Below are 72,089 nucleotides of genomic sequence, written 5' to 3'. Positions count from 1 at the left end.
GCAGTTTCAAGGCAGTACTTGCCCGTGTTGCATCATGTGACTTCCAAGTAGCCTTGGTTCTGAACAAACAACATGCACCTTTTGCACTGAGCAGGCCATCACACCACACAACACCAACAAATGCTGCCAGAAACACCTCAGCTCACGTTTGAGACTATCGTGTGTTATGAATTGCAGTGCTATATGTACAAAGCTTTCTGCTCTTACAGAAACAATAGTTTAATTACAAAAACTAAAGACTTTTAATGTTTTCCTACCATCATTCCTTAGCATGTAAGTAACAACTTAGTATATCTTTGGGTTGTATTGTGTTAGAATGTCTAATTTTAAAAATTACTGTTATCTCCTTCTTTTGCAGAAGCATAAGTGTTTAATTGCAACAAGTAAAGACAAAAGCCCTTTAATAATATTTCTCCACCGTCACTGCTGTATATGTATATAAATGTGAAAGTAATTTTTTTTAATTAAGGGCAAACAAATGTAATTTCATAAACTAAAGCTAATATTTGTTTCAGAAATTATTAGCAATATTTATTTATATTTTAGGACAAAAATATTTTTCAGTTATGGATAAGTGGCTAAATTTAGGCAGAAGAGGTAAAAAATACTGATGATGATGTGGCAGAATCTTTGCTACAGGTTGTAGTGCACCTAAATTGACAAGAAAAAAAGAAAATATTTCAAATCATTTTTCCAGTATGGATTTACTTCTAATAAGGATGTCGGTAGTAGAAAACCTCTTTGCTTAATGTGTAATGAAGTTTTGTCTGCGGAGAGCATGAAACCAACCAAACTAAAATAACATCTTAATACCAAGCATGTATCATACTACAATAAACCAAAGGAATATTCTGAATAATGTTTAAAATCTTCAAATAAAGAAAAACAATGTTTTGAGGAATTTGTTACTGTCAATGAAAAGTATTTACTTGCATCTTACAAACTGATCGCGACAACTGAAAAGCCCTTCTGTTGCTATTAAAATGTCAGAAATAGTTCATAGGAAAAAGTATGGGGATGAAATTCATAAAATTCCTTTATCAAATAGTACTGTTTCCAAAAGAATTTCTGAAATTACTAATGACCAATTCCAGCAGCTTATTACCTGACATAAGGGCAGGCCAAAGTTTGCAATTCAGTTAGATGAAACAACTGATATTTCTAATATGGCACAGTTGTTGCTTTATGTCAGATATGTTTATGAAGGACACACACATGAGGAATTATTGTTCTGTCACCTTTTGGAAGGGCACACAAGAGGGGAAGATACATATTATATATATCTTAAAGTCAATAAATTTTTCACAAATGAAGGTTTACAATGGAAAAATTGTGTTGGAATCTGTACAGATGGTGCTGGAGCAATGATGGATCAGAATGTTGGATTTGTAGCAAATTAAAGCTGGTGGCAATGAACATATTCACTTTTACTCAATGCATGATCCAATGGGAAGCACTCAAAGCTAAAAGAAAATCACTAGAAATAGATGTGCTTCATGATACTATCAAAATCATTAACTTCATTAAAAGCCTTGCCCTTAATAGTTGTTTGTTTCCAAATCTTTAAAAAGATATTGATTCTGATTACAAAAGCTTATTACTACATACAGAGGTAAGATGGCTCTCAAGAGGTCAAATTTTAAATAGATCACCAAATTGAAAAATGAAGTTTTATTTTTGACTGAGCAGAAATTTGATTTTGTTATGTTTTTTCATAATGACTATGGCTTTCAAAACTGTTATTTGTCAGATTTTTTTTAAAAAACTCGATGATTTAAACATGTGACTTCAAGAAAAAATTGTAACATGTTTATGTTAAAAGGTAAAATTGAAAGTTACACTAAAAAAGTTAGCATATGAAAGAAAATGGTGGAAAATGTTTCTTTAGAAATGTTTATAGCTAAAGATAATTTTATAATTGAAAATAATCTTCTCAAAGATTTATAATTGATTATCTGAAGTGCCTGGAGACACAGTTTTAGAACTATTTATTTCCCTTCAAATTTTAATTCTAAAACACTGAGTTTGGTTCATAAACCATACTCAATCAAAATAAAAAATATCAGTCATCCACCATTAAAAGTTCAGGAAGAATTTTTTTGAGTTATCAAGTGACAGAAGTTTAAAACTCGAGTTTCCTAAACGATCATTAAATGAATTTTGGCTTGGGATCAGGACAGAATTTCCAACAATTTCTGAAATGTCCCTAAACATAGTTCTGACAGTTTGTACTATGTATTTATGTGAAGCACTGTTCTCAGCAATGACAATTATAAAATCAAAATATCAATCAACTGTGAAAAACATTGAAGATGCTCTATGTCCTGCAGTATCAAATATTCTGCCGAGATTTAATTCTTTGTGTAAACATAAACAAGCATATCCCTCTCATTAGTATGCAAATTTACTTTCATCTTCAATAAATGGTAAAATTTATATGTATACCAAAAAACTGGTTTAAAATAAATTTCTTCATGATTTATCATCAGTTAATGTTTGATTTGCATACCTATTTTCTATACCTATGTACTGGGGTCATGTAAAAATTTCTTGGGTGAACAGGGGTCACAAGTGGAAAAAGTTTAAGAAGCCCTGCACTAGTCAGTGCATAGAGCACTGGGCTTGGAATCAGGAAGACTTATCTTCATGAGTTCAAACCTGGCCTCAGACACTTACTAGCTGTGTGACCCTGGGCACGTCACTTATGCCTGTTTGCCTCGGTTCTTCATCTTTAAAAATGAGATGGAGAAGGAAATGGCGAAGAACTCCAGCACCTTTGCCAAAAAAAGGGCAAGAGGCCACAAAGAGTTGCACAGGACTGAAATGACTGAACAACAGAAAAGCCAGAAAGGCTTCATGTGTGGGAGCAGTAACCAGCTATGTTTCTGCCATCCAGCCTAGCTAAGCATGCAGAGTCTCATTTGCAGGAGGCCAATGAGCACAATGCTGGTTTTGCCACAGCAGCTTCTTTTTTTGTTTTGTTTTTGTTTTTGTTTTTAGGCAATTGGGGTTAAGTGACTTGCCCAGGGTCACACAGCTAGTAAGTGTCAAGTGTTTGGTCTGAGGCCAGATTTGAACTCAGGTCCTCCTGATTTCAAGGCTGGTACTCTATCCACTGCGCCACCTAGCTGCCCCTACAGCAGCTTCTGAAGATTATGTTCTCAAGCATGCGGTTATCATCATCTCTCTCAGTGCAAGGAATGCCAATACTAATGGAATAAATGGAACTCGGGAAATCCAGGTCCCTGTTCTAGGGGGAAAAAAAAGGATCCTTGAATCACTGGAGGGGCACCACTTTTCTTGTATGTCAGGCTCTACACAAGCATCTATTGATGCTTATTGAACTTTTGGTTCTCCAGCCCTCACCCTCATTATAAGTCAAATGAGCTCAGAGGCACCCGCTGCTCACAGAAGGGAAGACCTGGGAGTAAGCCCTGGAGAATAGGAGTGAGCAGGGACTTAACAATAGAAAGATTCAACCAGCTTCCCCTTTGCCCATTTACCTGAATACTACCAGCATCACCAAATAGATGGATGATGGAATGATTCCTGCCAGGATGTGATTTAATTTAATTTTTAAAATAGTAGAAGTAATACTAGTAGTGTAGTAGTAGTAGCACAAAGAGGAGGAGGAGCTAACTTCCACATAGCACTCTACGGTTTGCAAACTATCTTACTCGGGTTATCTCATCAAACTCCCAAGAAGTATTTAATGTATTCAAGGCAGCATGAGAGGGATGATAGCATTCCCATTCACCATCAATCTTTGAGTTTCTTATCTAAATACTAGCAAAAAGCAGAACTTTTGAAAAATTAGTTCCATAACAATATTATAACCCTCAGGCCTTGAGACTTCTTTCTACACCTGCAACGACTCTTTGTGTAAAGGTTGTACTTAGAAAATGTTTGTTGTATTGAGCAAATGAATGATTGCCTGAATGGATAAATGAATATGCTAGTAGGTTTCCTATACGACTGACCTTGATCCTGTTTTTCCTGCCTGTGGATGTAAGGGAGTGATTAAATTCTTTCCCCATCTAACTTCACTCATCTCTGAGAAACATTTACTTTAACAACACTGAGGACCAGATGGTTTTGGACAAGGAGAAGAATCCTGTGGCTAAATATATCATGAACTTTGGGGTGCTGTCTAATCATGACAAAGTTCTTGTGAAAGTGGGACAATTTGTTTCCCAGTCTCTATTTGGTCAAGACTTCACCATTTCTGAGAAGATATGTCAAAACTAGCTTGATTTGAAAGTTTGTAAAAAAACTAGATATCATTTTCTATTTCCAGCCACTTTAATCCCATTTAGGTCAGATTTTACTGAGGTTTCTTATTTAATCTGGAATTAGAGTATGAGTAGGAATGTATACAAACTATATATACAAACTTTAAAGATGTTCCCATTGTTTAAAGAGATTCAGAGAGCAGAGGTCTATATTTGGGTTCATTTGAACATAGTTAATAACTGAGTAAGTTCTACTATGAACTATGTTTAAAATGCAAGTATAAGATGCAGCTCTTTGGCCTAACTTCCTATCCTGGTCACCTCCCCCCCAAGCCCATTATGTTCTACTCAAGCTTGGGTGGAGACAGAATCTTTTGTCTAGATCACCCAAGGCTGGGAAGGGTTTGGTATTCTTTCGCAAACTTCTTAGGACTACAAATAGTACAGGTCTGTGCAGATTAATGAAGAGAATCCCCTGGGTTGAAGTTAACTCCATAGGGCTTTAATAAGATTTTGGTTTACAAAGTTATAGAAAGCTATGGGGAATAAAGATGGAGGCCTCTGTGTGTTTCTAGTCCCTCTTGCTCACAGTCATGAAGGGGAAGTCTGTGCTCTTGTTAACACATCATTCTGTGTTTATGTCGATAATTCAAAGCAGGACGAGGCACAGGTTAGGAACAATGAAGGAAATCCACAGTCGTTGTTGCCATCCCAATCACCAACCTGGGGCTCCTGGCTTTTCACTCTCCTGTCATCACTTCTGACCCTCCCACACGTGTCTTTCTCATTGTTTTGTTGTTTTTCATGTTCACACCTTGCCTATTGAACGTCTAACCAAGTTTGTGTCCTCCAGACCAACTTGAGTCAAACTCCAGCATGTCATGGAGGCTCATGGACAGAGCTGGCCCTGGAGCCAGAAAGACCTGAGTTCAAGACCAGCATCAGATACACACAGCCAGTGTGACCTTGAGCATGGTATTCACACTGCTCCCTAAAGGACTGTCCAAGGTGGGAGCTGCAGGAATAGCGCTGTTATGAGTTTGCCGAGGGAAATTCCTTACTGGGAGCCACCAGCATTAGCTCAATTCCAGTTAAACACCTGTGTTAGGGACATTCTGCAGCCAGATGGCACATGGAGAGAGCACTAGGACTGGAGTCAGGAAAATTGAGTTGGCCTCAGACTCGCACTAGTGGCGTGACCCTGGTCATGTAACTTAACCTCTATTTCCCCCAGTTTTCTCAACTGTAAAATGGGGATAAGAATACCACTTACTCCCCAGAGTTGCTGTGAGGATCAAAAGATGTATTTTTTTTGAACACCCTTAGCATAGTGTCTGGCACATAACAAGCATTTAATAAATACTTATTCCCTTCCCATCTTACCTCACTGGAGTTCCATAATAGTCCTGGGAGAATGGTCCTTTTCTTACTGCCATTGAGCATGAGGAGGAAATTGGTGCCAAGAGAGTCACAGTAGCCCTTAGATTGCTTGAAGGGAACTATTGAATGCCCCTAAGCCTCCTGTTCTCTAGGGTCCATTTCTTTCAGTGAGTCTCATTTTTATGCAGATTCTTCTGGATCCTTCAACAGAACAGAAGTCCCTCTCTGGGCCCTCTCTAGCTTCTCAATGTCCTTTAAAAAGCCTAGTACCAGAACTACAGCTAATGCTGAAGTAAGCAATGATAGGACAGAGTACAATGAGGCCATTTCTTCAACATTGCCTAGAAGTATGCCTCTGGGAATGTTGCCCAAGTCCTCATTACCTTTTGTTTGCTACATTGCCAAAGCAGAGTCACCTTTCAGTCCATCAACACCACAAAATCATTTCATAGCAGGTATGACCTGACCATGCCTTCCTGCCTTTCATTTTGAATTTTATTTTTTTGTACAAAAATGGAAGTCTTTACATTTATCTCTACTAAATTTCATCAGAGTAGAATCTTCCCAGTCCTGTCAGGATATTTCTGGATTCCCAGCCAAACTTCATTCCCCCAGTAGAAGCCCTGCTTCTTAACAAATAAACATAGTCAAGCAGAATAAATCAGCCCACTAACTATGTCTGAAAATATATCTATCCCAATTCTGAACTTTCCAAGGTTGGGAAGCATCTTCCATCATCACACTTCTGAAGTTATGATTTATCATAACAGTGATTAGAGTCACATTTTTCAATGCTCTTTTTCTTTTCATGATTTTAGTTTCTATATCATTTGTTTGTCTTGCTCTTCTCACTTCATTCTCCATCCTTTCATGTGTTTCCAAGTTTCTTTGCTTCTGTCTATTACATCATTTCATAAAATATTTTTCATCAAATTCATATACCACAATTTGTTAAACCATTCCTCAACTAATTCTCTTTCAAGTTTATTTTTTGTTACAAAAGAGTAGCTATAAATATTGTTACGTGTATGCTGTCCTCTTTTTTCTTCCATTTTGATCAAAATTTATGTACACCTGTATATGTATTAATTACTTTTTGCTAGAGTTTCTATATATGTATGTATGGTTTTCTGATATCGTAGCAAATTTCTTTACAGAGTATTTGAACCATTTTGCAGCTCTGTCAGTAGTGCATTAGTGTGTATATTGTCCTGAAATCCTTCCAAATCTTTTCATTTTAAGCAAGATGGTATGATGGGTAGAAAGCTAGAAGTGGAGTTAATGAGCTGAGCATACCACATACCCTTCTTCTGTCTCAATTTCCTCAACTGTAAGATGAGGATAATAAAAGCACTTACTACCTAGGCTTTTTATGATGATAAACAGAGATAATATTTTTAAAGAGCTTTGTATACCTTAAATCCAGATATATGTGTTAGTTGTCACTAGTATGAGTGCTTCTACTGCTGCTGCTGCTACCACCATAACTAAAATTATCTTTTGTCACAATAGCCAATCCAGGGGGTGGGAGTTCAAATCCCATTGTGGCAATATGCATTTCTCTTTTCATTAGTGATATAGAGCTTTGTTCCATGTATTTCTTGACATTTTCCATTTTTTGTTAGAAAGCTGCTAGTTTATATCACTTTTTTTTTTTGCCGTATATCTGTCGGGCAGTGATCTTCCTGCATTTATTAAGTGTTTTATTTGTGAAAGTCATTAAGGTAAGGACATACAAAAATACAAAATGTTAAACAGTTCTTGCCATCAAAAATCTATCCTGTTGGGTCTTGCACAACTACCAAACCTGGATTATTTCCCCCTTTCCTATCAAGCCTAATTTTCTTCTTTGCAATTTTCACTCATTGCTCCTTGTATTGTCCTCTAGAGGTAATGAGAAGTCCAATATCTCATGCTCATGACAAACTTACAGGGCATTGAAGCCTCTCTTACTCTTACCAGAGGCTCCTGTGTCTTCTTGGCAGAGTCTTCTCAGTTCCTGGCAATGTGTCTTCATTTCCTTCAATTGATCCTCACATTGAATGATATACAGGTTGTTTAACCATTGTGTAATTGTAATTAATTACTTACATCTCCTTTTCCTCTTGCCTTCAGTCTTCCACAAGATCATCTTTTCCAATGAGTCCCATCTTGTCATTGTGAAGCTTCAGCTTCAGTACATGACCATCCAGTGCCTAGCCTGAATTAACTTCTTTAAGTATTGACTGATTTGTTCTCCTTGCTGTTGAAGGGACTCTCAAAAGTTTTCTCCAGCACCATAATTCAAAAGTGTCAATTCTGCAGTGCTAAACTTTCCTTTTGGTCCAACTATCAGATCCTTACATTGCTATTGGAAAAACCACAGTTTTGGGTACATAGATCTTCAATGGCAAAGTGATGTCTATGCTTTTTAGTATGCTGTCCAGATTGGCCATAACATTCCCTCCTTCCAAGGAGCAAGTGTCTTTTAATTTTGTGGCTACAATTGCCATCTGCAGTGAACTTTCAGCCTAAGAATATAAAATCTGATACTTCTTTCATTTCTTCTCCCTCTTTTTGTCAGGGGGTGGTGGAACCCATTGCTAAGATTTTAGTTTTTTGATGTTAATCTTCAAACTCACTTTTACACTCTCCTCCTTCACTTTCATCAACAAGCTTCTTCATACCTCTTCATTTGCTGCCAGCAGAGTGGTATTGTATGCATATCTGATATTGTTAATATTTCTCCCAACAACCTTAATTCTAGCTTTTGATTCATCCAGTCTGGCACTTAATATGATGTACTCTGCATGTAAAGTCATCAAATTAGGTGACAATATATGACCTTATCATATTCCTTTGCCAATCTTAAACCAATCAGTGTTCCACGTCCAGTTCTAACTGTTGCTTCTTGGCCCACATACAGGTTCCTCAAAAGACAAGTAAAATCATCTTGTGCTCCCATCTCTTTGAGGACTTGCTATTTTGTTGGGATCCACACAATCAAAGCCAATGAAGCAGAAGTAGATAATTTTCTGGAACTCCCTTGCTTTCTCCATAATCTAGCAAATGTTGTCAATTTGGTCTCCAATGCCTCTTCTTCTTCAAAAATCAGCCTGCTCTTCTGGTAATTCTTGGTTCACATATTGCTAAAGGCTACCCTAATTGCAGAATCTTAAGCATAACTTCCCTTGTGTGTGAAATGAACACAATTGATCAGTAATTTGAATATTCCTTGGCATTGCCTTTCTTTAGAATTGGGATGTAAACTAATTTTTTCCCATCTAGTGGCCACTGTTGAGTTTTCCAAATTTGCTGACATCTTGAGTGCAACACTTTAGCAGCAGCATCTTTCAGGGTTTTAAATAGCTTAGCTGGAATCCCATCACCTCCACTAGCCTTATTTTTAGCAATGCTTCCTAAGGCTTACTTAACTTTATTCTCCAGGATGCCTGCCTCTAAATCAGTAACTACACCATCATGATCATTGGTGATGTCAAGAACTTTCTTGTATAGTTCTTTTGTGTATTCTTCCATGTCATGGCATCACCTCCCTGATGTTATGGTCCTCTTTGAGTACAAAGGGCAAAGAGCAACCCCTGTGAGTCAAGAAGGAGTTGCCCACTAGAGACCAAATTCCCAGTTGGGCAGCATGGTTTCTTTCTTTCTTTTCTTTCCTTCTTCCTTCCCATTTTGTTTTTTTTTTCTCTTAAAGACCAGCCTTAATACCAAATCACTCTCCCTACTTGGTCACTGTTTGGACCCTGATAGGCTCAGAATGAATGTAAATAACAATTATTTCTGTTTTGGCCAGAAACCCTGCAGGTCTTCCCTTCCCGGATCTATTTTTTTTTTAAAGAGGCTATTCTTTGTCTTTTTTTTTTTTAAAGCCTTAATCACTGAATGGGTGCTGTGATCAGTCAAACTGAGACCTGTTAAAGACCTTAGCTTGAAAAGGCCAAGGACCTGGGACATCTGCAGTTGTTTTGATCTATATCTGGCCATTGGACTTAGATGGCTCTGGAGGAGAAAGCAAGGTTTGTGACTTTACACAGCTCTTCCTCACTTAGGTCCAATTCACTCGCACGTCATGGTATCACCTCCCTGATGTCATGGTCCTCTTCAAGAACAAAGGACAAACGGTAGCAGCATCAGCAAGCTTCTTTTAAATCCTACTATTTTTGTCTCCAAACTTCAAAGTAGCTTTATATTACTTGCTTTTCTGTGTCATCCCATTCATTTCAGTAGCAGTCAACATTTTGGAATCTTCTCAAAGCCAGGGTTGGGAGAAGACTGTATAGCCTTTGAGAGGGCAGTCCTCACAGTGACGTTGGACACTTGGTTTTCATATACCATCACCCCCATATATATGTGTACATGTATTTATATAAACACATATATTATATTTGTATCCATTATAATAAATGTATATCCATTGTGGAATAGATGATGCACATATAATATATAAATGTAAATTATACATTATATGCATACCCATTATGTAATAGATAATGTATACATATAATATGTAAATTATATGTGCATACCTTATATGTGTCATATGTTATGTATTGTATTTTATATATTATACAGATACATGCATATTATAATATGCATATTTATGTGTACAATATATTGTATTGCATAGAATATGTAATGGATACATATATAATATGTTGTACCTATAGACATATGCAATGCATGCATATATGATATACCATATATAGCATTTTTATATGTAATGTATTATATGTTTTGTATATGCCTCTATATACACACAAACACACTGCACAAATCTTGAAAACTCCCAATTAAGCCCTGACTAAAAAGTAGTCCTGAAGAGTGGTAAGCAAAGTGATATTCTGCTTGATGCAGCATCCAAAGTCAGACCTGTGAAAGGAAAAGAAGGGCGTCTTCTTTAAGGAATTCGGCCAGTCCTGTCAATTGACTTTGTTGCATCTCATTTAAGAAGAAGTAGCCATGGGGCAGTCAGGTGGTGCAGTAGACAGAGCACCAGCCCTGGAGTCAGGAGGACCCTAGTTCAAATTCAGCTTCACTTAACCCTATTGCCTCGCCAAAAAAAAAGAAGTAGCCGTGTAGTCAGTTAGGAGACTGTGAAATTTCAGTTGAATTGCTAAGGTGAAGCCATTTCACTTTAGTGGAAGTGCAGCTATGTTGTTGTTACTCTTTGGTTATTATTGTTTTTCAGTCATGTCAGTTGTGTGGACTCTCTGTGACCCCATTTGGGGTTTACTTGGCAAAGACACTGTAGTGGTTGGCCATGTCCTTCTCCAGCTCATTTTACAGATAAAGAAACTGAGGCAAACAGGGTGAAGTGATTTGCCCAGGATCACATAGCTAGTAAGTGTCTGAGGCCAGATTTGAACTTGGGTCTTCCTGACTCTGGTTCCAGCCCTCTATCCACTCCACCATCTAGCTGCATCTATGAAAAAGCTATATGCAAGCAAATTTCATACCTTAAAAGGGCAGTGCTCTGGTCACAATGATGAGTGCCAGATGGACAGACATGCTCCAGGCATCCATATGGATACACAGAATTACACAATGTTGGTTGTAAACTTAGTGGTCATCTAGTGTGACACATATATAAAGAAGACTCTCTTGAAGAGCACACCCAATGTGTGTTTATCCTTTGATTGAAGACTTCCAAATAAGGATTACCCACCACCTCCCAGAATGGCCTGTAACAAGAGGTACAAAGCAAGGCCCTAACATGACTTCCATGGATTCACTCAGTCAATGAATTAATTTTATTTATTCATTTTTAAGTAGCTAATATGGGCTGGCATTGTAAGTGTAAGTGCTGGGAACCCCAAAATGTAATGGTACTGGGAAGTCTGCCCGGAAAGAATTCAACCGCTCAAGCCTTCTTTCAGTCAAAGTATTGAGGTTTATTGTAACACCAGTATGGTGGACTGGATTCCTAGTAAATCTGCAGCTTAATGGGGGTGAGAATGATATTCTTATAGAGAAAAAGACTGTGAGAAGATTTGGGCGGGATTAAAGAATGGTAAATAGCCTGGGGGGGCCAGGTGTAAGAAAGTGAAAGGAATTAATTGGTCTGGGCTGGGACAAAGAGCCACAGTGAAAGGACTATTAAGTATCTCTGTGAGCTGGGATGGGCCAGATGCCTCAGGCAAAATGCCAAGGACTGGGTTGTGTGGGAAAGTTCAGGGTCTGGGCTGCTTTCAAAGACATGGTCTTTTCCTTTTAGGCCTCTATCACCCCGTCATAAGTGCTGGGGATACAAAAAGAGGTAAAAGATAGTCCTTGCCTTCAAGAAGCAAACAATCTAATAAGGGAGACAAGAATACAATTATGTACACACTATATACAAGATAAATAGGAAATAATTCAGAGAGGGAAAGCCCTCAAATTAAGAAGGGGTGGAGAAGGCTTCCTGTAGAAGGTGGGATTTTTGTTGGGACTTAAAGGAAAACAGGGATGCCAGTAGTCAGAGAAGAGGAGGGACTGCATTTAAGGCATTGGGGACAGCCAGAAAAAATGCCCAGAGCCAAGATGGAATGTCTTTTTTGTCAAACAACCAGGAAGCCAGTGTCACTGGAGGATTTAAAAGATGCCATGGGTAAGAGGTGGGAGAGACAGAGTAGGGAGAGGGAAGGAAGGAAGGAAGGAAGGAAGGAAGGAAGGAAGGAAGGAAGGAAGGAAGTATTTGAAGAAGGGAGGCTGGGAAGAATAAGAGAGGGAGGGGAGGAAGAAGGCAAGAAGGGAGGGATTTAGTGTATGCTCATACATGTATAACATGGCTTCTAGCAGATGGTAAGGGCTCATTTGATCACCAGCTCACACTGTGTCATAAGCTTCTGTCACCAATCTCAGAGATGAATTACGGCACTTAATTGCGCTAAACAAGAAATGTTCTTGACTATATTCTTGTGTCTTCTTTTCTTGAAAGGTCTCTCTGGCCCTGCCTGCAATTCTTCCTAACACTCCAAGACTATGCTTGTACATGAAATGACCTTGGGGATTATCTTCCTTTCTCAGGCTGCAGTTGGGGTCCTGGGAAACTTCTCTCTCTCCTTTTACATCTTCACTTTGCTCACCAGCCACAGGCTGAGGCCCATGGATGTCATTCTGGCTCAACTTGCTTTGGCCAATGCCATATTGCTTCTCTCTCATGGAATGCCGATGGCAATATTGTATTTAGGGAAACAATACTTCCTGGGTAATGCTGGGTGTAAAATTGTATTTTTCCTTTGACGAGTTAGTGGGGGTCTTTCCATGAATTACACCTGCCTTTTGAGTGCCTTTCAGGCAGTCATCATCACTCCCAGCAGCTCTAGGTTGGCCCAAATCAAAGTCAGAATTCCAAAGTTCATCAGATCTTCCTGCTTCTTCTGCTAGATCCTCAACATGATAAGAGAAATTAATGGGACAGCATGTATCACAGGCTCAAGGAACAGCAACTACAGCCACAAAGGGGGAGCTGATCTCCTGTATTGCTACTGGGAAAATGTTTTTGCAGAATTTGTCATCTTGTCCTCCCTTCGAGATGTTTTGCTTGTGGGATGCATGGTCTGGGCCAGTAGCTACATGGTGTTTCTCCTTCACAAACACCATCAGAGAGTCTGGTACATTCACAGCACCTGCCTTTCCCTAAAGATGTCCCCAGATATCAGGGCCACCCACACCATCCTGATGCTGGTGGGCACCTTTATTTTTGCATACTGTGTCAGTTGCAGCTTTGTGCTCTATAAAGTATATGCTTTTCAAACAGATTTCTGGGTGATGAATGTGACTACATTGGTTACATTATGTTTCCCAACTATCTGTCCCTTTTTGCTGATCCACAGAGATACCAAAATCTCCAGGATCTGCTGTGCTTCTTGATGGAGTAAGTGTCTATATTTATGTCATCCATGGATTCATCTTCTTTGTACAGAATCCTTAGTAAAGATTTTTGGGAAACCAATAAAAGGAGAGCAAAATTGGTGAGGATCTGTAGTGGGTGAAGAGAGTATCCTTTCCTAGCTCGGATGGGAAAGGGAAAATGGGATAGTGGTGAGTGCTGGGGCCACTGACATCATTAACTATATGATTGAAATAAATGATCTACTTTACTTAGACAGTCTTCCCAGCAACTCTCCTGCCTCTGTGTTTCATTGTAGGTCAGATTTTTCAGTGATAAAAACCTGTGATTGAAAACTCTGGATTTGGAAAAAGCCCTGCATTTATTCAAGCTTTCACCCTCCAAGACCTTGTGGAGCCCCTGGTCACTGGGACTTGGGTAAACCTTTGATGACATTTTCCACTTGGCTGCATTACTTTGGACTTCATCATCCCCACAGTAATTTCTTAATCTTGCAAGATCGAATCAGCATTGATATGACATCTCATTAGCACTCTCTAATCTTGGAAACCTCTGAATAGGGAACAGGGTAGGGGTGGAGGATGTCCATTCAAAGCCAGCCATCTTTTCATTTGCCATCTTGCTGACTACTTTGGATTTCTTCAACCTGCTCTCCCCTACCCTCTTCAGGTACATTTCTCCCACATTGCTCCTTTTCAGATTCCTTTTATGTCTTGTTTTCCCCAATTATATTGTAGCTCCTTGAGGACAAGGACTGGCTTCCTCCCTGCCCCCCATACATGTATCCCTAATGTTTAGTATCATGCCTGACACATAGTAGGTACTTAATTAATGTTTATTGACTAATCAAATGAATGGATGACACCACTATTAGAGTCTGTAAGGTTTAAAGAAAGCACTATGGTATCTCATTTGAATTTCCAAGAAGTCTTCCTCTGGTGCCTTATTTCAAATGAGATAATAATTGTAAAGTGCTTAGCACAGTGTCTGACAAATGCTACATGCTGTATAAATGTTACCTACTATACACATGCTGGTGAATGAAGGTGGAGAAAATAATGCAAATGTTCTGAATGGGTCCACTACAAATTCACGTTACATAATAATCTCAACTGGGTTCTCACCGCTGATTGGCAATCCTCACCAACTTATCAACTCACTATCCTACTCTCCACAGCTGCTGTTAAAAACCGTCTCATCCCTTTTCAAACTTCCTATTGCCCCTCCCCCTACTCTCCCTTAGCTGAGAACCTTGCTTCATATTTTTCAGGAAAAAATTGAGGCCATTTTCCATGGCTTCCCTCTTCTCCCCTCTTCTTCACCTCCTACCACTCAAGTGCCTTCTGCCATTCTCTCTTCCTCCATCCCTGTCTCATATGATGAGTAGTCTTACTTCTTGCCAAGGCTAACCTCTCTATTTCTTCAAGAGATCCCATTCCATCCCATATCCTCCCACAGATTGCTCCCTTTGTCATCCCTACACTTTCACTTATTTTCAATCTTTTCCTGTCTACTGGCTCTTATCCTACTGCCTAAGAAAATACCCATGTCTCCCCTATACTGAAAAAAATCCCCACTTGATCTTTCCATCCCTACTACCATCCCATATTTCTTCTGCTCATTGTAGCCCAACTCCTTGAAAGGTCTATCTGCAATAAATGTCTCCACTTTCTCTCCTCTCACTCTTTTCTCAACTCCTTACAATCTGGCTTCTGACCTTATCATTCCATCAAACCTGTTTTCTCCAAAGTCACCAATGATCTCTTAGTTGCCAAATCCAATGGTCTTTTCTCAATCCTCATTATCCTTGACTTTTCTGCAGCCTTTAACACTGTTGATCACTCTCTCCTTCTGGGTACTCTCTTCTCTCTAGGTTTTCATGATACCACTTTTCCTGGTTCTCCTCCTTCCTCTATGAAAGCTCTTTCTCTGTCTCTTTTGCTGGATCCTCTTCTAGAGCATGCCTTCTAATCATAGATGTCCTTCAAGGTTCTGTCTTGAGCCTTCTTCTCTTCTCCCTCTATACCACTTCACTTGGTATGAGCTTTCATGGATTTAATTACCATATCTATGCTGATGATTCTCAAATTGACCTTTCCTGACCCAATCTATCTGCTAACCTGCAGACTCACATTTCCAACTACCTTTCAGACATCTCAGACTAGCTGTCCAATAAACATCTTAAACTCAATATATCCAAAATAGAACTTATTATCTTTGCCCCAACCTTCCCCAACTTGTACCTTACCTGTTACTGTAGAGGGCAACATTATCCTCCCATTCCCTCAGGTTCATAATTTAGGAGTCATACTGAATTCTTCATTATCTCTCACCCCCATATCCACGGGCATATCCATATCCCAATCTATTGGCAAGGTCTATCATTTTCACATTTTGCAGAATCTCTCAAATATGCCCCCTTGTCTCCTCTGTCACTGCTATCCCTCTGGTGCTGGCTTTCCTCACCTCATTCCTAAGCTATTGCAATAGCCTGCGGGTGGGTCTGCCTGCTTCAAGTCTTTCCTCACCTGAATCCCTTCCCCACTGTGCCAACCCAAATAATTTTCTTTTTTTCACATTTTATTTTTAATTTATGCAATAAAACAAGCATTTCCATAACATAGTTTAATAAAAAGATGATTGTACATGAAACTGCAAATCTATTGTATACAATGTGCTATTCCTTTTAAATATATAATAACACCATCATGTTTCAGTTCTTCCAAGGTGGTATGATAAGAGGAAAGGTGTTTACTCCTCTCCTGGCCTGTACTCTGGTTTATGAGTGACCACAAGCACTCTTTTCTGCCTTGGAACTGTGAGGAGGATTTTCTCTTCACTGGTGCCACAAGCTCCACCACACCAGCACTCCTTCTCACCCCAGGACTGCCACCCAAGACTGCAACCCAAATCCAAGCACAAGCAAAGCAAGAGAATCCTGTCTCAGTGCCAGCAAAGAGATCCCTGCAATCATTCTCTGATCATCCATTTGATCCCCCCACTGTCTGTGGGCTGAGAGCTCTGGAAGCAACCACCGCCCTGGGGCTGTGCTGGGACTGGAGTTGGACCAAGCTCCTCTCTCACCATGGTCAGACAGATCTTTCCTACTGACCTTCTAAGCTGTCTTTGGCATTTGTGGGTTGAAAAGTCTGGAAACTGCCACAGCTGCCTGTGATTTAGTTTCCCTGAAGTCTGCTCCAGTTTTGCTGGGTCCCCATCTTTGCCTGCACAGCCCATGTTGAACTGCATTCCTCTCCTAGCCCAGTGCAACAGACCTTTCCCGTCAACCATCTAGGTTGTCTTGGGCTGAAAATGTGCTTCTCTCTGTCTTTTTGTGGGTTCTGATGCTCTAGAATTTGTTTAGAGTCATTTTTATAGGTATTTAGAGGAGTTTGGGGGAGAGCTCAAGTGAGTCCCTGCTTTTATTATGTCATCTTGTCTCCATCTCTCCAATTCTCCTTAATCTTAATGCCTTCTTTTTAAGACAATCCCCACTTCATCCTACTTATACCTTGTTTGTATATATGTAAGCCAAGCCCCAATGTCCATTGGTATGGAACTCTATCCTGATTAGTGGAGAGCATTGTCCTGCCCCTGAGTGAGTCAAAGGTTTAGTTGGCAAGAGGAAGAAGAGACCTACTCTTCAGCCACTTTGTGCTTGCCCTTCAGTCTCATCAGGCTCATCAGTCCCAAAGAGCTTTTCTAGTTTCTCTTCAAGAGAGAAGAGTTATTTTTTTTTTGAGAAGTGTTATTGGCAGCTAGGCAGCATAGTGAATAGAGCATCAGCCCTGGAGTCAGGAGGACCTGAGTTCAAATCTGGACTCAGACACAAAATACTTACTAGCTGACCCTGGGCAAGTCACTTAACCCCATTACCTGGACAAAAAAAGAAAGAAAGAAAGAAAGAAAGAAAGAAAGAAAGAAAGAAAGAAAGAAAGAAAGAAAGGAAGGAAGGAAGGAAGGAAGGAAGGAAGGAAAGGAAGGAAGGAAGGAAGGAAGGAAGGAAGGAAGGAAGAAGAAAGAAAGAAAGAAAGAAAGAAAGAAAGAAAGAAAGAAAGAAAGAAAGAAAGAAAGAAAGAAAGAAAGAAGGAAGGAAGGAAAAAAGAGTGTTCTTGGGGCAGCTAGGTGGCACAGTGGATAGAGCACCACCCTGGATTCAGGAGGACCTAAGTTCAAATCTGGTCTCAACATATAACACTTACTAGCTGGGTGATCCTGGGCAAGTCACTTAATCCCATTGCCCCCCCCAAAAAGAGTTTTTAAATAATCTATATACCCTTTCATTCAGCAATACTACTACTACTTGGCCTATTTCCAAAGATAATTAGGGAAAAAATAAAAGAACCTATGTGCTCAAAAATGTTGATAGCAGCTCTCTTTGTGGTGGCAAAGAGCTAGACATTGCAGGTATGTCAATTGGGAAATGGCTAAACAAGCTGTGGTACATGATTGTGATGGACTACTACTGCACTATGAGAAATGATGAACTCCTGATTAGTGGAAATCAGTGTCCTGCCCCTGAGTGAGTCAAAGGTTTAGTTGGCAAGAGGAAGAAGAGACCTACTCTTCAGCCACTTTGTGCTTGCCCTTCAGTCTCATCAGGCATGGACAGACTTGCATGAAATAATGAAGAGAAAAATGAGCAGAACCAAGAGAACACTGTATACAGTAACAGCAATATTGTTTTAAGAACAACTTTGAGCAACTGAGTCATTCTGACTATTATAAATACCCAAATTAACTCTAGAGGCAATATGAAGAAAGACACTATCTGCATCCAGAGAATGAATGGATAAATAGAAGTATGTGTAGAGTAATACATATAATAATAATAATAATAATAATAATAATAATAATAAATATATATATGTGTGTGTGTGTGTATATATATATAAAACTATTTATGTGTAATGGTAGCCATCTCTAAGGCAGGGGGTAGAGGGGAGGGAAGAAAAAAAAAGAAATTTACATAATGATTTTGTTGCATATTTAAAAAGAATAGCAAGTTGTGCATAGTAGATTTGCAGTTTCATGTGCAATCATCTTTTTATTGTACTTATGGAAATGCTTGTTTTGTTCCATAAATTAAAAATGAAATTTGAAAAAAGAGAGAGAAGTTAGACAATGGCAACTGCACTTCAGGTCACTGAAGGGGGGAAAAGTCTATGAGATGAAGCCAGGGTGAGGAGCTCACCAGCTCCATCACGTCTCTATCCCCAGCTTGCTACATTAGAGATTTAAGAACATTTTCCCTCAAGTGAGATCTGGGACAGTCTTGGTTGAGCTGAGTTATCTCATTCCCCATGGGAGAGCTCCTTCACTCTGTGTTGTCTGGGATATATTTTCTTATGTATTTGTGCTTTTTATTTTACCATCACCTTGGATAAATAGGTTTCTTTGACATGTGCTATGGTATTTGGTAGGAAGGGAGTCAAATCTTGGATATAAAGTTTGGGGTCCTCCTTCCCTCATTAATGGATAGCTATTGGAAGATTAATGTAGGTCAACATAATTTTAGCCCTATATTCCTTCTCTCTGAGAGGAGCGGAGCAGTAGTCTCTGGCCCCAATCTCCTGTTCCCCCTTCTGGCAGGAATAAAAGTCTCTCTTGAAAAAGGGTGAGGTGAAAAGAGAATGGAGAAGTCTCTTTTACCTCTCTTTGAGCTGCACAATGACATCCCTATGCTACATGAGGATAGTTGTTTCCATGTTGTCTCTACCATTATACCTTGAGCTCCTCAAGAGTAAGGGCCCTGATTTTTGTGTGCTCTAGTCTAGCACTTCTTCACCTGTGAGTTGTAACCCCATATGGGGTCAAGAAAAAATTGGCAACAGTAAAAGGTTTCTGAATGTGTAACAATCAAAACTTATTTAAAACTCAAATGCATAATGAATCCAAGGTGTTTCTGGGAATGCTTGCCCATGTTGGCTCATGTGACTTCACTGCAGCCTTGGTTCTGAACACAAAGCATGTGCACTTTGCACTGTGAATGCCCTCAGGCAGTGCAATGCCAACAATGCTGCACAAATATGAAAAGGGGTTGCAAGTAGAAAAAGTTTAAGAAGCCCTGCTCTAGTCAATATGTTAAATAAGGAAATTGAGATTCAAACTATAATATCCTACACTCCCCTACTTTCCAAACACCTTTTCAATGCCCATTCCAGCAGCCTTATTGTCCAAACTAAAATCTATGCCCTAAAGTGGTTGTTCTTAACCTGTGGCCCATGAATTCAGTTTTTTTCAAAAAATATTTTGAAAACTATATTCCAATATAATTAGTCTTCTTTATAATCCTCTGTATTTTATTTTGTTCATTTGAAAACATTGTTCTGAAGGGTCCATAGGCTTGTCTAAATTTCCAAAGAGGTCTGTGACAGAGGTTACGAACCTCTGCCCTGGAAGGCCGAATTCTTCATCTTCAGTATATCTCCCCTGGGGCTCTTCAGTCCTGATTAGTGACCTCTTTACTTGGCCTTCTCTTTCAGTCAGACAATATGACAAACCAGCCAAGCTTCACTGAATTTTCTACTCCTCAGTCATCTGCTCAACAGGATCACCTGAAGTTTTGCCAACAAATATCCCACAATCCCCTCTCCTCTGGAGTTCTGGATCAAATGAACTACATCATTACCCCTGGAAAGAGTATCAGTCTACTCCCTCGTGGCCTCACTCACCATCCTTTAACTTTCTGGGCCAAAACATCCCTGCCTGCTCACCACTCCTCTATGACTGTTGGCTCCCCCAGTGGGTTCCCAGTGGGTTCCCTGTTTTTTGCTTTTATATTTATATGCTCAGCACTAAGCACAGTGTTTGGCACATAGTAAGTGCTTCATTCATTCCTTCATTGATCCATAACCAGCCCTCAGGAGATAAGTGCTTCACATGATCTGTGGTGGAAACAGAATGGACTAGAATAAGCATTTATTAAATGCCTGTGGTATGCCAAGCACACTTCTTCACATATAATATCTCATTTGATCCTTGCAACAGCTCTGGGAGTTAGGTGCTATTAGGATCCCCATCTTGCAGTTGAAATGAGAACAGGGCTCTTCAAAAACAGATAGCCCTGAGCTCCTGCTAAAGTTTTGTGCAAGCTACCATAAAGACTGGGCAGCATTAATTACGAGAAGGAATGCAGAAGATTTAGAAGACAAGCAATAAGAAATTAGAAAATCAGCAGCATCTGAGCCAAATCATCCTGGAACCTCTGGCATGGTAATGTACCTGATGCCTATTAGGGGTCAACATTACCTGCCATAGTTGAGACACAAGACTTTCATATCCTCCATAGAGTTCATTTCCAATCTGATCAGGAGCTCTTTGTGGAGGGCCCAGGCCAAAGCAGAGACAGCATTTTAGATGGTGTAACCTGGGCCTGGTGTTACCATGCCAAAATATATCAGTGGTAGGTAACATTTACAAGGAGCCATTAGAGGAACATGCTTCTTGCACCGGTTCTGTGCTTTTCACTGCGCACTCAAAAGATAAATACTAGAAACTCTGAAGGAAACTGTCCTCAGGATATTTAGCAGGGTTAACTGTCCTTAGAAAAGTCTTGAAACTAGGAATCACATGTGTCTGATGCAAAAATAATACAGCGCCATGAAATGAGTCACCCTGTTGTTTATGGTGACTGTTTCATGTCTCATGGTGACATCCCAGTAAGCAACAATGAACCACAGCTTCCATATCACATTAAAAACAGGGAGTGAATGTCTCAGAATCATCAATGAATCAGTATCACCATAGATCACACTCATTTTGCCTGGTGATACTCAAATCCTTGGTATAAAATTCACAAGCGCTTCCTCATGGTCTTTCACTGACAAGGAACAAATAACTGCAGACCATATCAAATACTTGGGACTCTATCCACCAAGACAAACACAGAGACTAAATGAATTCAATCACAAAACGCTGGTTGGTTGTTGTCCTTCCTTCTCGAAGAGGACCAAATGACATCACTATGCTAGAGCCAAGTTTGAGTGTGCCTGAATGTGGCTGATCGGACCAATATGAGCTCAGAATGTTTGACTACAGGTCGAGCACAAAGAGTTCATGTGAACATTTGGGGCCCAAAATGCTATTCATACAAATAAAGACAGATTTAAACAATTGGAGAAATATTAATTGCTCTAAGTAGGCTGAGCTAATATAATAAAAATGACAATTCTACCTAAGTTAATTTACTTATTCAGTGCCACACCAATCAAACTACCAAAGAATTATTTTATACAGTTAGAAAAATAATTTTAAAAATTCATCTGGAAGATCGAAAGGTCAGGAATATTAAAGGAATCAATGAAAAATAGGTAAAGGAAAGTGATCTAGTAGTACCCAATGTCAAACTATATAACAACGTGGCAATCATCAAAACAATCTGGTGCTCACTAAGAAATTGAATGATGGATCAGTGGGATAGATTAGGCACACAAGACACAGTTGCAAATGACCACAGTAATCTAGTGTTTGATAAACCCAAAGATCCAAGCTTTGGTGGAACTTGCCATTTGACAAAAATTGATGGGAAAACTGGAGAGCAATTTGGCAGAAACTAGACATAGACCAACATTTCACACTGTATACCAAGATAGGGTCAAAAGGAGTATAGGGCTTAGATAAAAAGGGTGATATCATAAGTAAATTAGGGAAGCATAGGAAAATGTACCTGGCAGATCTATGGACAAGAAAAGAGTTTATGACCAAAAAAGAGATAGAATCACAAGAAGTAAAGTGGATAATTTTGATTACATGAAATTAAGAAGAATTTCACAAACAAAATTAGTGTAACCAAAATTAGAAAGAAAATAGGAAGCTAGGAGGAGGAGAATTTACAAGCTTCTCTGAGAAAGGCTGAATTTCTCAAATTTATAGGGAAGTGAGTCAAATTTATAAAAATAAGAGCTATTCCTCAATTGATAAATGATCAAAAGATGTGAATAGGCAGTTTTCAGAATAAGGAATCAAGCCATCAGTAGTTACATTTTTAAAAAAAAGGTCTGAAGCTCTACTGATTAGAGAAATACAAATTAAAACAACTCTCAAATAGTACCTCATACCTGTCAGATTGGCTAACATGACAGAAAAGGAAAAATGACAATGCTGGAGGGGATGTGGAAAAAAATTGGTATACCAAAATACTGTTGGTGAAATTGTAAACTAGTTTAACCATTCTGGAGAACAATTTAGAACTATGACCTAAGGGCTATAAAACTGTGCCATACCCTTTGACACAACAAAATACCACTACTGGTCTGTATCCCAGAGAGATCAAAGAAAAGGAAAAAGTACCTGTTTGTACTAATATATTTCCAGCAGCTCTTTTCATGGCGGCAAAGAATTAGAAACTGAGGGGATGCCCATGAATTGGGGAAAGGCTGAACAAGTTGTGGTATATGATTTTGATGGAATACTATTATGCTATAAGAAATAATGAGTAGGAAGATTTCAGAAAAACCTGAGAAGATTTATATGAACTAATGCAAAATAAAGCAAACATAACCAGGAGGTAATTATATATGTAAGAGCAATATTGTATGGATAAACTGTGAAAGATTTAGCTACTTTGATCAAGACAATGATCCAAGAAAATTTCAAAAGACCCATTATTAAAAATGTTATCCACCTCCAAAGTGAGATCTAATGAATTCTGAATGCAGATTGAAAGCATGCTTTTTTTTTTTTTGGCTTTATTTTTCTTGGGGGTTTTTTGGTCTGTTTTTTTCAGCATGGCTAATATGGAAATATGTTTTGCATGATGCCACATGCATAATCATGGGTAGATAGGTGATACAGTGGATAAAGTGCTGGGCCTAGGGTCAAAAAGACTCATCTTCCTGAATTTAAAGTTGGCCTCAGATACTTAGCTGTGTGACCCTGGAGAAGTCACTTAACCCTGTTTGCCTTAGTTTCCACATCTGTAACATGAACTGGAGAAGGAAATGGAAAACCACTCCAGTATCTTTGCCAAGAAAATCCAAAATGGTGTCAAAGAGTCAGATACAACAGAAAAAAACAAGTAAATAGAAACAACAATCATATATAATCAATATAAAGTTGCTTACCTTCCCAAAGAGGGGAAGATGCATGAGTGAGGGAGAGAATGTGGAACGTGAAATTTCCCCCAAAAATGAATGTTAAATATTTTTACTTGTAATTGGGAAATATTTAATGAAATAAGTAAAATATATTGGGGGGGGGGAAAGGGAAGAAACAGAGAGGAGATACCAGACTATAATTATAGCTATCTGCTCCCTTAAATACTAACAGTCTAGGTGATGTTGTTTTCAGGTTCAAGTTAATATCTAATCACTTCTTCATTAATGGGGGGAAAGTAGAACCCCAAGCTTTATATCTAAGGTAAGACCTTTTTCCTTCTGGATGCCAGTTCCATGATTAAGACATACAGCAGAAACACATTCTTCTAGTTAGAGTAAAAAATGGAAATCAGAATAAGTATCCATAGGTGAATATATGGCAGACAATACAGAATGAAGGAGCTCTCCTACTGGAGCCAAGGTAACAGCTCAACCAAGAGAGAGCATCCTAAGTCTTACCCAAGGGGAAGTTACTCAAAGTCTCTAATATAGCAAGGTGGGGACAGGAACATGATAGAGACAGACAGCTCCTCTCATTTCAGCTTCTTCCTAAAGTCTTTTCCTTCAGCAGTCTTAAGTGGGATTGATATTGTCCTCTTCTGTCCAAAGTGGCAGCCAGAAGTGCCCAATGTGATTACAGAATCTGAACACCTTGAAGAGTCTCTCAAGCATGAAGAGGGGCTGAAGGAAACTGAAGAACTTTCTTCTCTCCAGCTTTTACCAAAACCACCCCATCCTTCATGCTGACCATTGGTCTCCACCATATGAGCCTCATATCAGTGGGATTTGGGACTGAGGTTACAGTTATTGGCATGTTGCCTCACTCAGAATGTAAGCTACTTAAGAGCAGGGACTGACTTTTTCTTTTCATTGCATCCCCAGTGGTTAGCACAGTGCCTGGAATGCGGTAGGTATTAAATAAACATTTATTGATAGGTTGTCTGCGTGGTGCTCTCTCCTCTCTCTCTTTTTTTATTGACACTCCTCTTGTCCGTATCTCCAGTGCCTCTGTCTCCTTTGCTGGATTTTCATCCAGGCCTCCCACTGAACGTAAGTCTCATTCAAGGAACATCAGGAAGGGAAGCAGAAAGCCAGGAAAGAATTTTCACAGCCAGTGTCTCTGATAGAGGCCTCATTTCTAAAACAGAGAGAGAACTGAGTCAAATTTACAAGAATACAAGTCATTCCCCATTTGATAAATGGTCAAAGGATGTGAACAGGCAGTTTTCAGAGGAAGAAATTAAAGTTATCTATAGTCATATGAAAAAATGCTCTAAATCACTATTGATCAGAGAAATGTAAATCAAAAAAACCTGAGGTACCATATCACACCTATCAGATTGGCTAATATGACAAAACAGGAAAGTGATAAATGCTGGAGATGATGTGGGAAAATTGGAACACTAATGCATTGTTGATGGAGTTGTGAACTGTTCCAACCATTCTGGAGAGCAATTTGGAACTATGCCCAAAGGGCTATAAAACTGTGCATACACTTTGACCCAACAATACCGCTTCTTGGTCTGTATCCCAAAGAGACCACACAAATGGGAAAAGAATCCTCGTGTACAAAAATATTTATAGCAGCTGTTTCTGTGATGGCAAAGAATTGTAAATTGAGGAGATGCCTATCAATTGGGGAATGGCTGAGCAAGTTGTGGTATATGAATGTAATGGAATACTATTGTGCTACAAGAAATGAGAAGCAATCAGACTTCAGAAAAACCTAGAAAGATTTACATGAACTGATGCTGAGTAAAGTGAACAGATACAGGAGAACATTGTACACAGTAACAGCCACATTTTGATAGACTTATCTCTTCTCAGCAATGCAAGGATCTAAGACAACTCCAAAAGACTCATGATGGAAAATGCTGTCCATATCCAGAAAAAGAACTATGGAGTCTGAATGCAGATGAAAGACTATTATTTGCTCTTTTCTTTTTTCTTTTGTTTCTTCTTTTTTGTGGTTTTTCCCATTGTTCTAATTCTTCTTTACAACATGACTAATGTGAAAATAGGTTTAATATGAATGTATATGTTGAGCCTATATCAATTTGCACACTGTTTTGGGGTGAGGTGAGGGGAGAGATGGGGAGAAAATTTGGAACTCCAAATCTTATGGAAATGAATGTTGAAAACTAAAAATAAATAAATAAATGTATTTTTAAAGCTTTTGCACAAAACCAATGCAAACAAAATGAGAAGGAAAGCAAGAAACAGAACAAAATCTACAAGTTCTTCTGATAAAGGTCTCATTTGTCAAATATATAGGAAACTAGGCCAAATTTATAGAAATCAGAGCCAATTACCAATCGATAAATGGTCAAAGGATATTAAAATGGAGTTTTTAGAGGAATAAATCAAATCTATCAATAATCATATGAAAAAATACTCTCAATCATTAATAATTAGAGAAATGCGAATGAAAACAACTCGGAGGTACCACTTTACACCTATCAGATTGGCTAAGGTAACAGAAAATAAAAATGACAAGGACTGGAGGGAATCTGAGAAAATCCTGGCTGAATCAGATTGAGGGTAACTGCATACAAAGACTTCAACCTAGCAGAATGGTTAGATGAGAACAATTTCTTCTAATGGCCATGAAGGCAGCTAAAGCAGGCAGAGTAGACCTCTTAGAGCTCAGTCAGATATCAAAGATGCCAATGTTATTCACTGTATTCTGGGCCATTGGCAGTCATCTTGACTTTTGTTTTTGGACTCAAATGACCCTGGAAGAGAGTAAGGCTGATGACTTTGTACAGCTCTGTCTCATTTCGATCCAATTCAGGTGCAAGTCAAGACATCACACCGTGATGACACTGGCCCTTTTAAAAAAATGAAAGATGAGCAACACCACCACCAATGCAGCTGTGAATTGACCCAACCATTCTGGGTAAAAATTTGGAGCTATGCCCAAAAAGTTATAGAAGTATACAGACTGTGACCCAGCAATGCTGCTACTGGGTGTGCATCCCAAAGAGATTAAAGAAAAGGAAAAGGACCTAGATGTATCTATACGTACATTTATAGATGCTCTTCTTTACAGTGGTAAAGAATAGGAAATTAAGTGGATGTCCAATTACAGAATGACTGAATGAGTTGTGGTATATGAATGTGATAGAACACCACGGTGCTATAAGAAATGACAAAGAGAATGGCTTGAGAAAAACTTTGGAAGACTGATATGAGCTGATGCAGAGTAGAGAGAATATTGTACACAGTAACAGCAACATTGCAACAATACTCATTGGTGAAAGACTGATCAAGATAATGATCAAGATAATGATCTGCAGCAGTCCTAAAAGATTCATAATGAAGAATGTTATACGCCCCCAGCGAGAACCGATGAATTCTAAGTGCACACTGAAGCATACTTTTCCATTTTCTTTTTTTTTTTGCAACATAGTTAATATGAAAATGTGTTTTACATAACTTCACAAGTATAATTGGTATCATGTTGAATGCCTTCTCTAAGTGGGAGAGGGGATGGGGAAGGGAATTTGTAACTCAAAATTTGAAAAGAATGTTTAAAAATTAAACTTTTAAGAAAGCAATAAAAATAATAAAATCAGTTTTTATTATTTTTCAATTAAAAACATTTTTCTCCATCTCACCTCGACTCCAACAACAAAAGAAAATGAAAAATCTCATAACGAATATCCCTGGGTCAACAAAACCAATCTCCATATTGAGCATGTCCAAAAAAGACAGACTCATTCTACACTCTGACATCATCCCCTTGCCTTTCTCGAAAGAGTTGGGTAGAAGTCTTCATGTTAGGTCCTTTGAAGTCATGCTTGGTAATTGCATTGCAGATAGTTCTTACATCTTTCAAAGTTCTTTATCTTTACCGTGTTGTTACTGCATACATTGTCATAACTCTGCTTCCTTCATTCAGCACCATTTATAGAGATCTGAGGTTTCTCTGAAATAGCTCATTTCGTCATTTCTTATGGCACAATAGAATTCCACCACATTCATTTGCCATAGTTTATTCAATTATTCTCCCATTTGATGTGCATCACATTAGTTTCCAGTAGAGCTACCATCAATATTTTTCTATGTGATCCCTTCTCACATTTCTTTGATCTCTTTGGAGTATAGGTGTTAGCAGAACAGTGTGGCTTAGACCAGGCCACCTGGTAGTTTAGATTTTATAATAGAACAAAATGAGAAATTTCTAAGTCATTCAACAATTAACAAAAGGATGTTGAAAGTCATGGTGACCCAGTATCCCATTGTTCCCAGCCCTGTTTATCAATCAGTGTTGGGGGAGGCTCTGGTGAGGAAGGAGACACAAAGTCTGCAAGTTTTGCATTACCTGCTCTTTGTCATGTACTCCAACCTGCAAATTGGCACATTCTTGCTACATTAGGGGAAACTGAGATGCAAGGGCCCAACCTTGTTCTGCTGAGGTGGGCCTATATGAATCGTCTTAAAGTTACCTGTAAAATCTGTCCCCACCTCGAAGCCATGGCTGATCTTCAGTGATCAGCGCATCAACCTATTGCTACCTTGATGTGCTTATACATGCTTAAAAGGAGTTTAATTCCTTTTGTTCTGATTTTTGCCTCATTGATTGGGGTGAAATGTCCAAAAGAAGAATTTTTCTTTCAACAGGAGACTGACCTAGCCATATCGTGAGAAGCATAGTCAATAGCCATCAAGGCCCTCTTGAGTTGATTCAGCTGAGGAAAATTCCCTTGCCTGAATTACTGTTATGATCCACCAGCCAAGCATCAGAGTGAGGGCTTAGAGCTTCTTGTGGCTAGTTGGTATTAAAGCAACAGAAAGGGTTAGCCTCAGAGGTTTGAATTTAGGGTTAGAGTTTGAGACAGAGACAGAGGGTGAAGGTTAATATCTAGAGTTAGGTGACACAGCAGATAGAGCTCTGGGCCTGGAGTCAGAAAGACCTGAGCTCAAATCTGGCCTCAGACACTTACTATCTATATGACCCTGGGCAAGTCATTTAACCCTGTTTGCCTCAGTTTCCTTATTTATAAAATGAGCTGAAGAAGGAAATGGCAAACCATTCCTGTATTTTTGCCAAGAAAACTCCAAATGCCACGAAGAGTCTGACAACCAAAATGATTCAACCAGAAAGGTATGTCAACAGCCTGAGCCTTCAGACCCTGAGTGCACCAAGTCTTGAGGATGGACTCAATACATTTTATGGAGAAAAACAACTATCCTTACTTAAATGGAGGGAAGAGATAGGATATTACTCCTACCATGCTCCACCCGTTGGTGTTAAGGTCCCTAACTCTTTGCAGTGGTATCATACTCAAATAGAAATGGGCAGCCTATTGACTTAGAAAACCAAAAATTAGCGTTCTCTATGTTGTGTTGTATTTTTATTTACTTTGTAAAACATTCCCTATTATCATTTTGATCTAGTTCCTGAACTGGGGAATTTTGCTGCCACATAAGGTCTTGGGCAGTGAAGTGGTCATCTCTGCTTTAGAGGACCTTCCATAGTTTACATGAGTTTACAATTCAAACTCTAGATCAAACTTGACTTCTGACAATCCAATAGCCTGACATAGGTAGTGCTAAAGAAGGAAAAGAAAAACCGAAGCAGAAACACAGCAAAAAAAAAAAAAAACAGACAATACCACAGGTTTTGGAAGAAGCTGCTGAATCTGGAAGCTCCCTGATTCCCTAGTCCAAATGATGAGATACAGGGATCTGGGGATCCCAACTCTTTGCAGTTCCCAGTGGGTGTCTCAATATAAAAAGGAATGAAGAGGAGCAGCTCCAACAACATCTGGGATGCAGGAACAATGAGGACACTTTGGGCACAATCATGGACCCTCATCACAGGTTAAGAAGAATTGTCTTGTGCCACCATCAATTTATTGAGGCCCATGAGATTGGGAATACAAAATCTTCATACACATATGCACATACACGGTCTTTGACAGACTGCCTCCCTTCTTTAGCGGGACCCACATATGTCACCAGAAAGTGAGCTTCTTTCCAACAATGACACCCCCTTAGTTCTCAGAACCTGTCCTGGAGAGGAGCTGTGCAATGATCTCTGGGTATTGTGGTGACAGCAATGTGGAGAGGCCAACCAGTTGCTATTACAGTAGCCAATGGGCTACAGTGGGCCTGCCTTTTGTCACTATACCTACCAGTGACGATTCTGCTGCCACTGGGCTGCCCCTGCTGCTAGAGCTGTTCTGCTGTCCTCTACCTCTAGGGCCCACACCTTTGCCACCTCCCCCCTGATCAACGCTGTTAGATACCTAAACTCTTCCTGATGCTCCCTAGGTGCTAGAACCAGAGGGAGTGCTTATTCCCTGCCCCCTCCCTACCTGGCAATCACTATAGCTGGGGTTTCCATCTCTACCTGTTGCCAACACTACCAGGATCTCCTGCTACACCTTGTGCCTGGGCAGGACAACTGTGTCTCCTAGGGCCTCCTATCCTCAGAAAGAATGTTGCTGAAATCCTGAATGTCTGGGACCAAGAAACTTTTAAAATTGATACATAATCACTGCCTGGCCTCAGCTAAATAAATGGGGACCATTTGGTGATCTGTCCATCTCTCTCATTCCAGCAATGTCTACAGAGCCCTGGGGAGAATTTCTTCCATCATCAACATTTATTAAGCACCCCTTATATGCCAGGCATTATGCCAGGTGGCAGGGATCCAAATAAGCAAAAGAGAAAGACAGTCTCTGACCTCAAGGAGTTTTTATTCTAAAGAATACAACCCTCATAGAAAGCTGGAAAGAGGCGAAAGGACAACAGAGGATACCTGGCATGAGGAGACACCTTCTTCTGTGGATTTGAAACCAAGAAGAGTAGCTGATGGAAAGTGGAGAGAGCTGGGAAGTCCAAATTCTGCTCTCTCTAGAGGGAAAGCTTTGGGTGGAGTTTAAAGCTCTGCCCATCAACCAGTCAGAGGGAAAAGGAGACTGAGGAGGGAAGGGGCTGAGTGTACAAGGCTGACTAGCAGGTGATGGAATTTGATCAACTTATCCTGGGAGGGGCATATTTGGCATAGCCTTTGCAAGTGCCTGCCCCAATGGCTGGCATCAAAGTATTACACTTTCATTTCCAAAAAGTCATTCTAAGCCAAATTATTCTTTCTCCACTCTCACACAAACAGAATTCCCTGGAAGTAAGGAAGTCCTTTCTTTTGGTCTGGCTCCCATAGGCATTGAGTTACATGACCATTAGCAAACAAAATCTTTGCAAGGACAAGGGCAGAAAGAACTCTCTCTTCTGATTTTTCTTTTTCTACTTTGGGGACAATCTTTTTCCAAGATCCCAAAATTCAGTCCCTCTAGGCTGCCTTGAAGGTCATCTGAATTCTGAAGAGATCCTTTACCAAAACCTGGAGAAGCCTTCATTTACCAAACTGGAAGACTTGACACAGCCGGACAGCTTCAAGCAAGTTACCCCAATTATCTTTGCTGTATACTTATTAAGGGTAGAGTGTGCTCAATTAAGTTTCTCCTTGGTGAATGGCCACAGGCAATTTACACTCCAGGCTAAACTCCCCAACCCCCATTTCCCCCAGCTCCTTTGCTGACTACTCCCATAATTAGGGGTAAAGCCTTTCTTAGGGCAGGCCCATGGAAGTTTGGGTCAATATTAGAACACAATGAGATGCTTATAAGTCACTCAAAAGTCAACAAGGGGATACTGACTTGGCCCTAGCAGGAGGCACCTATTCAATAGGGATAGACACGGAGGACCCCTTGAGTTGAACATGCTCCCTGGCCTGAATTACCTGGCAGCATCCATCATGCAAACATCAAAGTGAGGGCCTCTATCAACTGGTGGCTCTTTTGTATTCAGGCAGCCAAGGAGTGATATCGAGAACCCGAGGTTTTATTCAGTCCCCTGGGCTAACCAAGTCATGAGGAGGGTCTCAATGCCTTTTAAAGAAAAACTATGGAAATTCTAGCCAGGAGTCAAGATGGCAGAGTAAGAGGTAAGTCACTCTCACCCTCCCATATTAACCTCTGAAAATCCAGAAAATATCACCCAAGGAAAAGCCCTGGAATGGCTGAACCAGAAGAAAGAAGGAGTACAGCAGTCCTGTAGCCCAGGTAGCTTGAGGAAAGGCCCCTTTTGCCCTGGGGAAGTAAAGCAATACAGAATGGGAGGCATCCCAGCAAGCTAGTGGAAAGCCCCACTTCAGCATGCCAGGAGGAGATCCTGAAACCCAGGTGGTAGAGCAGGCAAATAGCAATACCTGGACCCCGGAGTGCCTCGGTGAGGGCTGGGGAGCTGGTAGAAACCAGCTCAGAAAACCACCAGGTGCTTTGGCACTCTACAACAACCAGATTTCCAGTGCCTCAGCAAAACTAAGGGAAGCAGCACTATGAAGGGCCCCAGATGGATAAACACCCTGCAAAATCCATCTGAAAGGAGCTGAAGAAAGGGAAAGGAAAAGCAGGCAATCTAGAGTTGCCCTAAAGTTCCAGCCTTGCTGATTCCAGCCCAACACCTGGTAAGCTGCCAGAACCCTACAGCCTCAAACTGAGAACATCAGAGGCCCCAGCACACAAAGCCAGTGATGGAGCCCTAGGCTCCCAACACAAGAAGCTTGGGTCAGTGCCCTCTGCTCCCCAGCAGGAGAGCTCAGCCTCTTTAAAGGCCAGGAAATAAGTGAACACTGTGAGCAAAAGGAAATGTACCATAGATTCATATCATGAGAACAGTGAAGATCAAGGCAGAAATTATGAAGAGGACAACATGGTCAACAAACTTGCATCTAGAACCTCAAGAGGGAATATGAACTGCTCCAAAGCTCAAAAAGCCTTCTTGGAAGAGCTCAAGAAGGATTTTAAAAGTCAAATGAGAGAGGTAGAAGAAAAAATGAGAGGTATGCAAGAGACAGTCAATAGCCTGGAAAAAGAAGGACAAAAATTAACTGTAGAAAACAAGTCCTTAAAAAATGGAATTGGCCAACCGGGAAAAAAAGTGCACTGAAGAAAAACTATCCCAAATTGTATGGGAGGGGGGAGGGGAGCAGCTGTTAGGCTACTGATCCTACCACACTAGGTCTAAGGGTAGGAACAGTTTCACTGGCCCATCATTACAGCTCCATTCCAGATCCAAGGTTTCTGCCATTCCCTTTGGGGGAGGTTCCCTAAAGAAACCCCTTCCTCTGCTCCCATGAGGGTCATCCGAGTGAGTGGGGGGGGTTCCCATGTGATAGGACTCCTCAGCACTGGTCACTGCTCTGACATTTCTGTCCCAGTGTAGCCCACCTCAGACATTGCTGCCTTTCCCAAGAGTCCTGAAAGGGCCTTTGCCTTGAAGGAAGGGGGCTGTGCATTGTTGTGCTGCTAGCCTTTAATGACAGCTTGTTCTTTTCATGCTCTGATTTGTCCAGGGTGCTTTCCAGTTTGGTCACCAAACGTCCTTTGCTCTCTTTGTCAGAGGCCATTCAGGGTCTCCCAGTAGCCCGGGCCAGGGCACAGCAGGCTGGTGTGGGACAAAATGGAAGGAAAGCTTAGGAGGCTGGTCCCTCAGAATTTGTAGCCCCCCCTGCCAGCTAATGCTGACCACAACGGGTCTTACTTGGCCACAGTTTCAACTCACAGGGCTTCTTCTTGCAAATCCAGCATTCTTTCCAATCTAAGACACTGCTCGTTGCCATACAAATCTGACCTACCATGTAACATAGAGGTAAGGACGTTACTATGAGGAGAGTATAAGCAAGGCAACTCACTTATTTTGAAAGGACTTTTAAAATTTTATTTATTTTACTTTTACTTTATGGAATAAAACAAGCATTTCCACAACAGTATAATTAAACACACACACACAAAATTTCAAATTTATTATGTGCAACTTACTGTTCCTTTTAAATATATAATAAAGTTATCATGTACATTGTTTTTCTTCCCTCCTCACCTTTCCCTAGAGATGGCTAAAATTGGACACAAATAGGGAGATGTTGAGAGAGAGAGAGAGAGAGAGAGAGAGAGAGAGAGAGAGAGAGAGAGATGAGGATGAGGATGTAGAGAGGGACAGAAGGGCAGAGGTGGAGAAGGGAAGAGAGGGGAAAAGAGAGAAGAGAAAAAAAATCATTCTATACATATATTTATGAGTTATTTCTCTAGATGCAGACACTATCTTCCTTCACATGTTGTTCATAGTTAATTTGGGCATTTATAGTAGTTAAAATTATTTATTTGCTCAAAGTTGTTCTTAAAACAATATTGCTATCATTATATATAATGTGTCAGCCTGAATATTAATTAAAACAGTCAATACAACAAAATGGAGGTCTTTAATCAGAACAGTAAGTAGCAGCTCTGGGTGCCACACAGCAAATGCTGAGGTACCAAACGAGGGGGCTAAGAACAGGGTTTATATGGGGTACTAAGGCAGAGGGAATGACCAATCTGCAGATTGGGGGGAGGGTTAGGCAGAGTGTATGGCCAAACTGCAGGTGGAAGGGATCAGCTATCACAAGCTAAGTTATTTTGCATAACAAGAAAAAGTTCATAAAGAAAGCTTGGGAATCTTTATAAGGGAGAGTTTGGGAGATTTACAAAATAGTTAGAGGCTGAAGTGATAATGTCTGGTCACCCCAGAGAATTCATTGGCTTGGGAACCTAAACCAGGTCCTCTTCAGTCAATTCTCAATCAATTGTGTTTGTGAAATGTTCTCTTGGTTCTGCTCATTTCCCTCTTCATTATTTTGTGTGTCTTTACATGTTTTTTCTAAGATCACTGAGCTCATCATTTCTTATAGTATGATAGTATTCTATCACAGTCGTATACTACAACTTGTTCAGCCGTTCCCAGATTGAAAGTAATCATCACAATTTCAAGTTCTTTGCCACCACAAAGAGAATTGCTATAAATATTTTAGAACATGTAGGTTCTTTTCCTTTCTGCCTTGATCACCTTGGAAATGGGCCTGCTAGTGGTATTTCTGGGTCAAAGAGTGTAGGCAGTTAAATAAGGTTTTGGGCATAATTCCAGATTGCTCTCCAAAATGGTTGGTTAAGTTCACAATTCCACCAACAATGCATTAGTGTCCCAGTTTTTCCAAATCTCCTCCAATATTTGCGGTTTTCCCATCACTCATTTTAGCCAATCTGATAGGTGCTGTCAACCTAGAAGTTTGGTTAAAAGAGGCAGACAAGTTAGGTGAGATGTATATTTATACACTATTTAATCCCTTTAGCAGGCAGAATACATGTATACATGGGAAACAGAAAATAATTCTGACTGAGAGATAAGCAAGTGAAGACCTTTTATACACTTAGAGCAATCCCAACTTAGGTTGCCTGTGTCACCTAAAATTATAGTTTCCATTTGTATTTAACCATAGCATGAGAAAGGAATTTTCTTAATACGATAGTGATAATCATTTAAAATCATTTGAGCCCCAATAAGGGCCAAAGCCTGAATTAATCAACCAGAAGAAGCATCCCAGCATAATAGACATTCTTTTCTTAGTTTTCTGAGTGAACTCAAAATACCCCTTCCTTTGTCAGCAACTACAGGACCAGATGAAGTTGACCAGCATTCTTCTGTTTATGACCACTAAGGTACCTTAACTCAGACACCATATTGAATAATCAGACTTTTCTTGTCTTGGTATTTTATGGACATATACTATGCTATGTCATGTTAATGGTAAAAGAAACACAGATATCCTGTATCTATAATTTCAATTGACACTTTGACATTCTTGCATCTTATTGCATTTACAACTGATTCAGTTAAGAAAATTTCTTTCTCATGCTATGGTTAAACATATTTAGAGACTATAAATTTGAGTAACACAGACATCCTGAGTCAGGGTTTAAATGTCCTCCTAAAATTGCTTGATTCAGTCAGAGTTAAAGCTCTGGTTCCATGTACATGTCACTAACTTAAAGGAATAAATTATCAATTTACTTATCACCTAACTTCTTGCCACTTTAACCAAACTTCCAGATCAACAATAGGTTGTAAATATGACAAGATAGAAGTGTTCAAGTGTCCACTGAAATTATTGATCCAGGATATCTGTGTTTCTACTATCATTAACATGCCGTGATATAACATAATACCATACGTCCATAAAATATCAAAATACCAAAGAAAAGTCTCACTATTCAAGATAGGTCCCTTGTCCTTGGTAGTCATAAACAGAAGAATGCTCCAGATCAGCTTCATCTGGCCTTGTAGTTGCTGACACAGGAAGGAACATTTTGAGTTCACTTAGAGAGCAAAGCAAAGCATGTCTGTTTTGCCAGAACATGCAAAGCATTATGTTGGGTTAAGCTCAAAGTGGGCCAAAATGTCTCTCCTGATTGGCCAACCCAGATATTAGGCTTGTCTCAGGTCTTGGGGGTTCAAAATGGTTTGGGGAGAGGTCCACCGTGTAAAATGTTATCTTAAGGTTGTTTTAATTTGCATTTCTCTAAACAATAATGATTTAGAACATTTTTTCACATGACTATAAATTGTTTTGATTTCTTCATTAGAAAACTGCCTTTTCATATCTCTTTGACAATTTATTGTTTAAGCCCCCTCCTCCTTTTTTTTCATTTTATTTTCATTTTGCTCCTCCTTCCCCTTTGATTATGGTTTTTCTGAGGTCTGGAACTCAAAGTCAGGAACTTAAAATCTCCTCCCACACTGGGCAATTTGTGTTTCAAACTCTGACTACATTCAGTATATGACTATAGCCTAGTAGTCTTTCCTACTGAGTTAATTATTAAAAATGTCTTTCCTTTGGGTTCCATCACTGACTCCCTAATCAGATGGTGTCACTTCTCCTGTAGGTGACATGATAATCACAGCTCTGAGGGGAGACGAGCTCAGACATCCAGCACCTACAACTGCAGCCCAGACTGTCCCCTGTGTGCTCTCATGGATGAAACCCAGGTAATGTCGGTGGCACAGCAGGCAGCCAGGTAACTGTTAGTGTCTGTCTCAGGCTTGCATCCAGGAAGAGTAAGGGGAAGCTACAGCCTATAGTCCAGGCAGTTACAGATGGAACCCTGGACAGGTTTGCTGCGACATCAGGAGGAGTAGACATCCCAGCAAGGGACCCCAGTGACAAGGAGATTTTCCCTTCTCTTCTCAGCCTCTGTGCTGAGATCATGACTCTGCTACTGGGTACATGGTTGACATTAAGTGATTTCCTCTGGTAATGAGATTTAAAAGTTTGTAAGATTTTACTTAGAATAACCCATGTCAGCCTGATCTTACTTTTTTTTTCCTTGATGGACTGCTGGATAGTCTTCTGGACCAGGGAAATGCCAGTGATCTTCTATACTTAGATTTCAGGAAAGCATTTCCCCACATCTCTCATGCTAGCTTTGGGGTCAGGATTGAGACCTATGAGAAGGTTTGCCCAGCTAAGTGGATTTTTAACTAGGTGAATGGCTGGGCCTGAAGAGTAACTATTACGGAACAGATACCAAGCTGAATACATACCTCTAGTATTTTAGGTGTCTCTGCTTAACCCTGGAGAGTTCCATATTTTTGTCACCTACTCTATAAAGACATAACTGTTATTCTTTTTTTTTAGCTTGCAAATAGAAATTTAATAGGCCCTCTAAAAATCACACAAAAGATTTTGCAAAACATTTCTTCACAAAAATATGCAATTTGTCCTGTTATTATAACAAACTAAATTAATTACTAGGAGATTTTACACAGTCCTTTCTTTGTACAATTACCAAGTTTCCTTTCACAAAATTACTTTTACAAATACATGATTTAAACAGTAACTCCAAATAGCTTAGTTAACAATCTTAACTTTCATAAGTGAGAACCAGACAATTTTAGCCGAAACTTCCCTTTAAATATAACCAAAACTTGGAAGTTCATGTTTCTTAAATTAAAGCACTTTGAAAAATATTACAACACATGGTCAGATAGAATGACCTAACAGCTTCTTAACTCATTCCTTTTTCTCTTTCTCTGACAGTACAATTCTTTTTTTAAAATTTTTTTATTAACCATTTATTAATTTATTTTTTTGTTTTCAACGTTCACTTCCACAAGATTTTGAGTTCCAAATTTTCTCCTCATTTTCTCCCTCCCTGCAGCCCAAGACAGAGTGCATTCTGAATACCCCTTTCCTTAATCTGCCTTCCCTTCTATCTCCACCCCCCTTCTCTTTTCCCTTTCCACTGCTATTTTCCTGTAGAGCAGGATAGATTTCTATACCCCATTGCCTGCATATCTTATTTCCCAATTGTATGTGAAAACAATTTTTAACATTTGTTTTTAAAACTTTGGGCTCCAAATTCTATTCCTTCCTCCCTCCCCACCCACCCTCATTGAGAAGGCAAGCAACTCGATACAGGTTATACATGTGTAGTCATGCAAAACACTTCTATAGTAGTCAGTAACTGCTATTCTTGTCAAATTCAGAGATGCCCTTAGGGTTGGAGTCAAAAATTACAGAAAATCATCTCCATGGGGGCAGTCCATTTCTCTAACTATAGCCCTATAAAATTCAATGAAACCACACTTCTTAGGGAGACAAAATAAACAAAAACATATCAGTTTTTTGGGATGCTGGAAGTGATGTTGAATAAATGAAGACATGGGCCCTATGCTTTACCTGACCTTTTTGTGCTTCTCTCAAATGAAATGAACTGATAATCAGAGGGGACCATGGGAACAAGGCAGGTTCACTGTCCAGTCTCTACAGAACTGCTCTGAAGACTCTTTGGGCAGTGTCCATAAAAGAGGTTTTGGGGGTATAGGCCTTCAAACAGCTGTTAAGGTGGAATTACAAAGACTACGTCAGATAGTTGTTTGGCATCACTGCCTGTCAGAGGCCCACCTGTCCTGACACCCATTTGCTGCACAGCCAGCCCAATCCTCTACAGAAGCTTCAACACAGGGACTAAGGATGTTTCCAGGAAATGTTCTTAGATTGGGCTTATCTTTGCTCTCTGGAACAGTATGTACAGTATGAAATCTATCTCCAGAGATCCTCCACTTCATGTGTTGGTAAGCTAGATCAGTCTACCATGCTGAAACTATCTTTGAGTCTTTTCTCTAAAATCACCCTGCTATTTGAATTGAACAAGCTTGACTTCTAAGGTAAGAGATATGAAAACCTCCTTGGCCTATAGAGTATAGACTCAGCATCACTCAGGCATATTTCTGCCAAGAAAAGTCCTTTTATTACATTCTGTATAGTGAACCTCCAAACCTCAATTTAAACCTAACCCAAATTCTAGGCAATCACCATTTCCATTAATGAATGCTGTAGGTGTAATATAGAACTCCTCTTCACAAAAGGGAGGAGTGTGAACCAGTTTCTTCTTTTTTTTTGGCTGGGCAATGGGGTTAAGTGACTTGCCCAGGGTCACACAGCTTGTGAACCGGTTCCTAACTCCTGTGTCTGGATACTTTTTGGGGGAAGGAGCATATTAATGACTATTGAAAGGGGCCTGGTAATTCACACAGCACATTGTTAGTTGGTGCCCTCCATGCTGCTGTCAGAAATACTTTTCTACAGTTTCCTAATTTTCTTCCTCTAATCTTTAAGAAATTGATAAGATAATCATCAGTCAATGTATATTCCTCTTGGTATATCAGTAGGACCTCATGCATATCAGCTTCCATAAATTGACAATATTTTTCAGATACCATTCTCATATCCTTGCTCCAGAATGCCAACATTTCCTTATTTATCAAACGCTTTCATTAATTCCAACAACAGAAATGAGAGGGCAGCTAGATGGTGAATTTGACAGAGTGTCAGGCCTGGAGTCAGGAAGACTTACCTTTCTCAGTTCAAATCTGGCATCAGACACTAACTACCTGTGTGACCCTAAGCAAGTCACTTAACTGTTTGCCTCAGTTTCCTCAACTATAAAATAAGCTGGAAAAGGAAATGGCAAACAACTCCAGTATCTTCACTAAGAAAACCTGAAATGAGGTCTCAAAGAGGTGGCCATGACTATAGTGACTGAACAAGTGCAACACAACCACAAATACAATGGGGTTAACTAGAATTATCAGTAGATGATGCCTAAAGTGCTTAATATCCTATTTGTCAGCAACTAGAACTAAGAGTGTTATAATTAAAAAATACTTAAAACAAACAATGGTTAAAGCGTAATGCTTTTGGTTGTACATGTATAACCTATATCAAATCTTGCCCTTTCAATGGGATGTGGGGGAGAGGAAGGAGCACAGGAGAGAATTTGGAACTCAAAAATTAAAAAAAAGAATGTTAAAATTGTTTTTATATGTAAATGGGGAAAATAAAATATTAAATTAACAACATAATGCTTTGAAAAATGAAGCACTAAATTCTATTTAAAAGACAGCCAACAAATACATCGATAAAACAAATTTAATCTGTGTAACACAATATTGAAACTCTCACAGAAAAGAAAAATTTTCCTAGATTAGATCCACCATTTGAACACCTCATTACAATGATTAACTTGTTTTAGGCTTATGGAGTCAATAAAAGGGCCCCTAATATCAATTTAATTTTCCTCTCTTCAGCTTTAGGGAATTTACTCTGAAGGGAAAGTTCTGAGTTCAGTCAAAATCACTCAGTGCCCCTGGTGAAAAATCCCTAATACCTAAGCACAAATAAAGTTCTCTGACTAACCTTGCTCCTACATATTCTAGTTAATTTCTGACCTCTTTGTGATTGAGAGAAATCCAATTGTCCAGAAAATTTTGGGTAACAAAATAAGATTTTTTTTGACCACAGAATATGTGGATAGACAAGCATAGGGAGGGCGAGTTGGAGAAGGAGCCGACCTTTTCTTGGGCCTTCCATCAGCCTGGATCTTCCCTTCTATGATGCCCATAGAACCAAGGACTCTCCTTGGCTCTCCTTTCTTTGCCATAGCTCAGTCTGCCCTTTGTTCTACACTTGCTCCAAGCTTTAGAATTCCAGACACTAACAATCTTTTCTTCCCATATTCTGGGACAACTTTTTCCTTGTGTAAAAATTGATTGGAGTGCAAGATAATTTCTCATGAAGTGACTTTGATTCAAGTAATTCTACAGGCCCTTTTCATACTCAGCTCTTGTTAATGATTCAATAAAAATAAAAAGTTTTTGTGTATAGGGAAAGCACCAGAGCCAAATGGAGTGATTTTGCCACCATTCCATTATATATGTATGCCCACATGGATTTTCTAAATACAGAAATATAGCTCCTGGGTAGGATAGATAGTTATCTCATGATCCAAACACTCCCCTCTGAGGGAAGACTGGCATTTTGACCTTGATGTTTTCTAGCCCTTAGCTTAGGCTCATAGGCCTGGCCCCTCCCGCCAAGCAAAAGGACCATTTTTGAATAGTGAGTAAATATTTTTATGCAAATGTGAACCTGTGGAAAAACGGCTAGATGTTTGACTGTTATGGGTCCATATACAGAACATTTATACTAAGGTTCCTAAAGCTACAGACAAGGCATTGCCTCTCTTCCAGTTGCTCTCCATATGGTATAAGTAGAGCTAAGTTTCTAGGTTCCTGCCCCTCATTCCTTATTACTTATTAGACAATTTAGAAAATATGCTCCTGTCACTGGTCCCCAAGGATGAGAGGACAGTCTCCTACTAGTGCCAGCCTGCTTCTTGTCTAAAATTCTAGAAGTTTGAGTTCTGAAGGCTCTAGCACCTTGCCCAGGGTTCCACAACCATTGCGTGGCTCCCCATCTGAGGCATCCCACACCAAACTGTCCCATTCAAAGGCAATGGTGGCCCCACATCGGAACTGTTCCTTCTCGGCCCCTGTTTCCCTCCTCCTTTTGTGATAGTAATAGGTTTTTGTCATCTGCTGTCCCTCCATGGCTCTGCTGCTCTTTATCTCATGTCTCCTGAACTACATTATGCAAACAGAAAACTTAAGTCAGAGAAGTTAGGGAGATTAGAAATGACCAGAAATTATATACAGGAGTGAATGAGTTCTTTAAGCGGAAGAGAGGAAAGGTCTCATCTGAAAGAAGAAAGAGGTTTTATTTTCACCAAAGGACAAATTCTTTCTCCAAAGTCTCTAGGGAGGCAAACTGGAAATAGGGACATGCTGAGGAGTTTACTCCCCAAAATAGCTGTAGTTTCCTATGTCTTAGTACCAAAGAACAAATGCCCCCCCCATTAAAATATATTTATTTATTTTGTTACCTATTTCTCAATTACATATAGAATGTTTCTAAGATTCATTTTTAAAAATTTTGAGTTCTAAATTCTTTCCCCTCTCTTGCCTCCCCTTCTCAAGAAAGCAAATAATGTGATATTGATTGTACATGGGAAGTCATGCAAAACACATTTCCGTACTGGCCATGTTGCAAAAGAGAACACAGGAAAAAAAACAAAGAAAATAATTTTAAAAATTATGCTTTAATCCATACTCAGAGTTTTTCAGCTCTATCTCTGGAGCTGGATAGCATTTTTCTTCATGGATCCTTTGGAATTGTATTGAATCATTATATTGATCAGAGTAGCTAAGTCTTTCATAGTTGATCATCCTTACAACATTGCTGTTACTGTGTATGGTGTTATCCTGGTTCTACTCATGTCACTTTGCATTAGTTCATATAAAACTTTCCAGGTATTTCTGAACCCACCCCCCTCATAATTTCTTATGGTATAGTAGTATTCATAATCATGAGCCACAATATGTTAAACCATTCTGCAACTGATGAGCATCCCTCAGTTTTCAATTCTTTGACACCACAGAAAGACCATATATATATATATATATATATATTTAGTGCATTAGCATTTCAATGTTTCCACATCCCTTCCAGCATTTGTCATTTTCCTTTTTTGTCATGTTGGCCTGTCTGATACATGTGAGGTGGTACCCTATTTCACTGCATAACCATTGCAGACTTTGTGACAAATTTTTTGCAAAAAAGTGGGGTGTGACCATTATGTGAAGCTTTTTTTTAATGTGCTGGTATTACTTGTCTTTTAGTTTCTGACAGTCTTGCACCAACTTTTCACTCACTAAAAACTGTCTTTCTGCAGGTCTGTTTTCATGATGTTGAATGAACACAATCACTTTCAGCTTGAACCCTACAGAATAATTTTCATGTTTACCCATATTAGAAAGAAATGCTTCCCACATTAATGTATCACTGGCAGATGAATTGTACAGTTTAGCAAGGAAGATGCAAGTCTTACTATATCATGTGACTTACTCATGGCAGCTACATCTGCCCGCCTATTCCCCTTGTGCCTATGGCTCTTCATTGGGTTGAATGACAATACCATTAGTACTGCAAGGCTCTAAACAAACCACACAAGTCAATGGGCATGTGCTGAGAATTCTAGGCTCACAATGTGTGAGAGATAAATATCCCAACAATTTCTAATCTCCCTAACTTCTCTGATTTAAGCTTTCTGTTTGCATAATGTAGTGTAGGAGACATGAGATAAAGAGCAGCAGAGCCATGGAGGGACAGCAGATGACAAAAACCTATTACTATCACAAAAGGAGGAGGGAAACAGGGGCTGAGAAGGAACAGTTCCGATGTGGGGCCACCACTGCCTTTGAATGGGACAGTTCAGTGTGGGGTGCCTCAGATGGGGAGCCATGCAATGGTTGTGGAACCTTGGGCAAAGTGCTAGAGCCTTCAGAACTCAAACTTCTAGAATTTTAGACAAGAAGCAGGCTGGCACTAGTAGGAGACTGTCCTCTCATCCTTGGGGACCAGTGACAGGAGCATATTTTCTAAATTGTCTAATAAGTAATAAGGAATGAGGGGCAGGAACCTAGAAACTTAGCTCTACTTATACCATATGGAGAGCAGCTGGGGGAGAGGCAATGTCTTGTCTCTAGGTTTAACAGTGTGAATACATTGTTGTTCTGTTCACCTTTTAAGCAGCATGATGAACAAAATTATACCATGCAATGACTATGTGATGAAAAGTTAAAAATCAATTTTTGGACTGAAAAAACAGGGTGAAATGATTATGGGGTGGCGACGATTATGCAGTAAAATACGGTATCTCAGAATTGTTTTGATTTAAAACAACATAGAAACCCTTACAACAATTCTTTTCACAATGGCTTCTGGTTTTTAATCTAGTGGTCTGAGGATTTGGCATTAATTGATGGGCATATGTCTTAGACTAAAGAAGGGGAAGGAAAGAGGAAAGAAGATAGGAAAAACAGAAGGGAGGCTGGACTTAATGTCAGGGATGCTGCAAAACGACTTAGGGAATGCTGGCAGTTATTTTTTCACTTCTCCAGAATGAACCCATCCCTACAATACTCTGGTTACACAGTGATTTCCATCTGTAGCAATTTACACTATGAAAAATATTGATCAAAATTAAAATAAAACAGGAATAACCCTTATTGGCCAGATGAATCCAGTACTTAAATAAAGAATCATGACTCAGTGTGACTGTAGGCATTTTTAATATGCTAAACTCTGTCTCCCACAACTAATTAATGTCTTAACCAAAGCTGTCTGTTATCTGCACAGCTAATTTACTCTTTTGACTATCTAGACTAGAAGTTCCCATACTTATTTAGCTTACCACCCTCATTTAAAAAAAATTACTCAGTGCCCCCCTGGAAATCTGCTTTCTTTAACCCTTTAACTATTTGTTGAGATTTGCATCATTTCAAAAATTTTTTTTTAAATTTAAAAAATGATGCATCTTAAATTTAATAATTTATTGTAAATTTTGGGGATTTTCTTGCATTGAAATTTTGATGACGCAATATTGCATCATGTAAACTTATGGTGTCAAATTGTAAACAAGTCATTACATGCACATATTCCTGCTGATGCATGCTGGACTTCCCAACAATGTGTGACACACTCACCTGCCAACACTTGCTTGTTGAGACCTGCCAACAGACTTGACCACTGATTAATTATAAGTTGCATTTTGTGTGTTTATTTGGAAAATTATATAATCACTATGATTTTAATTCTGTTACAAAACAGATGAAACATGTACAAATGGTTTTTCAAATTTTTTAATCTGCTCTTCTTTCCTTATGCTCCCACAGCCCTCTTATTTTAATTCAATGCCCTCCAATTGCCCCTCAGGCTACTACCAGCCCCCTGGATCATTCCAGTGCTACACCCAGGGGGTGGTATCACTCACTTTGGGAACCAGTGATTCTAGATTCACCAGTTTTCGATTAAGAATCACAGAGCTAATTCCTGATTTGCAGGGGTGTCACAAATGATTTATACCCATCTCACTTTTATGTAATGTTACATTTATCATTCAACTTAAATACTCATGCATGTTTTTTAATTCCTGAAAGGCCAACATCCAATCTATTGTCCAAAGATTATATCCACTTTGAAGATAGCACATTTTCAAACCAAATGTTATCATCCTTTTTAATTAAGCAGACTGATTCCTTTAGCAATGCCCAATTAAATCTTGATGGTTTCAAAAATTGATGCCCTTTTCAATTCTACGATTTTAATAAATTTAAAATAATCATTTTCTCTCTGCTTTGTAAGAGGTTGAAATATCTAGGTATTTTTAAGACTATATTTCTGGATAATGGCAAGAGGGAGGAAAAGGAAGGGAAGAGAATATGCACTTATTAAGCACCTACTATATACTTGGCATGTGCTATGAACCTTGCAAATATTATCTTTTTTCATCCTCATCATAACCTTTTCAGGTACTTTTCTCCCCATTTTAAAGTTGAAGAAACTGAGGCAAACAAAGGCATTTTTCTAATAAATAGTGATTTAGAGTATTTTATGTGATTATTAATAGCTTTGATTTGTTCCTCTGAAAATTGCCTGTTCCCATCCTTTACCTATTTATCAATTGGGGAATGGCTTATATTTTTATAAATTTGTCTTAGTTCCCTGCATATTTGTGAAATGAGGCCTAATCAGAGAAACTTGCTGCAAAATTTTTTTATTTCCTGTTTTACTTCTAATTTTGACTGTATTAGTTTTGTTTGTCAAAACCTTTTTAATTTCATGCAATCAAATTTATCCATTTTACCTAACATGATCTTCTCTATCTCTTGTTTGGTCATAAATGGTTCCCTTATCCATAGATCTTACAGGTACATTTCCCCATGCTCCTCTGATTTAGTTATATAATTTTTAATATATAAATCACATATCCATTTTGAAATTATCTTGGTATATGATGTGAAATGTTAGTCTATGCCTACTTTCTGTCAGATGGCTTTCTACTTTTCCCAGCAATTTTTGTTAAATGGGGAATTCTTACTCCAAAGCTTGCATCAGTGGGTTTATCAAACACTAGATTACAATGGTCATTGACCACTGTGTATTGTACATATATGACCTATTTGTGCTGTACAAGTGGTAGAACTTTCCAAGGTTATATTGGTCTGATCAGTCTGTTGGATGTACTGCACCTTGACTTGAACATAGTGATATTATTTTGGTCTTCTTTGAGAATAAAGGACAACAACTGCCCCTTAAACCATTCTGTGCCTAATCTATTCCACTGATCTAGCATTCTATGTCTTAGTCAGTACCAGATTGTTTTGACAATTATGCTTTGTAATATAGTTTGAAATTTGGTACTGCTAGGCTGACTTTTTTTTAAGTTTTTCCACAATGCCCTCTTTTGCAAGTCCAAAGCTCTGACTCAGAATTCTCTGCACAATTAAGAGTCAAATCTTCCTCCACAAATACAGAATCATCCAAAAGGCCCCAGCTTTGTTTGGAAGCCCAGTTATACAATGTTTCAAAACTAAGAGTCAATGTGGCAAATGAAATATCTTGGAAGTCCATGAATGATATCAGGGGAGAGGAAAATGGGATATATGCTCATGAATGTACATGTGTGTGGAACTGTGTGATTGAGAAGAAGAGGCTGCTTCTGTATATACCTGTGTATGTGCATGAGGGTGTGGTATGTACTCACCTAGGAGATTCTGAAGGCACATTTGGCCAGTAGATACTACTGAGTCATAGGCTTCCATCACCACTCTAATGGTTGGATTATGGGACAGAATTTTACTGACCATGAAAGGTTCTTGAATGTTCTTTGTTCTTTTTTCCCAAGGTATCTCTGACGGTGCCTACATTTTCCCACAATACTCCAAGAACATGCATCTACATGATACTGTTCTGGGAATTATCTTCCTTTCTCAGACTGCAGGTAGGGTCCTAGGAAACTCCATCTTCTTCTGGTTTTATACCTTCATTTTGTTCACCAGCCATAAGTGGAGGCCTATGGACCTCATTCTCACCTAACTTACTTTAACCAACACTATAGTGCTTCTCTCCCAGGGATGCCCACTAGCAATATTACATTTCAGGAGAGGATATTTCCTGGGCATTACAGCATGTAAAATTGCATTTTATCTTCAACGAGTCAGCCGGGGACTTTGCATATGTACCACCTGTCTACTGAGCACCTTTCAGGCAGTCGCCATCAGTCCCAACAACTCTAGGTTGGCCAAACTCAAAGTCAGAGCTCTGAAGTTCACCCACCTCTCATGTTTCCTCTGTTGTATTACCAACATGATCTGCCTCTCTCTCTCTCTTTCTCTCTCTCTCTCTCTCTCTCTCTCTCTCTCTCTCTCTTCATATATATATATATATATATATATATATATATATATATATATATATATATATATATATGTATATATATATCAGAATCAAGAAGCAGAAACAGTACCCACACAAGTGGATTTAATCTCCTTTATTGCTACTGGGAAAAAAATTTTATGGAGATTATCATCCTGCCTTCCCTTCGAGACATCTTGTGTGTAGGATGCATGGTCTATACCAGTGGCTACATGGTACTCCTCCTGCACAGACATCACCAGAGGGTCAAGCATATTCACAGCACCAGCCTCTTCTCAAAGACATCTCCAGAGATGAAGGCCACCCAAACCATCCTGCTGCTAGTGAGCATCTTTGTTTCTGCTTACTGTATCAGCTGTGGCTTTATACTGTATAAAGTATATGTGCTTCATTCTGGTACTTGGGTAATGATTGTGACTACATTTATTGTATTGTGTTTCCCAGACAGCAGCCCCATTTTGCTGATTCACAGAGATATTAAAATCCCCAGGTCCTGCTGTGCTGCCTAGTAAAGGCCCTATTCTCAGAATAAGTGATCTCCAAGGGTACATCCCTTTACTGAAGATTTCTGGAAAAGGCACTGACTGACCTGATACTATCCAAAAAAATGAATCAAAATAGGCTTGTATCTTGGTTGTAGGAGACAGTCACCTTTTCCATATCTAAACGTAAAGGACAGATGGACCTGAATGGGAGATTGGGATCACTAGGGCCATCTGCTTCCTCTTGCCTCTCTGAAATATAATCTTCTGTTAGCCCCTTCCCACCTGGCCCAAATTTTCCTTCTGTCATCATAGAATGTTCCTCCTCCAACAATCATTAGGTCACCTAAAATGGATTTCTCTTTGTTTCTCATATACATTCTATTTCCATTTCCATGCTTTTTCTTTTAAAATTTCTTTTGTTTTCAATTCATGGAATAAAACAAGCATTTCTATAACACAGTACAATTAAAAGAAAAAAGATGATTGCCCATGAAACTGCACATCTACAATGGTAAACTTGCTATTTCCTCCAAATATACAACCAAGTAATCATGTAAATTTCTTTTTTTTCCCTTTGTTTCTTCCCTTCCCTTTCCTTGCCCTAGAGATGACTACCATTAGATACAATATACATACATATATACTACATATATATGTGTGTATATATGTATATGTATAGATGTATACATATACCATTTGACTCAATATATGTGTATGTGTATATATGCATTATGTGTATGTATATGAGTATATGTATACATATATACACACCATTAGACACAATAGGTATATGTACATGTCCATGTGTAGATGTATGTATGCATGCATACACATATATGTATGTGCATATATATAAATTCTTGTACAGATATTTCTATTTATCAATTCTTTCTTTGGATGCAGATATCTTCTGTCTTCATGTCCTTCAGCTTTCATTTGTATGTTTATAATAGTCAAAATGACTTAGTCTCTCAAAGTCTTTCTTCAAATAACATTACTGTTACTATATACAATGTTCTCTTGGTTCTGCTCACTTTGCTCTTCATCATTTTGTGCAAGTCTTTCCATATTTTTCTAAGCTCATTGAGCTCATCATTTCTTGTAGTACAATAGTATTCCATCATAATCATGTGCCATAACTTGGTCAGCCATTCCCCACCTGATGAGCATCCCTGCAATTTCCAGTTCTTTGCCACCACAGATAGAGCTGCTATAAACATCCATTCACATTGAAAGTTATAATCATTATTTGTGAATTTCCCTCCATCTTATTTTTACCCACCATTTTCTTTTTCAGCCTCTCTTTTTACCCTATTCCTGTTACTTTATCTTCTCCCGCAACCTCTCACCGCCCACTTCACTCACAACTCCAAGAGTTTCCCCTTCCCACCACCACCCCCAATCTCAATCCATATACCCTTGCAAATTCCGCTTTCTCTCCCCCCACTCTTCCAGATCCCAATCCACATGCCCCTCTAAAAGTCTCTCCCCTGCCATAACCCCCAGTTTTCTACCCCCTCTATAAGTTCAGAAGACTTCTACAACCTTCCAGATGCACACATTATTTCCTCCTCAGCCCAGCTGAGAGTAAGATTCCAATATTATCAGCCCTCCACCTCCACCAGCTTCCTCTGTATTAGTTCTTCCTTTCATGCCCCACTTTTATAATTGCTCCCTTTTACCTTTTCTTACCCAATTTTGTTTTTTAGAATCACCACATCATATACAACTCAGCCCCAACATTTCTTTCAAACTATCTTAGTAATGATGACTGTTTTAAGAATGTTGATAAGGGTGACAAGGAAGGGGGAGAAAAGAACAGAGTAAAAATGCACAGCAGAAAACAAAAGAAAATTTGCAGGGAATCAAAGAAAACATGGACAGCTCTTGATGCAATGTGTAGTATTTGTCATACAGGCTTTCTTGAAATGAAAATTTATTGCTATATATTTTGAATCTTCTCATGTCCTATGCACATGATATGCTTTTTTTCTTACTTTGTTTCAATATTTAAGTTTATGTTTCTTTTTCTTTTCTCTATTCTGTGTTTGAGTTCTGGTGTTTGAGTCTAAAATAAAGTTTTAAAAAGAGAAAATCTTAAAAAAAGACTATTGATAATATTTTCATATACATACATACACACACACATATATATGTATATAAAATACACACAAATGTAAAGAGTTTGATCCTAATGAATGTCTTATAATTAGTCTTTAATGATTTCCTTGTATTTCTTCTGAATCTTTTACATTGAATTTTCCATTGAGTTCTGATCTTCTTGTTACAAATACCTGAAAGTATTTCAGCTCATCAAATGTTAATTTTTTTTTTATCCAATATTATACTCAGCTTTGCTGGGTTGGTTATTCTTGAACACAACCTCAGTTCTTTTGCCTTTCAAATGTAATGATCCAAGACCTATAGTCTTTTGGAGTAGAAGCTGCTAGGTCCTATGAAATCCTAGCTGTATTTCTGCACTATTTAAGTTGGGTTTTTTTCCCTGTTGTTTTCAATATTTTCTCCTTAACCTGGGAGCTTTTAAACTTGGCTGTGACATTCCTTTAAGTTTTCCTTCTAAGATATCTTTCAGGTGGTGAATGGCAGAGTTTTTCCTATTTCTGCTTTGCCCTCTTGTTCTAGAGCTTCAGGGCAATTTTCTTTAATAATTTCTTGTAATATTGTATCCAGACTCTTTTTTGATCATAACTTTCAGGTAGTCTGACAGTTCTTATATGTCTCTCCTTGATCTGTTCTTCAGATCAGTTGTTTTTCTAATGAGATGTTTCAGATTCTCTTCAATTTTTTCTAGTTTTATTATTTCTTGGTGTTTTATAACATCATACTTTTTCACTGACTTTCTGTTATGCTTGGAATGAACTGCCTCCTTATCTCTCCCTCATGGTGTCTCTTCCTTTAAGATGCCACTTAGGCACTATCTCTGCATGAACCCTTTCCAGATGCTCCCTCCTGCAAGAACTTTCCTACATCCCAAACTCTCTTGGATTTAACTACTGTGTAGTCATTCATTTTATTCATTTTGTATTGATTTAGTATTAATTTATTTAAGTCCTTCTTGTATCCCCATTAGAATATAACTTCCTTCAGAGCAGGGAATGTTTCATTCTTTGTACTTGTAGCCCAGAACCTAGGGTAGAGCCTGGCACTTAATACATACTTGCTGATTTGTTGATTATGAAAACAATTAAAAAACAGAAAAAGAAAAAAACCTAAAAATCCCCAGTTAAACACTAAATTGGAAATCCTAAAAATTAAAAGTGAGATTAATAAAATTGAGCTTAAAAAACCATTGAATTAATAATCAAAAATAGAAGTTGGTTTTATGAAAAAACTAACAGAATAGATAAACCATTGGTTAATTTCATTTAAAAAAAGAGGAGAAAATCAAATTACTAGTATCAAAAATGAAAAGAATGAATGTACCACTAATGAAGATGAAATGAAAGCAATTATAAAAAGTTATTTTGCCCATATATGTCAATAAATTTAACAATTTAAGTGAAATGGAAGAATATTTACAAAAATACAAATTGCCTAGATTAACAGAAAAGGAAACAGAATATCTCAATAGACCTATTTTAGAAGAAGTTGAACAGGTCATAAATCAACTTCTTAAGAAAAAAAAGCACATGGATCAGATGGATTTACAAGTGAATTCTATCAAACATTTAAAGATCAACTAATTCCAGTGTTAAATAAATGATTTAGAATAATACCTACCAAATTCCTTTTGTGAAACAAATGTGATACTTATACCTATATCAGGAAAAGTAAAAACAGAGAAAGAAAATTATAGAGCAATTTCATTAATGAAAATGGATGCAAAAATCCTAAATAAAATATGTGAAAAATGATTTCTCTTGGTAATCTGTGTCTTGGAGACTCAGAGCTCTGACCTGCCAGCCTTCTGACCAAGGTTCTTCAGCAGAACATCTGTGATGATGAGATTGCATTGAATCTTCTTATCTTGGTCAAACTCCAACCCAGGCCTGAACTGATTTTATCCTACTCAAGTTTGGGTGGAGACAGACTCCCAAGACTGGAGTGGTATTTCCTTTGATGGTGGGCAATATTGGCCCCTGTGGAATGAGTGATCTAAGGTATATACTCAAGACCTCATTTTAATATAATCCACCCACCTCCGAGTATATCGACCAATTGTGGTTGATTGGCACCCCTTGGGAACACCTACTCTTTGAAGGGTGTATAATGGTATACCCCGAAAATCCCAAATTGATCTAGTTCTGAACTGGACCCTTTAGGAGGCCCCAGTTTTGGACTGAACTCCCATGCAATGCATGTCAAGCCAGCTTGAGATAAATTAAACCATGGACACACATACTCTGATTTCATTTGTCTCTTTCTTACAGCAGACTCTGCTACAAATTGGGGTTTGTGGGATTCAGGGTTCACAAATATTAGCTAAAAGATTACAGTGATATATTACAAATATTATATATTATGACCAAGTGAGATTTATACCAGGAATGCAGAGATGGTTTAACACAAGGAAAACTATTAACATAATTGATTATATAAAAAATAAAAGCAAAAAAATCATAAGATCATATCAATAGATGCAGAAGCTTTTGATAAAGTTCACTCATTTTTACTAAAAAAAATATTTCAAAGTATAGAGATAAATGGATTTTTCCTCAAATTGATAAAAAGCATTGATCTAAAACCATCAGCAAGCATTGTTTGTAATGGAGATAAACTAGAAACCTTCCCAGTAAGATCAGGTGTAAAAGAAGGATGACCACTGTCACCAAAATCATTCAATATTTTATTGCAAATCCTAGCAATAGCAATAAGAGAAGAAAAAGAAATAGAACAAATCAGAATAGGAAATGAGGTAATAAAACTATCTCATTTGGTAGATGGTATGATGTTATATTGGAAAATCTCAAAGACTCAATTAAAAATTAGTTGAAACAATAAATTTAGCAAACTAGCTGGAAATAAAGTAAATACGCATAAATCATCACCATTCCTTATATGTCATAAACAAAACCCTGCAAGAAGAGATAGTAATAGATACTCCATTTAAAATAAGTCTAAACAGTATAAAATTCCCTGGGAGTATGTCTGCCAAAACAATTCCAGGAACTACATGAATAAAATGAAAAAAAAACTTTTTATACAAAAAAGCACATTAAAATAATTGGAGAAATATGAATTGTTCATGGGTATGCAGGACCAATATAATAAACAAAACATTTTTTATCTAGAGAAACTTATATGTTCAATGCCATGCCAATTAAGTTACCAAATATTATTTTACTGAATCAGAAAAAATAATAAAATTCATTTGGAAGAGCAAAAACTCAAAAATGTCAAAAAAATTAATGAAAAAAATGTAAAGAAAGGGTGTTTAACAGTATCAGATCTTAAACGATATTATAAGGCAGTAATTACTAAAATTATCTGATACTGACTAAAAAAATAGAAGTGTACATAAATGGAATAGAGTAGACATACATCTTATGGCAGTAAATAAATATAGTAACCTTGTATTTCAGAAATTCAAAGACAAGATTTTTGGGATAAAAATTCATTATTTGGTAAAAATTTTTTGGAAAATTGGAAAGCAGTATGGCAGAAACTGGGCATAGACCAATATCTTACACCATTTACCAAGATAATACTCAAATGACCTAGATACAAAGGGTGATATTACAAGAAAATTAGAAGAACATGAAACATATTACTTATCAGACTTTTGGAGAGGTGAACAATTTATGAATAAACAGCAGAGAGTAGTGTGAGGTGTAAAATGGGTAATTTTGATTACATTAAATTAAAAAGGGGTTGTAGAAATAAAACAAGTGCACCTGAGATTAGAAGGTGTCAACCATTAGTGAGTTTGTTCTAAGAAAAACAAACAAGATTAGGCTGAATGTGCATGTTTATTTCCCTCACAGCTGGTGGAACCTGCATATAGAGATATGCTTGTGAGCTCCTGGTAGAAAATTAGCCCAAGGACAGATAGACAAAGGGGACCTAATATCTTCAGAGTAATTATATATATATATATATATATATATATATATATATATATATACAGAGAGAGAAAGAGAGAGAGAGAGAGAGAGAGAGTTTTCTAATGAAGAAATCAAAACAATTTATAGTCATGAAAAAGTGCTCTAAATCATTATTGATTAAAGAAATGCAAATTAAAACAACCTTGAGATAACATTTTACACTGTAGACCCCTCCCCAAACCATTTTGAACCCCCAAGACCTGAGAAAGGCCTAAAACCTGAATTGGCCAATCAGGACAGACATTTTAGCCCACTCTGAGCTTAACCTAACATAATGCTTTGCATGTTCTGGCAAAACAGACATGCTTTGCTTTGCTCTCTAAGTGAACTCAAAATGTTCATTCCTGTGTCAGCAACTACAAGGCTAGATGAAGCTGACCTGGAGCATTCTTCTGTTAAGGACAAGGCACCTATCTTGAAAATGAGACTTTTCTTTGGTATCTTGGTATTTTATGGACATATGCTATGTTATGTTTTATCGTCTCATGTTAATGATAGAAGAAACACATATATCCTGGATCAATAATTTCAATGGACACTTGAACACTTGTCCTATCTTGTTGTATTTGTAACCTATTATTGACTTTGAAGTTTGGTTAAAGAAGCAACAAGTTAGGTGATAAGTAAATTAATACTGTTCATTCCCTTAATTTAGTGACATGTACGTGGAGCCAGAGCTTTAACTCTGACTGAATCAAGCAATTTGAGGAGAACATTTAAACCCTGACTCAGGATGTCTGTGTTACTCAAATTTAGTCTCCAAATATGTTTAACAATAGCATGAGAAAGAAATTTTCTTAACTGAATCAGCTGTAAATGCAATTAGATGCCAGAATGTCAAAGTGTCAATTGAAATTATAGATACAGGATATCTGTGTTACTTTTACCATTAACATGACATAGCATAGCATATGTCCATAAAATACCAAGATAAGAAAAGTATGATTATTCAATATGATGTTCAGGTTAAGGGACCTTAGTGGTCATAAACAGAAGAATGCTGATCAACTTCATTTGGTACTGTAGTTACTGACATGGGAAGGGCATTTTGAGTTCACTCAGAGAACAAAGAAAATGATGTCTGTTATTCTGGGATGCTTCTTCTGGTTGATTAATTCAGGCTTTGGCCCTTATTGGGTCTCAAATGATCTTGAATGATTATCACTATCCTATCAAGAAAATTCCTCTGTCATGTTATCATTGAACGCATACAGAAGCTATAATTTTAGGTGACACAGACAACCTAAATTGGGATTGCTCTAAGTGTATAAAAGGTCTTTAACTTGCTTATCTCTCAGTCAGAATTATTTTCTGTCTCCTATGTATACATGTATTCTGCTAGCTTAAGGGATTAAATAAGGTATAAATATATATATCTCACCTAACTTGTCTCCCTCTTTTAACCTCCCCCACGCTCCCTCTGATGACCCTCCTCCGGAGCAGCGGAAGGGGTTTCTTTAGGGACCCTACCCCAAAGGGAATGGGAGAAACCCTGGATCTGGAATGGAGCTGTAATGATGGGCCAGTGGTGCTGTGCCTACCCTGTGATCCAGTGTGGTAGGATCAGTAGCCTAACAGCTGCTTCCCGCCCCCCATACAATTTGGGATGGTTTTTCTTTAGAAGGCATTGAGACCCTCCTCATGACTTGGTTAGCCCAGGGGACTGAATAAAACCTCGGGTTCTCGATATCATTCCCTGGCTGCCTGAATACAAAAGAGCCACCAGTTGATAGAGGCCCTCACTTTGATGTTTGCATGATGGATGCTGCCAGGTAATTCAGGCCAGGGAGCATGTTCAACTCAAGGGGTCCTCCGTGTCTATCCCTATTGAATAGATGCCTCCTGCTAGGGCCAAGTCAGTATCCCCTTGTTGACTTTTGAGTGACTTATAAGCATCTCATTGTGTTCTAATATTGACCCAAACTTCCATGGGCCTGCCCTAAGAAAGGCTTTACCCCTAATTATGGGAGTAGTCAGCAAAGGAGCTGGGGGAAATGGGGGTTGGGGAGTTTAGCCTGGAGTGTAAATTGCCTGTGGCCATTCACCAAGGAGAAACTTAATTGAGCACACTCTACCCTTAATAAGTATACAGCAAAGATAATTGGGGTAACTTGCTTGAAGCTGTCCGGCTGTGTCAAGCCTTCCAGTTTGGTAAATGAAGGCTTCTCCAGGTTTTGGTAAAGGATCTCTTCAGAATTCAGGTGACCTTCAAGGCAGCCTAGAGGGACTGAATTTTGGGATCTTGGAAAGAGATTGTCCCCAAAGTAGGAAAGGAAAAATCAGAAGAGGGAGTTCTTTCTGCCCTTGTCCTTCCAAAATTTTATTTGCTAATGGTCATGTCACTCAATGCCTAGGGGAACCTGACCAAAAGAAAAGGCTTCCTTATTTCCAGGGAATCCTATTTGTGTGAGAGTGGAGAAAGAATAATTTGGCTTAGAATGACTTTTTGGAAATGAAAGTGTAATACTTTGATGCCAGCCATTGGGGTAGGCACTTGCAAAGGCTATGCCAAATATGCCCCTCCCAGGATAAGTTGATCAAATTTCATCACCTGTTGGTCAGTCTTGCACACTCAGCCTCTTCCCTCCTCAGTCTCCTCTTCCCTCTGATTGGTTGATGGGCAGAGCATTACACTCCACCCAAAGCTTTCCCTCTAGAGAGAGAGCAGAATTTGGACTTCCCAGCTCTCTCCACTTTCCATCAGCACCTCTTCTTGGTTTCAAATCCACGGAAGAAAGTGCCTCCCCATGCCGGGTATCCTCTGTTGTCCTTTCGCCTCTTTCCAGCTTTCTATGAGGGTTGTGTTCCTCCTTTAAAATAGAAACTCCTTGAGGGCAGGGACTGTCTTTCTCTTTTGCTTATTTGTATCCCTACCACCTGGCATGGTGCCTAGCACATAAGAGGTGTTTAATAATTGATTGAAGAAATTCTCCCCTGGACCCCAGAGACATTGCTGGAATGGAGGAGATGGACAGATCACCAAATGGTCCCCATTTAATTAGCTGAGGCCAGGCAGTGATTATGCATCAATTTTGAAAGTTTCTTGGTCACAGCCATTCAGGCTTTCAGCAATACTCTTTCTGAGGGTAGCAGGCCCTAGGAGACACAGTTGTCCTGCCCAGGCACAAGGTGTAGCAGGAGATCCTGGTAGTGTTGGCAACAGATAGAGATGGAAACCCCAGCTATAGTGACTGCCAGGTAGGGAGGGGGCAGGGAATGGGCACTCTCTCTGGTTCCAGCACCTAGGGAGCATCAGGCAGAGTAGTGGTACTGATAATCATTTAAGATCAATTGAGCCCCAATAAGGGCCAAAAACCTGAATTAATCTTTTCTCTCTGAGTGAACTAAAAATACCCTTTCACTGTGTCAGCAACTACAGGACCAGATGGAACTGATTAGCATTCTTCCTGTTTGTGATCACTAAGGACAGGATACCTGGGACCAGACACTCTCTTGAATGGTGGGACTTTTCTTATCTTGGTATCCTGTTGGGGATCTGTAAGGATGTAGAGGGCCACAGGCTGTTCAAGAGGTCTCACTGATGGGTTAAGGCCCCTCTCAGGTGCTGATCCTTGAGCAAAGGTCTCCTGGTTCAGTGCTCCATTGTATGGATCTTTAACAATCTTTAACTCCCCTAGTTATTGTATGGTCATTAGCAGTCTATTCTGGGATTGGAGTCAGATAAGCGCACAGAACGTGCATGCAGTGTCCTTGAGCACAGCATGGGCTATATGTCATTGTATCTTGAGATAGAGTTCCTGTTATTTTACTATATAAGTAAGTGCTTTGCTAAAAATAAACGGAGTTGCTTCCATCTTGTCTCCCGCCTCATCAATGCACATTCGAGATAGAAGGTTAAGCTGGTCTTATCCCTTCAAAGTTAGGATCCTGGCTCTAGTGGCGAGCTGAGTTAGCTGTGCACAGCAGTATCCTAAGGACATATGTTACCTAGGGGAAACACAGATATCTTGGATCTATAATTTCAATTGACACTTTGACATTCTCCTATTTTATTGTATTTACAATCTATTCAACTAAGAAACTTCCTTTCCCATGCTATATGTTAAAAAATATATGGAGGCTATATATTTTTTTGTAACACAGACATCCTGAGTCAGGATTTAAATGTCCTCCAAAAATTGCTTGAGTCAATCAGAGTTAAAGCTCTGATTCCATGTACATGTGCTGCTAACTTAAAGGAATAAAACAATATGAATTTACTTATCACTTAGCTTGTTGTCTCTTTAACCAAGCTTTCAGGTTGACAGTATCTAACAGTGTTGGTCATGGGGCAGGTGGCAACAGTGTAGGCCCTAGAGGTAGAGGACAGCAGAACAACTGTAGCAGCAGGGGCAGCGTAGGGGCAGCAGAGTTGACACTGGCAGGTACAGTTGATGAGGTCTAGATTCTTGGAGTTCTGGGACCAAGACATGTGGGCCCTGCCCAAATGAATTTGACCCAAATCTTCTTTCAGCCACAGACAAAGTTTTATTAGGGGTGGGCCATATAGGTCAGACTCTTAAGGAGTCTGAACATTAGTGACACCCGTAATGAGGAACAGGCATGAGGAAATCTCAGCATTTAAATGGGAGCCAGGGTGAATCTTATGTACATTCAAGTAATTTTGGGGGACCAGAGGAGGGGCTGGGAAGAGGATCTGGGTGACTGGGGGAGGAGTTTAGGGAGAATGGGAGTGTCTGGATGAGGTCATCTGGAAATAGACAATGAAGGGCTGGGCTTTTATTAGGGTAACAAAGAACTGGAAGGAAATAAGATCAAAGGTAGAATCAAAGACTAGGCTTCTCCAGTAGGATTTCAAAGAGAGATAGGGAGAGTCTGAATAAGAGATAAGGAAAGGCCAGTTGAGAAGAGTATAGCCTCAGACCACTATTTGAGACCAGAGTGAGGTCAAAGAATAAGGGTTTTCTGGAGCCCATAGAGAAATGGCACCCAAATTCTTTCTGAGGTGAGGGGCAAAGGTCTCAGCTTGGGCCTATACCCCATCACAGTGACAAAAGGCAGGCCCATTGTAGCTCATTGGTTACTATAATAGCAACTGGTTGGCCTCTCCACATTGCTGTCACAATACCCAGGGATCATTGCACAGCTCCTCTCCAGGGCAGGTTCTGAGGACTAAGGGGGTGCCATTGTTGGGAAGAAGCTTGCTTTCTGGTGATATGTGTGGGCCCCACAAAAGAAGGGAGGCAGTCTGTCAAAGAGTGTGTGTGTGTGTGTGTGTGTGTGTGTGTGTGTGTGTGTGTAGATTTTGTATTCCAGGTCTCAAGGGGCTCAATAAATGGATGGTGTCACAAGACAATTCTTCCTAACCTGTGATGAGGGTCCATGACTGTGCCCAAAGTGTCCTCATTGTTGCTGCAGCCCAGATGCTGTTGGAGCTGCTCTTCTTTCATTCTTTTTTACATTGAGACACCCCCTGGGAACTGCAAAGACTTGGGATCCCCAGATCCCTGCATCTGATCATTTGGACTAGGGAATCTAGGAGCTTTAGGATTCCACAACTCTTTCTAAAAGCTTGTTGACTGTTTGGTTGGTTGCTTTTTGCTGTGTTTCTACTTCAGTTTTTCTTTTCCTGCTTTAGTGCTGCCTATATCAGGCTGTTGGATTGTCAGAGGTCAGGTTTGACCAATAATAACTGAATTTATTTAAATGGTGGAAGGTTCTCCAGAGCTGAGGTGTCAAGCACAGCCCAAGGGCCCCATGTGGCAGAAAAACTCCCCAATGCTGGAATCAAATGAAAATGTCAGTGGGAAATAGTTAACAGAATAAATAAAAATATAATATAGAGAGTGATAGCTTGTGGTGATTTTCTTCTTTTGACTTTTTTTTATTACTGAAACTTACATACACAATAAGAAAAAAGGAAACATGAACTTAAATATTGAAATTTAGGTACAAAATAAGAAAAGGGAAAAAGCATGTTATGTGCACAGCAGAATGTAAGAGAGGATTCAAAATACATAGCAATAAATTTCCATTTCAAGAAAGCCTATGTAATAAATACTGCTGTTATATTGAGAGCTGTCCATCCTTTCTTTGCTCCCTTCTTTTCTTTGGTGCTCTGCTCTGCCCTTTTTATTTTGTTCTTTTTTCCCCTTCCTCCCCACCCCCAGAAGGCTACAGTTAAGCATGGATATGTGTACATAGAGCTATAGATATACACATACATGTATACTGGCGATTTTCTAAGTCATTATGCTTTTGAATTTGTCACCACTACAAAGAGTTAAGGTTCTTATCACCAAGGGGTGGAGCATGGATCTTGACTCCATTCAAGTTATAATAGTCCCTTCCTTCCCCATAAAAAATATTGAGCCCATTCTCAAAACTTGATTGATGAAGAGACTGAAGGCTCAGGCTGTTGACATCACTTTTTGTGGCCTGAATACAAAACAGCCATGAAGAGCTCCAGGCCCTCATTTTGTTGCTTGCCTTGGGTATCACATTGGATAATTCAGGCAAGTTGAATCAACTCAAGGGCTCCTTAATGACTATTGAATATCCTTCTCATGATATGGCTAAGTCAATCTTTTGTTAATTGTTGAATGACATAGAAGTGCCTCTTTTTGTTCTAATATCAAATCTCAACTCTCAGGGGACTGAACTAAGCCAGGCCCCACCACTAATACCTGCCAATGCCACTATTGAAGTCTATACTTCAAAGAGTCTAAGAAAGAGAAGGACTCTTCACAAAAATGTTAATAGTAGTTCTTCTGGAAACTAACAAGGTGCCCATCATTTGGGGATGACGATAGCAACTAAATGTGTGCTGTAAGAAATGACATAGGGAACTATTCTGGAGAAACCCTCAGAGAGGAGGAGGAATGGCCTAAACATGTATATAGCACCTACTGTGTTTGCACTATGTGTGTGCCATGTGCACTTTCCACCTCTGGTCTCATGATCTCTACAAAGTGATGCTGAGTGAAGTGAGCAGAACCATGACAAAATGCATTTGGGAATGACAATATGGTCAAGACAACCAACTTTGGAAGATCTAAGAAATGTAATCAATGTAGTCACCAGGCATAACTCCAGAGAACCTAATGTGAAACTGCTACCTATCTCCTGACAGAGAAAATAAGTGAGGGATTCAGGATGCAGAATGAGCAGTTCCTTTTTGAACATGGTCAATGTGGAGATTGGTTTTGCTTGACCAGTGATATTTGGGATAAGGATTTTTGTTTTCTTTTGTTTTTATTATTCATATGGGGATGGGAGTGGAATAAAAAAAGGTAATGTTTTTCATTGAATAATAAAATTATTTTTAAAAATTATAATATATTGGAAGGGGGAAGAAAGAATGAAAGGAGAGGATGAGGGAAGGAAAAGGAGGAAGAAAGGAACAGAGTAAGGAATAGAAAGGAGGAAGGAAAAAGGAAGAAAAAAAGAGAGGGAGGGGGGAAAAAGGAAGGAAGGAAGATGAAAGAAGAAAAATAGGACAGAGATGAAAGGAGACAGGAAAAGAGGAAATGAAGGAAGAAAGAAATTATTAGAAAAAAAAAAAGCTCTCCAGAAATACATTCTAATCCACCAGAATGGGCTGTCATTTCAATAACCAAATGGCAGTGAAAACAAAAGTAATTTAAGCAACATTTTCCTTTCCCTAAAAGGGGGAAACTGCAACAATGAGAAATAGGAAGAGTCAGTACACAGCAAAAAAAATATGCATACAATTAATAAAAATAATTCCCAACATCTAAACTCCTCATGTGATAAATCTCTCCAAAAAAAACAGATTACAACCAATCTGTGACTTTATATATAAAGGCTACAAATAGAGGTTTCTTTACTCATTACCATACAGTTAATAAGTGACAGAGATTTAATCCAAGATTTTCTTGTTTCTAATCCCGACACTCAGTCTATTAGGTGACATGGGGTATAGAGCACTGGACGACTTGGGGAGGATATGAACTTGGATCCTGCCCCAGACACTTGCTGGGCATGTGACCTGAAGCAAATCATCCAATCTCAGACTTATTTTCCTCATTATAAAATGGGGATAATAATACCACGTACTTTACAAGCTTCTTATGAGACTCAAATAAGATAATATATGTACAGGGTTTCATAAACCTTAAAGTGCTACAGAAATGTGAGCCATTATTGTATTATTCTGCATCTTGTATTAATAAATATTAGTGACATTCATAATTATGACCCACTCAAGAGTGATTGGAGTGACAATAATTCCATAGTTTAAAGATCTATCACTGTATGACCTCTCCATTGATAGAGATCAAAAATCCTTTTCAACTTAGTAGACAACCTTTAAAAGCTGCTATGGCTGAAAAATTCCTCACCCTAAAGGCTAAGCTGGTGATAAAACATGGGGAATTTAGCAGGTCTTCTCTTCAGACAGCAAGTTGGCAGCCCTGAATTGGGGCATAGATAAAGGCTTTCCACCGTGGTAGAACCTATCAAAGCTTGTGTTTCACTGCTGTGAAAAGCCTTCACAAACCCACAATTCATGAGCCGTTGTGGATTTCAGTGCAGGAGTCATAATAATAAAGATGACCATTAAAAAGTCAGACTGGGAAACCATGAAGCCTTGCAATTCAGGTAACAGTTACTGCTTGATCCTTCTCCTTCAATTCTCCTTGCAAATTAGGTCAGGGCATGGCAAGCCTTGATGGAAAACCAGATGTGGGGGCTCTTCTTACTATATTATAAGGAAAAATTTGTCTGCTGGGACTGATACTTTGCAATGTAAAAAAGAGAATGAAAAGCATGTTGTTGTCTGTCCTGATGGGAAAGCCGAGTGAGCTGTGTTGCTGCCCTCTGCTGCCTAGGAATCTGGTATTTCTGAGAGCAGCTGCTGGAGTCCTACAAAACACAAAGCCCTTTGGGGGACTTTTAAGTTCTCAATGAGTCTTCCAGACAAGGCTGGCCCTTCCGTGACACCCTGGAAGTTCTGAGGAGGTCAGTAACACCCTGGATTTGGAGTTTGATGCAGGTTTAAATGGATGTGCCATAAATTGCAGGACTGTCCACAGTTTGACAGCTTCCCCAGGTGGATAAAAATTTCTGCCACCTCCCCCACTGGGGCCAATCTCAGCTAGGACAGTGGCATAAGCTTTTCTTTCAAGAAGCACTAGTACAAGTGACCAGTACAAAAAGTGCAACTTTATGCCAATTTCTAGGAAGAAAATATATACAACAAAGAAAGTACCAACTTCAACCCTATGGAGAAGCAACTTGGCTCTGAGCCAAGAAAATTCTGGAGGATTCTGTTGGATGAAGAGTGTACATATACCTCATAATGATTCTGTGCTAAACCTCTTTGCCAGGAGAATTTCTTCATGTTCTTGTGACACGTGTGATTCAAGCAAGAGGAAAGAATCATATTCTGGAAGATTCAAACCTGAAAGAGATTGAAGTTAACTAAAAATATTACTGAGCGCCGACTGTGCACCAGGCATGGGGCTAAGGCTTTTATGAATATTATTTCATTTGATCATTAAAGTCAATGGCTTTAATGTTAAGCAAGTCAGCATGAGTCAACAAGCATTGATTAAATACTCACCGTATAAGAGGCATTGTGCTCACCACTGTAGATAAGAAGAAGGGCAAAAGATACTCCCTAGGGAGAGCTAGATGGCCCAGCAGATAGAGCACCATCCTGGAGTCAGAAGGACCTGAGTACAAATGCAGACTCAGATGCTTACTAGTTGTGTGACCCTGGGCAAGTCACTTAACCTCAATTGCCTCAAAAAAAAAAAGCCCTCCCTGATCTCAAGGAACTCGTAGTCAAAAAATCTAATGCCACCCCCCAAAAAAAACAACCTTGGAAAAGCAAAAAAAAAATGTAATATCATAATAAAATATGAAATAGAAATTCTGGAAAACAAAGAAGAGATTAAAATAAAAGGTAATATAATCATTAAAATATTAAAAATATAAATAATATAAAATATAATAATAAAATAAATAATAAAAAATAAAAATATTTTTAAAAATTAAAATAAGATTAAAGTTAGATTGTAAAAAAGCAATATAATGTATAAATCACTGGTAAATTAGAATTTTAAAAATAAAATGAAAATAAAATTAGCACTGTCAAAAATGAAAAAGTAGGATTCAAAAAAATTTTAACATAAAGGAAATTATAAGAAATCATTTCGTGCAACTGTGACTAAAGCAATAACTGAGATGAATGAATCAATATTTACAAGTATGTAAAATGCTGTAATTTTTTAAATTAATAATTTAAATAATCTAATCTCAGAAAAAGAAATTGAAAAAGCAAAAAATTATCACCAAAGGAAAAAATCTAGTATGAGATGGATTTATGATCAAATTCTATAAAATATTCAATGACAAATGAATTACTGTGTTCCATAAACTATTTTTTAAAATGTAAAAAGAAAATCTATGAAATTCTTTCTATTGTATGAATATGCTTTTGATACCTAAACCAGAGAGAATTAAAACTGATAAAGAAAACTGTAGACCTATACCACTAATGAATAAAAAAGCAAAAAAAAAAATGAATAAAATGTTAGCAAATAGGCAAAATCATCCTGCTGAAAACATATATACCATGACCAAGTTGAAATTATACCAGGAATGCAGGATTGGTTCAATATTAGGAAAACTATAAACATAATAGATCATGTTAACAAAAACAACAGAAATCACATGACTATATAAATAGGTACAAGAAAAACTTTTGACAAAATGCAATGTGCATTTACATTAGAAACACTAGAAGAAAAATAATATCTATCACAGACTAGGCCAAAATTATATGCAGTGGACATAAATTAAGAAACCTTTTCATTAAGATCAGAGGAAAAGCAAGGAGGTCCATTATCAATACTATTATTTCGTCTAGTTTTAGAAATTATAGCTATAGCAATAAGACAAGAAAAGAAAATGAGAGACTAGGCATAGGCAAATGGAAAACAAAATGATGAATTTCTGTAAATGGCATGATTTGATTAATTAGAGAAACCTAAAGAGTCAATAAAATAAAATGAAAAAATGAATATCTTAAAGACACAAGATGAATTCAAACAAAACATCAGTATGTCAATCTCAGTTTCCTTAACTGTAGAACAGTTACAATAATAGCAGCTACATATATACCATAGTTGTTGTGAGAAACAAATGAGACAATTCATTTTTTTAAAAAAAAACATAGCAAATGGTAGGTACTAATAATTGCTTATTCCCTTCCCATTTCTATTTATTACCAACAAAATCAAGAGGGGGAGATAAAAAGAAAAATTCATTTCAGAAAGCCACAGAATATATGAAGTGTATTAGTGGTCTACCTACCTACCTATATACACAGGAGATAAGAATACAATTACAAAGCACTCTAAAGAAATAACTACTGATCAATATATATTTTTTCACTTTCTTTTTTAATAGCATTTTTTCAATTAAATGTAAAGATAATTTTCAACACTTATTTTAATAAGATTTTGAGTTCCAAATTTTCCTCCATCCTTTCCTCTCCTTCCCTCTCCCCAAGACAGCAAGCAATCTGATTTGTGTTGTACATGTGCAATCATGTTAAACATATTTTCATATTAGTCATGTTGTGGAAGAAGAAACAAAACAAAAGTGGAAAACCTTGGGAAAAAAGTGAAAATAGTATGCTTCAATCTACATTCAGATTCCACAGTTCTGTCTCTGCTTATGGTTAGCATTTTCCATCACGAGTCTTTTGAAATTATCCTGGATCATTTTATTGCTGAGAAGAGCTAAATCTAACATCGTTGATCATCTCACAATGTGGCTGTTGTTGTATACGGTGTTTTCCTGGTTCTGCTTACTTCCTCAGCATCAGCTCATGTAAGTTTTTCCAGGGTTTTTTTATCTGCCTGCTCATCATTTCTTATAGCATAATAGTATTCTGTTGCATTCATATACCACAACTTGTTCAGCCATGCCCCAGTTGATGGGTATCCCTTCAATTTCCAATTCTTTGCCACCACAAAGAGAACTGCTACAAACATTTTTGTACGTGTTGGTCCTTTTCCTTTCTTTACTATCTCTTTGGGATACAGAGCTGGTAGTGGCATTGCTGGACCAAAGGGTGTGCACAGTTTTATAGCCCTTTGGGCATAGTTCCAAATTGCTCCCCAGAATGGCTAGATCAATTCACAACTCCAACAACAATACATTAGTGTCCCAATTTTTCCACATTTTCTCCAACATTTGTTATTTTCCTTTTTTTGTCATATTAGCCAATTAAGTATGAGGTGGTAACAGAATTGTTTTAATTTGCATTTCTCTAGTCAATAGTGATTTAGAGCATTTCTTCATATAATTATAGATAGCTTTGATTTTTTTGTCTGAAAACTGACTGTTCATATCAATTAGGCAATGACTTGTATTCTTATGAATTTAACTCAGTTCTCTATGTATTTGAGAAATGAGGCCTTTATCAGAAATAATTGCTGTGAAAATTATTTCTGAGCTTTCTGCTTTCCTTTTAATCTTGTTTCAATCGTTTTGTTTGTGCAAAAACTTTTTAATTTAATGTAAACAAAACTACCCATTTTGCATTTAATTATACTCTCTATCTCTTGTTTGTTTATAAATTCTTCCCCTCTCCATAGATTTGACAGGTAAACTATTCCTTGTTCTTCTAGTTTGCTTATAGTATCAGTCTTTATATTTTATACTATTTTATATTTATACTATTTTCCAGTTTTCCCAGCAGTTTTTGTCAAATAGTGAGCTCTTATCCCAGAGGCTGGAGTTTTGGAGTTTATCAAACTGTAGATTATTATATTCATTAACTTCTGTGTCTTGTGTACCTAAACCATTCCACTGATCCACCACTCTATTTCTTAGCCAGGGCCAAATAGTTTTCATTGTTGCCACTTTATGATATAGTTTTAGATCTCGTACAGCTAGCCCACTTACCTTTGCATTTTTTTTCCATTAATTCCCTTGATATTCTTGATCTTTTGTTCTTTGAGACGAATTTTGGTATTATTTTTTCTAGCTCTATAAAATACCTTTTTGGTAGTTTGAATGGTATGGTATTAAATAAGTAAATTAATTTAGGTAGAATTGTCATTTTTATTATATTAATTTGGCCTACCCACAAACAATGGATATTTTTCCAGTTGTTTTGATCTGACTTTATTTGTGTGAATAGTGTTTTGTAAATGTGTTCCTATAGTTTCTGGATTTGTCTCAGCAGGTTGACTCCCAAATATTTTATATTGTCTACAGTTATTGTAAATGGAATTTCTCTATCTTCTGCTGCTGAGCTTTATTGGTAATATACAGAAATGCTGATGATTTATGTGGGTTTATTTTCTATCCTGTGACTGCTAAAGTTGTTAATTATTTCAAATAGTTTTTTAGTTGATTCTCTAGGATTCTCTAAACATACCATCATATCATCTGCAAAGAGTGATAGATTTCTTTATTGCCTTTTCTAATTCCTTCAATTTCTTTTCCTTCTCTTGTTGCTAAAGCTAACATTTCATTTTGTTTTGTTTTTGTTTTTGCTTTTTGTTTGTTTGGCCAGGAAGTGGGGTTAAGTGACTTGCCCAAGGTCACACAGCTAGTAAGTGTTATGTGTCTAAGGTAGGATTTGAACTCAGGTCCTCCTGAATCCAGGCCCTGTGCTCTATCCACTGCGCCACCTAGATGCCACCTAAAGCTAACATTTCTAGTAAAATATTGAATAATAGTGGTAATAACAGGCATCCTTGTTTCACCTCTGATCTTATTGGGAAAGCATCTAGCTTGTCCCCATTACAGATAAGGCTTGCTGATGGTGTTAGATAGATAGTACTTATCATTTTAAGAAAAGCTCCATCTACCCATCAATTGGGGAATGGCTGAGCAAGCTGTGGTATATGAATGTAATGGAATACTATTGTGCTATAAGAAATGATGAACAGGCTGACTTCAGAAAAACCTGGAAAGACTTCTATGGTCTGATGCTGAGTGAAGTGAGCAGAACCAAGAGGACTTTGTACACAATAACAGCCATGTTATGCAATGATTAAGATTGTTAAACTGAATCCTTCTCAGCATTACGAGGATCTAAGACAACTCCAGAGGCCTTGGGATGGAAAATGCTGTCCACATCCAAAGAAAGAACTATGGAAGTCGAATCGCTCTCACTCATTTTTATCTTCTGTTGAATTTTGTTTCATCTTTCTGATGGTTCCTCCTATTGGTTTTAATTTTTACTTACAACTTCACTAATGTGAAAATATGTTTAATGGGTATGTAAATATAAAGCCTATATCAGATTGTGCACCATCTTGGGGAGGGGGTGAAGAAGGAGGAGAAAAATTTTCAACTCAAAAGCATATGGAAGTGATTGTTGATAAATCAAAATAAATTAATATAAAAGAAAAAAAAGGAAAAAAGAAAAGCTCCATTTATTCCTATGCTCTTTATTGTTTTTAATAGGAATGGGTGCTGTATTTTTTTCAAAAGCTTTTTCTGCATCTATTGAGATAATCATATGATTTCTGTTGGTTTTATTATTGACATGGTCAATTATGCTGATAGTTTCCCTATTATTGAACCAGCCCTTTATTCCTGGTATATATCCCACCTCGTCGTAGTGTATTGTCCTCATGATAAGTTTCTGTAATCTCTTTGCTAATATTTTATTTAAATTTTTTGCATCTACATTCATTAGGGAGATTGATCTATAATTTTCCTTCTCTTTTTTGGTTCTTTCTGGATTTAGAATCAGCACCATTTTTGTGTCATAAAAGGGATTTGGTAGGACTGCTTTGCCTATTTTTCCAAATTGTTCGTATGGTATTGGAAATAATTGTCCTTTAAATGTTTAGTAGGATGCATTTGTAAATCCTTCTGGCTCTGGCGATTTTTTTCTTAGGGAGTTCATTGATGGCTTGTTCAATTTCTTTTTCTAAAATATGGTTATTTAAGTATGTTATTTCCTGTTAATCTGGGCAATTTGTATTCTTCCATTCCACTTAGACTGTCAGATTTATTGGCATACAATTGGGCAAAATAGCTCCTAATTATTGCTTTAATATTCCCTTCATTGGTGGTGAATCATTTTTGATACTGGTCATTTGGTTTTCTACTTTCTTTTTTAATCAAATTAACCTAAGGTTTTTCTATTTTTTCCCATAAAATCAACTCTTAGTCTTATTTATTAATTCAATAGTTTTCTTACTTCAAATTTTATGAATCTCTCCTTCGATTTCAGAATTTTTAATTTGGTATTTAATTGATTTTAGATTTGTTCTTTTTCTGGCTTTTTTAGTTGCATGTCCAATTCATTATTTTTTTTTCTATTTTATTGATAAAGTCATTTAGAGATGTAAAATTTCCCCTAAGTATTGCTTTGGCTGCATCCCACAAATTTTGATATGTTGTCTCATTATTGTCATTCTCTTTGTTGAAATTACTTGATTGTTTCTATGACTTGTTGTGTGACCCACTCATTCTTTAGGATTAGATAATTTAGTTTCTAATTAATTTTAATCTGTTTTTCCATGGCCTTTTATTACATATAATTTTATTGCATCATGATCTGAAAAGAATGCATTTAATATTTCTGCCTTTCTGCATTTGATTGTGGGGGTTTTGATGGTCTAATACACAGTCAATTTTTGTGTGGGTGCCATTTACAACTGAGAAAAAGGTATATTCCTTTCTATCCTCATTCAGTTTTCTCCAGAGGTGTTTCATGTCTGACTTCTAAAATCCCATTCACTTACTTAACTTTTTCCTTTGTTTACTTTTTGGTTAGATTTATCTAGTTCAGAGAGGAGGAGGTTTTGAAGTCCCCCCCACAGTACAGTTTTACTGTTTACTTCCTCCTATAGCATGTTTGACTTCTCCTTTACAAATTTGGATGCTATACCATTTGGTGCTGGTTTTTATTTATTTAGTTAGTTAGTTATTGGCAATTGGGGTTAAGTGACTTGCCCAGGGTCACACAGCTAGTAAGTGTCTGGTGTTTGGTCTGAGGCCAGATTTGAACTCGGTTCCCTCCTGACTCCAGGGTCGGTGCTCTATCTACTGCACCACCTAGCTGCCCTACGGCTACTTTATTTTTAAGGTGCTATTTTCTTCAGTATTTTGGGGTCTCCTTAAGCAAGCTATTGACTTGTTTTTTCCATGATTTGCTTGCATCATTCTCATTTCTTTTCCTAATTTTTCCTGTACTTCTCTTATTTGCTTTTCAAAATCCTTTTTGAGCTCTTCCATGGCCTGAGACCAATTTATATTTTTCTTGTAGGCTTTGGCTATAGGAACTTTGACTTTGTTGTTGTCTTCTGGTTGTATGTTTTGATCTTCTTCATCAGCAAAGTAAGATTCTATAGTCTGAGGGGTTTTTTTCTTCTGTTTGCTCATGTTCCCAGGCAATTACTTGATTTTTAAAGTCTTTGTTAAGGTAGAGCTCTGTTTCCAGTGTGGAGGGTGTACTGTCCCAAGCTTCATGGAGTTTGTGCAGCTGTTTTCAGAGATATTTCTAGGAACCTGTAAATTTTCAGTTCTTCCAACATGGTATGGTCAAAGGAGAGATGCTTACTCCTTTCCTGACCTGTGCCCTGGTCTGTTAGTGACCACAAGCACTTTTTTTCTGCCTTGGAACTGTGAGGAGGATTCTCTCTTCACCACCACAAGCTCCACCATGCCAGTACTCCTCCTTGCCCCAGTTCCAGCACCCAGAATTGCAACCTAGATCCAAGCGTGGGCAAAGTAAGAGAAATCTGCCTGAGCACTAGCAAAGAGATTCCTGCAATGCCACTCTGATCAGCCACTGGATTCCCCCACTATCTATAGGTCAAGAGCTTCAGAAGCAGCTGCTGCTGCCACCACCCTGGGCTGTACCAGGGCTGGGGCCGGACCACACTCCTCTCTTACCCAGGTCCAACAGACCTTTCCTATTGACCTTCTAAGTTGTCTTACGCATTTGTGGGTTGAGAAGTCTGGAAATTGCCACAGTTGCCAGTGACTCAATCCCCTGAGGCCTGCTCCAGGTTTGCTGGGGTCCTGTCTTTGCCTCTGTGGCCCATGCTACACTGTGATCGTCTTCCAGCCAGGCACAATAGACCTTTCTGATCAACCATCCAGGTTGTCTTGGGCTGGAAATTTGTTTCACTCTGTCTTTTTGTGGATTCTGCTGCTCTAGAATTTGTTTAGAGTCAATTTTACAGGTATTTGGAGGTGTTTTGGGGAGAGCTCAAGCAAGTCACTGCTTTTACTCTGCCATCTTGTCTCTGCCCCTCTTTCTCTCAGTTCACCCTATCCCTCCTCACCAGAGTTTTGTTTCTGACCACTGCCTCCTTCAATCTGCACTCCCTTCTATCAGTACCCTCCTTTTCTTTTCCCCTTCCCCTCCTGCTTGCCCACAGGATAAGATTGAACTAAGTATTTATGTTATTCCCTCTTTGAGCTGATTCTGTGAGAATAAACTTCAAACAATGCTCACAAACAATGCTCACCCCCCCCTTTCTTTCCTTCTACTGTAATAGGTCTTTTGTGCCTCTTCATGTGATATACTTTACCACATTCTTCCTTTCCTTTCCTTCTTCTTCCAATGCAATCTTCTTTCTCACCCCCTAACTTTTTTATATCATCACATCAAAGTCAGCTTATACCTACACCCTCTGTCTTCTAACTCTCCTAATAGAGATAGTGTTCTTAAGAGTTATAAGTATCTGGGGCAGTTAATCAGTGGATAGAGCTCCAGCCTTGGAGTCAAGAGGTCCTGAGTTCAAATCTGGCTTCAGACACTTGACACTTACTAGCTATGTGACCCTGGGCAAGTCACTTAACCCTGATTGCCTCACCAAAAAAAAAAAAAAAGGAAAAAAGTTATGTCCCATATTATATATCCCATGTAGGATTGTAAGCAGTTTAACCTTATTGAATAACATGTTTTATTTTTCTTTCCTTTTTACCTTTTTATGCTTCTTTTGAATTTTGTATTTGAAAATCAACTTTTCTGTTCAACTCTGGCCTTTTCATCAGGAAAGTTTGAGTGTTCCCTATTTCATTGAATGTCTGTCTCCTCCCCTGAAAGATTATGCTCAGTTTTGCTGAGTACTTGATTCATGGTTGTAATCCAAGTTCTTTGCCTTCCAGAATATCATATTTTAAGTCCTCTGATACTTTAATGTGGAAGCTGCTAAGTCCTGTGTAATTGTGACTGTGGCTCCTTGATATTTGAATTGTTTCTTTCTGGCTGCTTGCGGTATTTTCTCCTTGACCTAATAGTTCTAGAATTTGGCTACAATATTTATTGGAGTTTTCATTTGCATCTTTCAGGAGGTGATTGGTGGATTCTTTCATTTCTATTTTGCTCTCTGGTTCTAGGATATCAAGGTAGTTTTCTTTGATAATTTCTTAAAAGATTCTGTGCAGGCTCTTTTTTTTTTGATCATGGCTTTCAGGTAATACAACAATTATCTCTCCTGGAGCTGTTTTCCATGTCAGTTGTTTCTCCAATGATGCATTCTACATTTTCTTCCATTTTTTTCATTCTTTTGATTTT

At 38.4% G+C, this 72,089-nt stretch overlaps 2 pseudogenes; both read left to right on the top strand.

Moving 5' to 3' along the window:
- Positions 1-12,572: 12,572 nt before the first annotated feature.
- Positions 12,573-13,463, top strand: LOC110197832 (vomeronasal type-1 receptor 1-like; annotated as a pseudogene).
- Positions 13,464-46,554: 33,091 nt separating this feature from the next.
- On the top strand, positions 46,555-47,549 carry LOC110197782 (vomeronasal type-1 receptor 1-like; annotated as a pseudogene).
- Positions 47,550-72,089: the final 24,540 nt, after the last annotated feature.

Source organism: Phascolarctos cinereus, unplaced genomic scaffold (assembly GCF_003287225.1).
Source record: "Phascolarctos cinereus isolate Bilbo 61053 unplaced genomic scaffold, phaCin_HiC Scaffold_726;HRSCAF=1367, whole genome shotgun sequence".
In the NCBI taxonomy this organism is placed as follows: Eukaryota; Metazoa; Chordata; class Mammalia; order Diprotodontia; family Phascolarctidae; genus Phascolarctos; species Phascolarctos cinereus.
Note: the sequence above shows the minus strand (reverse complement) of the source record. Positions and strands in the feature narration are given on the sequence as shown.